Raw genomic sequence first — 71,607 nt, 5'->3', positions numbered from 1 at the left:
TTAGAGTTACAAAGATAAACACACACACAAGCATAAAAACAGTCACACTCATGACATGTTACAACTTACGATCCAAATCCATTCATCACAAGTTACAACACTCTAAATTACAATAAATCCAAATCCATTCATCACACTCATGACTCATTTATATAAACACACACACAGTTAAATTTGAATCTAAAATTCGTAGGCAAAATCTCAAAGATAAACAGAGTCACAGAAACTTTGAATCAAAATCTCAATCTTTAACATCATTAGAGTAAACTGTAAAGATTAAAGCACCTAAAGGTCCTAAACAATAGTCACACAGATTAAAAACAGGGTAAGAAACGGACAGGGTAAGAAACTAAGAATCTTACCTTTGTTCTAAGCAGTGAGCACTGAGCAGATCAATATTGCAGTCATATTTGGAGCCTGCGAATCCAATCAAACTAATATTAGCAACAGAGTAAGAAACGGACAGGGAAAAAAAAAGCACCCCTGGCACTGGTAGGCTGGTAGTTACCAACAGAGAAGAGAGAACCAATGAATTTTTGCAGGAGGTGAAAAAGATAAACAGAGTAACTTACCTGGTGGAGACTGGAGAGACGCCACTGTTGTTGTGTGGACTCTGGTTCTCACGGTGGCTGGTGAAAAGGACGCCGTGGATGATGGAAAAATAAAAAAGATGAGGGTTGTTGTAGAGTATCGGTGGTTGATTGTTGGACCGTGGAGTCGTAGATGGTTGAGGGAAAGAGATTAAGAGACTGAGGAATCCTCGGTGAGGATTTAGAATTTTGAGATTTCAATTTAGGGATTTTTTATGTTCTGAACGTGAATGGTGAAATGTGTAGAGAAGACTGCATACATGATTAGGTGATTTTGCAATTTTCTCTTTTGCTCTGTTAATGCGAATAGGCGGTCAACACCTGCCATCAACATTGCATTTTTATCTTCTGCGGGTAAACTCGTTCAATCGATGGTGAAATCGCGATTTTACACGATTTCACCCGATTTTAACGATTTCACCCGATTTTGACCCGATTTTACCCATTTTCGAGTTTTATGAACGATTTAGCACGTAAAGCTTATATTGACTTGTAAAATCATATGATTTTACGAGTTGAATTGCGATTTTAACAACCTTGGCCTCAAACCCAAAAACTTAAATAATCATCCTTGCTTACTCATAATCTCTTGTTTCTCTGTTTGAACATACCTTTCTCTAACTCACAGTTTGATAGGGGAGACGTATTGACTGGCACTGAAACAACTGGTGATTATACAGAGCTTCTTGCGTATGCTTATCATCTAGACTCGGGGGACATTTGCTTATTTTTACAGATTTGGTGTTATGCTTGTACTGCCCGTGAGATGATGGTTGTAGGGATGGAAAACCTCGGCTCAGGCTTAATGAGACTGAAGATAACATTCTGAATTACGTGAATGAGGGAAGTTTGCTTCATCTTCTTTTAGTTCTGTGGGGGAATGTGGCCTTGTGACAACTCATGCCAACAATGAACAATTGCTATTGCAGCTCTGTGACCGACTGCCCAGTCCAAATGGAGAATCGGCAGTTGAATGTAGCAGTCTATCCTCCATGCCCTGTGTCTCATTTGAAATTGGTGATAAATTATCTGAACTGTCACCTGAGCAGGAATGGCAATTTTGTGTAGTATATTTATTATGTTCCAGCTATTGCTTTCAAAAAATTTCATATTTCATCTCATTTTACCTTAATTAGCTTAAAGGTAGTCAGTTAATTGCAAGTGTTGATTTGTCTGTCGAAACTTATCTTGTCTCCGTCCTCTCTATTGAAATGTCTGTCAACCAACCTTGTGGAAATATACTGCCATGCATGTATATGATCTCTGGTATCTGTAACATTTCTGGATTTACATCGCCCTTGAATGGTTCAGAGTGCACTTTCCCCTGCATATGTATAGCAGGGAATACCTCTGGGTTTTGTCCTAAGCCTGTGACCTGAGGCACTTCTATCGTGGCAACAACAATCAGATGCCGTCGCACAGCTAAATACACATTCTATGGCCAATTAAGCGGTTCTGTCAAATTACGACTACGGGATCAATCCATGACAGAGCTTGCATCACAGTGTCGGGTGATGGTAGATGTTCGTGTCAAGAGAGAAAGAGTCAAGGGGGCAGCACATGTCATGCAAATCAAGTTCTAAAACCTGAAAATTTAAACTGCTGAATTTAGATATGTTCTCGAGAGTGAATGTATGGTTGTTTTAAGAAACCAATCTGCTCGAACTGCACAGAGCATAGTTTAACTGCCCTTTATGCAGAGCGCTAATGTTTTCTTTTCTGGGTTTTTTTTAACTATGGTATTGTGTGTTTTGTTTATCTGAAAAACACCCTGAATGGTGGTGGTGCTATGGATCATCAGTATCTATAATTAATAAATCATAGATATCAACATAGCGTTGGTTGCAAGGGTTTCAAGGCTTTTCTTCATTCAATTTTTCTCTCCTTTTTTCTTGCTTCTTCTTTTGTTGCCTGTTGGTCCCTTTGACATCAATCAACCATGGGCCTCAAGGGAAGGGAAGCGCCATCAGTTTCTATGAAAAGTTACAGAATTATAGAAATTCTTTATCAAAATTCCCCATTTAGCATTATTGAAGAAAAGGCCGGGAACCCGTTCAATCAACCTAATCAATGCTGTTACAGTTTTTTCTGAGCTTGGTCTTTGTTAGTAGGGCGTTTATCGGTTTGTTCAGGGGCTAGCTTCTAATTTGCATTATACTTTCTGTAATTCTTCTGAGGTAGTCTTTGCCTCCTCTTGTTTATCAGGGGAAAAAAAATAACAAACCAACCTCATCAATTAGATTGATAATAAGAGTTGGTTTAAGCCCTTCGCCAATGACATTGATTGCTGCAACCAGAAGAATAATGCTAAATAGATTTTACTAATCAGTTTGAAGATTTTCTCCAAGTAATTTGCTTGTGAAAGCCACGGAGCATTAGCATATGATTTTGCTTGTAGGATGCAGGATCCTGGGGGATGTTTTCATGCGCCGGTATCATACAGTGTTTGACTATGGGAACTTAACGGTTGGGTTTGCTGATGCAGCTTAAAGTGAATTCCATCTCGTAATCTCATCTCTGTGCATTGGCATTAGCTTGACTCTGTGGAGCACTTTGTACATTGGTGTAATGGAAACAGTTATGCCACTGTCTCAGTGCTAGATAAGCTGAAGTTTCACTTGAAATTTTAATTCCAGACAAGCTATATTGATTGAAAATGTAAATGTCCAGCTAATGTGTCATCTTCGCAATAATTTTGTTAAAGTAGTTTTGAGCTTATTAGCCGGTAATATCAAATTCAGGAGAAGAAAGAAGAAAAGCCTATTGAATACTCATTGTCGCTCCACCAGAAAAAACTTATTAAGACGATTCTAACGTCATGACAAAAAGTTGTAAGACGTTATCAAAAGGGGTCACACGTGATATTAGAGAAACGACCCAAAAAACAAACCAAGCAAAATATCATGAAACGAACATCGTATGATTATATTTAATCAGTTAATTTAACTTAATTCAAAAACAAAAATTATTTTAAAAAAACTAAATTTAAAAAAGAACAATAATTAAAAAGAGTTGAGATAACTCAGGTCATTTTCAAAATTAGTAAAAAGTCTTATAGAAAATAATGGGGGAAAGAGAAAAGGTCACCGACAACAAACCACACGTGTCAGCCATGGATGGAGGCACCACCAAAATGATTTGAACATCGACTTGAAAGCTTGAGTTTGATCATTGGGTGATGCCGCACGCGCTACCCGAAGAGAGTGGGCTAGCCCACACACTGACAAGTGCAACACACACGTCCACCATTTTTTTGTAATAATATTTATTATCCATTAAAATACCGATTTGCCCCTCAACCTACTTGAATATAACAAAAAAAAAAACCTAAGGTAAAAAGATGAAAAATCCCTTGAAAGAAAGTTATTGGATTTTTTTATTTTAAGGATAATTTAGTTATTTTATTATGCTTTTAAAAATAAAAAAGTCTAAACAACTCCTAGATGACAATTCAAAATTTTTGCTCTTGATGGTAATATAGTCATTTTATTATGCAAAAAAGTATGAAAAGACTTTAAATGTTTTTGGTGAAAAAAGCAAAATAATAATTTTCTTATTGCAATTCGCAGTGCAAATGAGTCTAGAGCTATAATATTTTGGCATTATTCAAGACACCTTTTTGTTTTAGTTTTTTCTTTATTAATAGAAACTAATTCATCTGGGGAAACAATATTTTGACATTGTTTAAGACACCTTTTTGTTTTAGTTTTTTCTTTATTAATAGAAACTAATTCATGTGGGGAAAACACTGTAGTTGCCATCACTGTTCACACTCTCACAAATCATTGTGGATTATAATAATTAAATTTTTCAATTTGATCCTTGAGCTTTATTTTGACACAATTTAGCCATTTTGAGCTCATATTAGCACTCAATTGCATGTTTTTTTTTTAAAGATTGGATTGAAAGTTAGAGTATCAAAGTGAAAATAACAAGTAAAACAGGTGGTGGTTTTGAATTTCATACAAAAAATTTATTTTCATCCCCTATTTTTTTTAGGTTTATAGGTGATGGTCCCTTTAGTTGTTCAAAATTTAATTTTGGTATAAAAACATTTCCCTCATTTTTCAGTCCTACTTTGTTATAGGAGAAAGAAAGGATGTTGGATTCCGGCTTAGAAAGAGAAAATGATTGTTGAAGATGATTATGGTCACCAAAAATATTGAAATGAGTGTCAATTAGTTTCATTTCACGAGAGTAGTTTTAGCCAGGTGTTTTTTTTTCCTTATCCTTGCCTGAAGAGCAAATTTGACCACGGGAATGTTTTTGGGTTCAAGTTGATTTTGATTTTTTGAGCTATTATTTGGTTTATCAAGGTGTTTTGGGTGTTTTGAGTCAAAAATAAATTTTGAAGCCAAAAACAAACCGAAGCCCTGCTTTTCCACCGTCCTCTAGTCGCTAGATTCTTCAAAAGTAGGCGACATGTCATTTATTGTTACCGAAGACACATCGTCTGCTCTATTTTTTTTTTAAAATAAAGCGGACAACATTTAAAAAATAAAGACATCCCCACGTGTCTGGGCTCTTTTTTGGTTTTGTTTTCATTTTTCATTTTATATTTGGGTTAAGAAAATCAATAAAATAGTCGTTAAACCAATTGAGTCCATGAGTTAGATCATAAGTTTAATGGGTTAATTCGTAATATCTGGACTATTATTTTTATTTTTATTCATTTAATGCTTTTACTGCTCCTTAATTATTTAAAAAAATAATAATTTCATCATTTGTTATCAATAATGTACTTTTATTATCACAGCACCATGTTCCTATTATGGTTTTTGCACTTCTAAAATAAATATTTTATACAACATAATTATCATGCGATTTATTGTCAAATAATTAAATAAAAAAGTAATCTCTAAGATAAAAAAAAATCTATTACATTCGTTGACATACATAACTTGCGTCATAAGTTTGCTTTGTTAACTCGAGTTCACTTAGTTATTTTTTAATTAAATGGTATTTTATTTTACCGATTACATCCTTCAATATTGAATTAATTCAGGGTTAAGTTTTTCAATTTTTTTAAAAATTATCCCCTCGAATTTCACGGGTCATCCCATGTTAACCTAGGTAGATCAAATTTCTTTCCTTCTCAATATTTGATAAAAAAAATCATGTAATCTATGATTAAAATCTATTTTTTTAAAAGATACGTCATCAATACCTAAATAAATGTTTTTTGCTCTGACTTAAGGTGTAACGCAAATCAATAGACTAATTACCTATAAAAATTTTCAATGTATCCATTTAAATATTTATTCGATAAATACTTGACTCCATGCCTCCTAATACATTTTCAAACATAAACCAAATTATAATAATTTTGCTATAGAAAAAAATATTAATTTTTCAATAATTTGTGCATACATATATATAATTACAAACAAAGTGATATGATTTATGGATAACATTTGATGAAAATATAAAAACAAATGCTATATTTTAATTAGTTTTATTGATTTTTAGAAATTATTTTGAGTTACTTATATACATGTTAAAAAAAACAGTAATAAAATATATTCTTCCAAACTTATAGTTCTATGATTCTATCAAGAGATTAACTTAGATGGTTAAAATATGTTTAAATTTTGTAGTCAATATTTAATAAAATTTATAAAGTTATTTATATAAGGTCAATATTTAGTAAAATCTTCTAGAAAAAATTATAGTCAGGATTAATATATAAATTAGTTCAAATATATTTTTTATTAATGAATAAAAATAAAAACATATTCTTCTCTGTGCTAAATCAATCGGGGGTGCACGGGTCCTATAAACTAGAGTATATCCTAAAGAAATCTTAATAACTGACATTCTTATAATCGCGTTCGACTGTTGCAACCCTGCGCGTATTTTTTGGATTGGCGTGGAGAACAACCGTGTTCGAGTGTACGGCGGAGAAGGGCGGCACCTTTAGTAGTTTCAAGTGATATCCCCACCGACCGAACGTTAGAGCGACCAAGGAGTTATTTATTTATTTATTATTAATATCAGTATTAAGACGAGTTTATATATATCTCGATTAATTTTATAAGTTCTGAAATTAATGATAATGTAAATTTTCGTGATCAGAACTTAAGCTTGTAATTATTAGAGAATAAATCTAAAACTTGATCAATTAAACTACTACACATGTTCAACAAAAGAGTTTCTTTTATTATTATTATTATAAACATGGATATTCAGGTCAACTTGCATGCATCTCAACTAATCTTACAGTCCTAAAGTTAACAACTATATAAGCTTCTAGTGGTTCAAAGATTTGTGAAACTCGAACTGATGATCTTTAAAAAAACAAAACTAAAAATTGATCAGTTAAACTATATCCTAAATTTAAAAAAAAAAAAAAAGTTTCTTGAAATGCTGGCTAAGAGCAACAACTTTTTCATGGGAAACATTTATTTACGTCACAGGAAAGGTTGTCAAATAATCCGGTGAATGAAGCCCTCTCAATTTGGACCACTCTACATGGTCATTATAACATTTCGGTGTGTACTTATATATTTATTTATTGGGCTAGCCTGAGTCGTGTCGACTTGGAGCATTTCTTACCATTGGTCCGGTAGGTAGAGTTGTCTTCAATTTATTTATTTAACCTCCATTTGTACATACCACGTCATAGACTCTCAATTCACAAATAAACTATATATATATATATATATATATATATATATATATATATATATATATAAACAACTTGGTAATAAATTAAGATCTTTTCATGTTCACTTAAAAACATAATTTCCGGAGGACACATTTCTCACATGCATTTCAATGCACATAATTCTTAGATTTGTTAAATTTAAATCATTAAGTTCAAATTAAACATACAATATATTGTCTTTCACCTGATTGAGATCATTGAATTCTTAAGCAATCATTAGATTTAGAACATGATTTGATCATGCTCTTAAGAAAACATATAATATCCAAATCCGAGATTTTAGATTTAAATTTTATTAATATTTTCTTATTAATATAATATATTTTTGTTTCACTAATTAATCTTATCCCATTAGGTATCTTAAATTATTATTTGGGTACAAATACAATAAAACTTAACAGTGCACTCATTCAAGATCTAAAGGTGTATTTCATTAATTAGTGCACAAGAGAGTTATGATAATATAATTGTTATTCATGAAATAAATTTAAAGGTATTATTGAAGTTGAAAATAGATTTATAAATTTTGCGTTCAAAATTTGTAACATCGACAAAACCAATAGCAAATTTAGATGGATAAAAGAATAAAAAAATTCAAAATAAATATGTTTTGAAATAAGAAGATGGTTCTAAGAATTTAGTGAAATGATTAATATACCATCAATGCAAGGATTGAACAAGAAAAATTGGATTTTTTTAGCGTAAAATCACAACTCTCTAGTTTTACGCTATCGTGCATAACTCTCAATACGATTGTTGGACCGGATTGAAATTTTATGATGAGTTTCTTGATATATTATTCTATTTTAGGTTAGAAATTTAAGGAAGGTTGTACAAGAATATCAAAAGTCGGACATAAAATAAAACATAAGACTTATTAATGACATTTTTTGTAAATAAATGGATAAACTGGAAATTTCAGCTCCTTCTTCTCCTTATAACAATTGGTTTTGTCAGAAAGAAAACAAAGAGGAGACTTTCTTTCTTTCTTGTAGTCTTTACACCAAAGACTCGAGAGAATTCAAAGCTTAAGGCTATAATAAGAGAGATATGAGTGCTTGAACCTATAAACCACAAGAATCAAGAGAAGTCAAGTGAGAGAAAAAGGGAATCCTAGAGAGAGAAGGGATAGGAGTGGAAAGATTTCAATTGGTTAGCATTCGAAGCTCATTTTATTGTTAGGTACGGAGTTCTAAGCTTAAATATAAAAACTTAAATGAAGACAAATATAATTGATGCTTAAACTGATGAATTTTAAGTTACGATTCTTTAAGAGATTTGAGGAAAATGCAAATCGAATGTTATTTGGGTCAATTGGGTTAGGGTAAATGGTAATGGATGCAAAATTATGGCAGGAATTGAAATAAAACTTCATATCAAAGAGATACTAAGTACCGACCACAATGGTGGAAATTAGGATAATTTGTGGATTTTTATATGTGCATGTTTAATTGTTTTAAATTAATACTTTATGATGTACTAATGATGATTTGGAAGAAAAATCATACTGCTTTGTTGTGTGTGCTTCGACCAACATTGAAAAAAAAAATTAAATTGTTCTTCTAAATTGACATGAGAATTATGTTAGGCTGTATTGTAAAAAACATCTTGAGATTGATATGAATTGTACTTGCATGAAAAATTCTAAAAACAAAACTATGGTTGATTAATGAAAATCTCGGTCAAATGAGGAATTTTTGGGGAACTAATTAAAGGAGTGTGAAAACTTGTTAAAAAGATGATTTTTATATAATTTTGCAATGTTATGGAATGAAGTTTAACAAAGAATCAAAAGAAAAAATAATGTTACTAATATAATTAGTGTCGGCCATTAAAGAAAAGAAGTTGGAAATCTAGAGATTTCATGAATTGCTTGTTTAATTATAAGTATGTAGTATTTGTGGAAGTATTAATGATGATTTAGAATTGAAAGAAACTCTTGCATTTGATTATGGTGGGGATTTTAGCTTGTCTTAGACTTTGACACCTTGGGATTAGAGTGAAAGTTAGGAGAGAAAATGTGTTCTTCTAGATAAATATGTGTGATATATATTGACGAATAAATTCGGTAGAGATTTAGAAAAATGAACATAAGAAGAAAAAAACTTGGGGTTAGCATGCATAAATCTTTAGAAAAGTTAGATGATTGATGATAAATGTGTAGTTTTTTCTTAGACATGAATTTCAAAGTAGGAGGGCAACTTTTGAATGAAAAATATGGAATAAATGCCATAAAAAGAATTAAACGAGTAATTTTGGGTTAAGAATAAATAAACAAGTTCGAACTAGTGTTGGATGTTTTCTTTGATATGTATGGGTTATGTTTGTGTGATGATAAGAAAATAATAAGTTGAAAATCTTGTTGACGCAAGAGAGATCGTTGGAATTGGACAACAAGTAGGAGGCAATGGTTGTACTCATGCAGTAGGCAAGTATCCAACACTTTGACTCTTAGAAATTTTAAATATCATTTGAGTAGTTATTATTTCTTGTAGGATTATTTTTTGAATATTAAAATAATCATGTTGTGAAAAGAATAAATTAATGAATTTTGAAAAATGAGTGTGCATTGGTTGTGATATGAGATATTTGAATACAATACTTACATATGTGTTTAATGTGAAAAGTCAGAACACAATGATAAATATTGTAACTTAAAGGGTATAAATAAGGTATGTTAATGGAAGATAAAAAGATATCGATTTATAGAATAAAAATGTGTGCATACCTAATGAAGTGAGATTGTGTATTTGTAATATGGACATTGGATTTCAGGAGTGAAACTTTACACTTGATAGTAAACCATTAAGCATTTCAAATGATTAGTATTACACTTGGTTGTAGAAGTGAGTATACAGAGAATTATAGTTGCGTAGGGTATTCAAAATGGGTAATAAAAATACAATATCATGCTTTATGTCTGGATTCAAAATAGATGAATTGTACAAGTTTAAATTACAATGAGGTATTGAGTAAGGAATAGGGTGAGAATGTTAGGTTTTGGGGAAGGGTAACCCAATAAAATCTGTAAGGTATTAAGATGAATAAGAATTCGATCGAAGTGAAATAAGGTGTTGGGTATATTACCAAGAAGTGTAGAGAACTTGGTATGGGAGGTTTTAAAGGAAAGTTTGATTAGTTGGGCACTGTGTAGAGACTAATGGCATCAATAGTTACTAATAACCGATATTGTTTGATTAGTCTACTATTGTATAGAGACTAATAACATCATTGGTTACTGATGACCAACATTATTTGATAAGCTTGCCACTGTATAATGTCTAATGGCATCAATAGTTACTGATGATCAATATATTTGATTAGTCTGTCATTGTGTGAAAACCAATGGTAATAATGGTTACTCTTGATCATTATTGTTTGATTAGTCTATTATCATATGAAGAGTAATTGTATCAGTGGTTATTGATGACCAATATATTTAATTAGTTTGTCATGGTGTGGAGACTAATAATATCAGTGATAAATAATAATTGACAATGTTTGATTTAATTAATCATATGAGTAAAGGTTAGGGATATCAAGAATCTCGATAGATGGATGAATGATAGATAATAAAAGAGTAATTGTATTAACGATAGGTTAACCCAGAGATAATGTGATGGACCAAGAAAGTCTTTAATGGTTGGGCTTTTTTCATGTGAGCTGCTCTGATAAGGACCTCCCTTTTCTTTCATACGACTTGCTAATATTGGAGATTTTGAGCTCACGAGAACATAAGTGTGTCTAAAATGTATCAGTTGTCCCTACGTTTTGGTGACTTGTCCAAAGACTTCATTATTTTTTAATAATTCAAATATAAGATTTTAGATTAAGATTTTCTTGGTAATATAATATATTTTCATTTCTTTAATTCACCTAACTCAATTAGGTATCTTAAATCTTGGTTAGGATATAAATGCAATAAAAATTAACCGTGCACCTATCCATGCACTAATAGTATATCTAGTTAATTAGCTCACGCGGGAGCTATAATAATATAGTTGTGATTCATTAAACAATTAATGCTATTGAATTGGAACCATCCTCGAGGAGTGTGTGTGTGTGTGTGTGTGTGTGTGTGTGTGTGTGTGTGTGTGTGTATGATAAATAACTAGCTCCTGTTTTTAAATTAAAAAACATGTTTTCTCATTAATTTTTAACACACGTGCTGAGCAAACATCTTGCAGATGCACATGGCTTATTTAATGCACATATATATATATCATGAAACAAATAATAATAATAATAAAAATAATTAATGATAATAAAAAAAAGCCTCTTCGTGAGTTGCTTGTGAGAAGAGCATCTTCGTGCGTGATCATGGTATATATATCTTAGAAGCCACGCATAATTAAAATCAAGGATCCCAAGCCATATCTATCTACTGATTAGAAGCTAGCTACCGTTAAGTTGGTCCAACTAACAGAGTTAGTATTGACAAGAATCGGCTGGTGGGCATGGACAGTTAAGGGTGCGAGAGCGTGAGATGACAAACGATTATTGTCTGTAATGCTGAGTTTGTTGGTAATGGCCGTCACTTTCGGAATATATATTAGTTGCCGTGTCCATTGCATTTTTGGTCAGCTCCCCCAGCTTGGTTAGTTAACCTCCTCCTCCTCCTCCTTCTTCTTCTTCTTCTAACTTGCTTATATATATGCTTATGTCATAATCATATCATATGATATGATGAGTAGCATAATTTCTATTTTTCTTTCTATATACTGAATACTAATACGAAGAAGAAGTATAACACGTTGCAAATCCATATTTAGGTCATGTGGATGATTAATTAGCACTTGTCAACGTCATTTGAAGTTGGACTAGCACGTTTTAACGCTATTGATTATTATTTTTTCTATACTTTAAAAAGTATTAAGAGTATAAAATTTTTTAAAATAGTATAATCAAATCCAATCATCCAATTCTATCTTAAAATTTATTAACTCAGCTTTTTATCGATCTAACTCGAGTTTCAAATTATATTGCATAGGAACTAATCTAAAAAGAATTATTCAATTTAATAGGTCCAATAAAAACAAGTTGAATGATCAATAAAAATATAACATAGCTTCTAGAAAAAAATTCAAGTCAAAATAAATTTGTGAGTTGCATTAACAAAAATCGATATTTAACTTAAAATAAATTTGATGACCAAAAGTTTAAAAATGCTTAGTAAGTTGCAACATATCAAAATAAATCAAAAAAATCTTCCATTGTTTTCATGATTTGGTGAAAGGAGAAATTATGATTGAGTTTTGATCATCGATCTAAATATCAATTTTTTGATATTTTCATAAAGTCTTTTTAATTTGTTTCGAGGAAGGGTATTAGTAATTAGACAAAAAAAGGATTTATATTAACTTAAGCATGGAAAGGCATTCATTATTTTGTAATTCTCATGATTTTCAAGTCATGGAAAGTTTTTAATTTTACAAATTTATTTTCTGGGTTTTCATGATTAATTTCGTGCAACCTCGTCAACAAGATGGAAGGTTTGACATCACGTCAAGAAAAGATGGGCAAGTGTGAAGCCGAATATTATTATTTGACTAATGATTAAAGTGCAAAAATAAACATGTGTCTAGTTTCTAGCTAGAAATAAGCGTTTGACTTCTTACAAAACACAACTTAACTATCCATAGAATTGTACCTTTTTCACACCCCCATTTGATAGAGTTCAACTTGGACACACCGATTAGTTGGATATGCACTCAAAACACATCGAAAGGATTCCAAAATTCAACCATTTTGTGGGTGGTTCAACCCACCCCCTTCCCCCTTGCCATTTGCCAAGTCATCGCCGTCTAGGCGGCCAAAGCTGTCAACCCCGCAACTATTTTGACACGTTGTGCTCTCTTCTCGTTAAAGGGATTGTCCCAACCAACCTATGAAGCTACCCTTCAAATATCCATCCACCTCCTGTATATAAAGGGCACGCAGCTAGTTTGTTATCCCCTCAAAGAAGAAGGGGGGGGAATCATAGGCAAACTGTCATTTAATTCTCAGCTTTGCGAGATGGACTGGACTAGAGGGCACACCATAGGCCGCGGCTCCACGGCTACAGTTTCCGTCGCCACCTCTATTCAATCTGGTGATGTTTTCGCCGTGAAGTCCGTCGAGCTATCTCAGTCTGGATTCTTGCAAAGGGAGCAAAAGATCCTCTCTTCTATAATCTCTCCTTTTATAGTTAGCTACAAGGGGTGCGACGTTACTAGAAAGAACAACAAAGTCATGTACAATCTCTTCTTGGAGTACATGCCCAACGGCTCGCTTAGCAATGCGATTCATGCTCATGATGGAGGTCAGCTCGACGAATCATTGATCAGGATTTTCACGTATCAAATCTTGCAAGGTCTAGATTACTTACACTTGAACGGTTTGGTGCATTGTGACATTAAGAGCAGCAACATTTTAGTAGCTCAAAGTGGTGCCAAGATTGCGGACTTCGGGTGTGCAAAGCGTGTGGAACAACAGGGACCGATCGCTGGCACGCCAATGTTTATGGCACCGGAGGTGGCGCGTGGAGAGGAGCAGGGGTTTGCTAGCGATATATGGGCTTTAGGATGCACAATTATTGAAATGGCTAGCGGCGGTACACCTTGGCATAACGTCAGCGACCCGGTCTCCATCATTTACCGGGCAGGGTATTCGGGTCACTTGCCAGAGTTCCCCTGTTGTCTGTCGGAACAAGCAAGGGATTTCTTGGACAAGTGTCTAAGGAGGGACCCAAAAGAGAGGTGGACCGCTAGCCAACTTCTTGAGCATCCGTTTTTGGTTGGAGAATTGAACAAGCAAATTGAAGAATCTAATCCAACCTCGACTTCTCCTACAAGCATTCTTGATCAAGGAATTTGGAATTCACTGGATGAATCAGAAAGTCTGGAGAGCCTGGTCTTGGTCCCTTCAGGTAGTGAAAGTTCAGCCGGTGAGAGGATCAGAGGGCTGTCCCTGCTTTCAGGGGCACCTAGTTGGGACTGTGATGATCAGAACTGGATCACGGCCAGGGAGGATGGCTGTGAGGAAGGTGATACAGTGACGGATGACATTGAATACAAAGATTAAATAGCTGGTTGGTAGCGAGGAGTTGTTAAATTTGTTAGATAGCAATAGAATTATTGATGATTTTTAGGTTCTTGTACATATAGGGAAGTTAGTTTTGTAAAACCTTCTATGTCAACATTAATTTTCTTTTTTCTCGAACTCTTGGACAGTCGGGTTTTATTTCCATTTTTTTTTTTTTGGTACAGTACGGAAAATAAAGAAAACGAGACCACTCTAGGGAAAGACGGCGTTCGAACATCGATTTCTTATGAAAAAATGGGTGCACGAGTGGTAATTAAACTACGAAGCTCATTGGCGACGGTCAAGTTTTGTTGAACATGAAGAAGTCGGTGTGGAATTTGGGAGGTCAAACCCGATTCTGGGACTTTTTCCAATTCCCACAACCAAATCCTATCTTCTGTTTCTGGGTTGATGAGTTCACATGGCATTAATGGCCAAAAGTAGCTGCCATATGGCAGATTTTGAAGGTGTTTCAGATAGTGATAAAAGATAGTAATACAGGTTGTTTTTTTAAATATTTATTTGCTTGAAAATACATTATAATAATAGTTTTTTTATTTTTTAAAATTTTTTTTTGACATCAACACATTAAAATGATTAAAAAATATCAAAAAAATAATTTAAAACAAAAATAAATTTAAAATTTAATGAAAAGCATGTTGAAACTCAATGTTAAACACCCCCGGAGGTTTTTTTTTTCTTTTGTAAAAATAAATATTTTACTTAGTTTTTTTTATTGGTGTTGGGTTTTTCTAGTTTCTTTTTTTATTTTTATTTTTTTATTCATTATTAATAAAAAAAATTTAATTTTTCTATATAAAGAGTTATGATAGCTTTTTACGGGTAATGATTTTGATGAATAAGAATTGAATATTTTGGATATCTAATTATTAATGAATTTTATTTTTTTTTATTTTTTTTTTCTATCTAGTAACATGTTGTAGTTTTTCCATTTAAAATGAATAATTTTTCTATTAAGTAGTAATTGAGTTTTTTTAGTTTTTTCATATAAAAAATTACAATAACTTTTGATAAGTAAATAAAAATTAAATATTTGAGAAGCATTTCCTTTCCTATAATTATAGTGGTCTTGATCTTGAATGATTTTAATTTATAACAAACCCGTCGTCTTTCTCTGCCGGCAACGGCACGCTTCCATTGATACAAGTCACCGAAGCCTCCCGTCCGTTTCTCTAATTGGTACATGATTATTATTTTGACCGACCCAGCAAAACAAGGTGCCAATTCGGCCACCTCCACTATAATTAAGGGCCAGCAGAGCACTGTCCCCTGCTTCAATGGGTTTTTAGGTCAAAAATACTTAATTCCTCTAGCACTGTTGGCTGTCTATCTGGCCTCTTCCCACTGATCCGCCATGCCATCGGTCTCTGTTCTTTGTAAGTAAGCTTGGATTATAATAATGTCAGGCGAGGTCTCTTAAAAAAGTCACCATTTTTGTTAGATGGATTTAGCTCACGTTGATTCAATTGCATCACATAGATTTCATTCGTCACTAATGATGCATATTTGTTCTATCAATCAATCAATCAAACAAACATTTTCAATCCTCATGATAGAATCTCGTTGGTGTATTTTTTCTAAATTTCTTTTTTAAATTCAATATGCTTCTAGAAAATTAAAGAGTTTGTTTGTTTTAGTTTTTATGGTCAAGATTAGATATAATTTAATTTAATTATGTATAAAATTTAATTATAAAAGTTAATTTTTTTGATAATTTTTTCTAGTTTTTTTATGGGTTTGATACACAAAACTCAACCTTAACTTTCAAAACAAATACCCTCTAAATTTTAGTGTTGTCGATCATTTTAAAAATTAAATGAAATGATTTTTTTTTATTTTTTTAAATTTATTTTTGACATTACCATATCAAAATAATAACAATATAGAAATATAAAAAAAATTTAAAAAAAATTATTTTTTTAAAATGCTTTTAAAATATAAAAACAAACGGAAGATGCGTGACACTTCTTTTGTCATGAAGATATTTTCATATTTACAACTTCTTACACGTAATAACAACATCATTAACTGATATATTGTATCACTGTTTTTTTTATTTACTTGTACTTTTCTAATTATTTGTACTTTACGTAATGAGCTTTAACTGGAGGTATTATAGATAAACACATGACTTAATGTTCTTACCACACAATCATTTTAAATTAGACAAAAATAGAAAGTTAGAAAATCTCCATAAAATGAGTGCATTTTTGTTTTTCTTATCCCGGTATCTTCATATGCTTTTAAAAAGCAAGATTAGTTTCATTTAAAATTTGTGGCTATCTCTCTCAATAAATATGCTTCCTGAAAATCGAACTTGTGTTATTACCCTTACAGAAATATAGTAGTGTCTTAACCGCTAGATCAACACTTCATTGGTGAATGAGTGCATATTTAATACTAGTGTTATATATTTTTAGATTAATAATTATTTATTAAAATTGAATAAATTATCAAATTACTAAGAAAAAGTTTAAAAAATCAAAATGATGAGAAGTTAAATAATGAAAAATATTATATTTACAAATGTTCGAAATGGAGTTGATAGAGACCTTAGTTTTAAAACTTGATAAATAAATTCGCTATTATATTTTACTACAATTAATTGGAAATGGGCTTTTGAGCTCTCGTATTTCTACCTTGCCTAACTTGGGTTGCCCAAGCCAGAATCAACACAAAGAGTTCAGATTTCTCTTTATTTTAAATATATTTGGAAGTATGGTTGTAGTTGTTTTTTAAAGTATTTTTCATCCTGAAATACATTTAAATGATTTTTTTTATTTTTAAAAAATTATTTTTGAGATCAGCGCATCAAAATGATCCAAAACACTAAAAAAATTAATTTTTAGCAAAAACAAATTAAAATTTTTAGGGAATACGTCCCAAACAGAGTCTTAACTTCAATACAAACCCTAGGTTTTGAACTCAATAAGTTTGCTAATAGCATTAGAAAATATTTGAGTAAAATTGGTTTGAATAAATGGAATCTTAAGCTGGAAAGAAAGGGTGCTTACTTTTTTTTTTAAGAGATGTTTTTGGATAATCTTGATTCTTCTTTAACAAAATCAACTCTTTTGTCTAATTCTTTTTAGACAGGTACAATTTAAGTAAACCGAGAGGTGATGGCCTGGTGCATGGGACTCATCACCATCCCTGGGCTCAAATATTTGTGTAGGAAAATAGTATTAGTTAGGTTACTTCCCTTGAGGTTTGGAACCAAGAAAAAAATTAACTTAAAAAAAATATTTAGATAATATAATTTTTTTTGATATTGTTATTGAATTTGGTATAATGGATCAAATTTAAAAATTCTCAACCCAACATTTTGCTTAGCTTAAGTTTTAAATTAAATTGTATATGAGATTAAGATTTGTTTCAGTATGACTTTGTTGGTTTGGTAGGTTCAAAGAAAAAAAATCAAAGGAAAAAAATAAACAGATTATGTTAATACTAGTCAACCATCCAAACTCGTAACCTAGGTTATAGAATTCACTAGATTCAATTAAATGGTTTTTGGTTATATTATAAAAATACAAAAATAAATATTGAATGATGTTTTTAGAAAAAAAAATAGAAAAATTATCCTTAACATCTTGTGGTTTGGTTTAAATTGCGATTACTCTTTATAGTTTGAAAAGTTACACTTTACGTACTTAACATCCTTTAAAGTAAAATCTAATCATTTACATGATTGTTATCAAGGTTGTCAAAAACGCATTTTTGACATGGCACGAAAAATACAAAATAAACTCGGATCGTAAAATTGTAAGGAAATTTTTTTTCATATAGAGTTCAAGCACCTTAAAATGCAGGGTTCAAATAAAAATTCATGCATAATTCAAATATCTTAAAATAAATTGTTCAAATATAAATTCATACGTAATTTAAGCAATTTTTCATTAACTAATAATTGATTAGAATAACCACTAATAGAGGGGTCAAAATTATTCATGAGGCAAAGATCTTAAGATAGCTTACCAGTCAACCACAACCACTTAACTTACAACACCAGTAGGAAAGGAGGTGTTTAGAGTGAACTTGTGGTCAGTCTGGTAGTCCTTGTACAAGAGATCTATTAAAACCCATCAACAAAAATGAAAAAACCTTCTAATAAATATACATGCGACTCTATATATAACAAAAACAAGAAGAAAAGAAAGAAATGGGATTTGCACCTCTGGCCTTCTTGACAATCTCACTGTAAAGACCTGGACCTTAACCATGATTGGATTGCAGAAACAAAGAAAGATTTACAGCTGTAGTAGAGTGTTGGGGGGTGGGGGAGTGGGGACTTATAGGGAAAGGGGAGTGCTAACTCAGCACTCAACAACTTATTTAATTTTTACGGTGAAATTGTGAAATCGGTTCGATTTTACAAGTCGGATCGATTTTGAGCGAGTTTGACCGATTTTACTGGTTTTCAAGTTTTTAACTCGATTTTACACGTTTTATATGTTTTGACTCGTAAAATCGTATGATTTTACAAGTTAAAATGCGTTTTTGATAACATTGATTGTTATTATAGATATTTATTGCCTAAAGAGCCTTTTAAACTAAAAAAAACAATAACAAAAATGCCACCAAGTGATCGCTGGAAATTTTTGAAAATAAATACCCATTGATAACTCTTATTAATTACAAAAATATCCATTTACAAATATTTAAACATCTTATGATATAGTTTTCACTAGCCATTTCCACCCAAAAAAAACTTCATATACTTCCCAAACCCCTCACCATTTCTATGCATTTGAACAAGTAACCTTACAAATCACTAACCTTACAAATCACTCACCATTTGTAACCACAAGTAATTGTTTCTTAATCACCATAAGTCAACAATATAGGAATTTATCTAATTGAACAAAAAATCTGACCACACCAAGATAATCAAACAAAAAGTAACAAGCCTAGTTTTTTTATTATAAGAAAGGTAGTTGGAAAACTAGGATTAAGTTTTTTGAATTCACAAATTTATTTTTTAATCTATTTTCATTTAAAAATATCTAATAAATATCATAATAATTTTAATAAACAAACTCATTAACTCAAAACATTTCTAAATTTGTCAAAAAGAAAACATAAAATTAAATCAAAAACAATTTATCTCTTAACTTCGATAAACTTTTTCCAAAGTAAAAACATTATAATAGAACATTTCTTGTCAAATAAAACTTTTTGATACCAAAAATAATTTTTTTATTGTTAAAATATAACTACCTGATAGCTTTCTTTCTCATTTTTTTTTTTTAACGAGTTTCTCTCCTCTCACAAGCAAAAAATAAAAATAAATAAAATGATGTTTTAAACAAAAAAAACAAATAACAAATTATGAGGACCAAACTCTAAAAGCAAAAAAACCCTAAAAGGTGGCTTTAAAAAATCACTTTTTATCTCATTCTCATACTTGAATTTTATTTTTTTCAAATAACTAAAATCAAAATATTTTTTTTTATAAAATTAAGTATTGATTCAATATAGAAAGATTTCAGGACACTATTATAACCACATCTAAAATAAATTAAAAAATTCAATACCAAATGTAGTATAAACACTATTACAATCCACCATTCACGACTTCACGTTAAAACCCCTCACCTTTTTAGATTTCTTTTTAATTTTAATTTTAATATCCGTATTGTATTAAAGCTAATTTCTGATTGGGATATGTCCAAGTTTCATGGATGAAATTAAAGAAAATCATAATAATTTTTTATTAGAGCACGATATGTGTAAAATAAAAGCAAATTTTCGTTGTCCACCCATTTCTTCTTTGAAATATTTCATGAGCACCACAATTCCAACTCCTGCTTCCAAATGATAAATAGTTTTTTTTATAACGACAACAAACACACAGTTACTCTTGCTAGAGTAGCCACTTCTTCATCTTCAAAACTAAGAACAATGCCCCTTGAAGCCCTTACATCGACCGCCCCTTCCTTTCCCAGTTTTCGCCGCCAAAACCCCACCACTCTTTCCTGCCATGTTTCTTTTGACGGTGAGTCCAGAAGCCTTTGACCCATGTTTCTTCCAAAATTTTTGTTAATTTGTTATATGCAGTTTCAGGATTGAATACGAGGAGGAATCGGACGACGAAGGTTACGGCTGGTTCTAAAGTCGAGAGCTCGAGCTTCCCTTTGGAGAAAAAGAGGTTCTTGCTTTCCGGGTCTCTTTAAACTCCCGGGTTTTGATTTCCGGGTCTCTTTAAACGCATGGTTTTATTTGTTCTTTGCAGAAAAGTTGTGGAACACGTGTGTCTGCTCAAAGCAAAGAAGTTTTTGTCTGATGAGGATGAGAAAGATATGCTGGATTATCTGTATACTTCCCAATATCAAATGCGTGGAATTGTTGCAGTTTCTTTGGGTCATTTTCTTTTCATTATCCAATTGCAAATGTGCATTCTTTGTTTGAAAATTGAAACTTTGGCATACATTTCTTGTAACATCTTCTCTTACATATAATCATGTCGTGAATTTTCTTCTTCTATAGGACGAATCTCCGACGACAATGTGGAGAATTATACTCATGCTGTTTTCATGCGTTTCCAAACAAAGGAAGATGTTACAAGGTTCTATGAGAACCCTTTCTATTTGAAAGTTTTGAAGGAGCATGTAATGCCTTATTGCCATGTACGCCCTTGACATGTAAACACCATAACTCTTATTTTCCTCAAAATTCCGTAGTATTTCCTTTAACTGCTGGCTGATTCTGCCTAAATTATAATCTTACTAGGTGTTTTTTATTGGACTTAATTTTGCTGCTTTTTTGCAGGATTTAGTTAATGTGGATTATGAATCGGAAGTTGAAGATGATATGATTCCTATATTTCGTAAAGGAGAGGTAACCCACATACTTGCAAACGTTTCTTGCGATTCTTATGAATTCCTTTGAGATTTTTGTTCTTTTAATGAATAGAAAACCTGTTGGTGCTATCGTCAGCTGGCTTTGCATGCTGGTTTAGAATATCAAAAAACCCGTATCCCTGCTATAAAATTCTTACATATTGGGAAATGTTTCTCTTTGCCTGTTGGCATTTTAACTGTGCCTTGTCTGTCCATATGGAAGATGCGCTCTCTTTTATTTTTATTTGTTTCTGGTGTTGTAATATGGTTCTGTGGCTGGTTGCTGGCTTAAGCTGATAATTATTCCAGAAATGAAGTTGAAATATATCTCGCTGACAGGAGTTCAACTATGGTGAGGAGTTTGTGCATCTATTTGCATTTGATGACAGCGCATTAGGTGCACCTGTGGAAGATGCATTGGCATCTCTTGAAAAGTTGAAAAAAGAGTTTCCGTCCTTAATTGTCCAATCTACTCAAGGTGCGTTTGAAATGAGAATTGCATTTTAGGGTTTTGAAGTCAGTAATAAGCATGCTGTCTTGTTATCTTTCCTAAGCTTTGCGGTGGCTGATTAGGGAGTCAGTTGGACTAGTGATTTAGCTATGAATTAAATTTATTTTCAGTTAACCTTTCTACATGATACATTTTCTTGTAATATGGCTTAAAGGTTGTAAGTTTGTAATATTTCCTACTTGTGTATTTTCAGGTTCAAATTTTAATCTCAGCAGCAAAGAATATACACATGCTGTAGTGACAAGATTTCGATCATGTAGGTCCCTTTTCAAATTCCGTAATATCTGATTCTTTCCCACTTCCCCTTTTATGACTGCTGCTTGTTGGTATATTTTGCAGCTGAGGCCTTTGAGATATTCGTGGGTAGCACTGAATACAGAGATGTAAGAAGGCTACTCATACATGCTGCATATTTTTATGTCTTCAGTTCACCTCTTAAAGTATAGCTATCAAATGGCTATGGATGCTTTTTTGTCCTATCTTGAATATTGGACTCTGAAATTTATACTTCAATTGTTTTCAATATCCTGCAGCATTTTTTTTTCATTAAAAAAAAATCTCTTTTTTCTGATGTTATAGTTGAAGTTTTCAAAATGAAGTTTTGCAAACTGTTACTCCCGCTACCAAATATTGTTTGAACATGTAGATGCATGTTAATAATAGGATTTAATTTTAGAGCTTCTAAATTTGAATTGGCTTGAATATTACAATGGACATTTCTTGTCTTCATTCACTCAACATCTTTCAATTAGTCTCTATCTGTTGCATATATCTTTTGATGAAGAAATCAAACAGAAATAGACTGAACTTGGAAAGCAGGTGTGGAGGTCGAAATTCGAGCTGATCACCCGGAAAACACTTCCCATTCATTTCTCTGTTGATCCAGTGGGCAAGGAGGTTATGTAGTGATAGATCACTGTTTCTGTGATTTGTTTTCTTGCTCATAGATGCTGAGACATGAATGAAAGGGCATTTGTATATTGTATATAATTCTTGCAGAGGTCTAAAAGGGCTTTCCTACTCACTGTTTTGGTTTCTAGGAACAAGCATTCAGGTGATCCTTCTCATCATCATGATTTCACTTAACTTGTGCTTACTCGTTGCTCTTTCTGATTTCTTTTAATTATTCAGATTTTTATCAGCAGTCGCTTTAATTTCCCTGTCTCTGTTACTTCTAGTTAGTCGAAATATGGAACATTTATGTTTCTTATTTAGCAACTTAAATCTAATTAGGACTAGGAATGACTCAAGCCTATAATATATATGCTGGCAGTCTCAGTTTCATGATGTAGTAATTATTCAAGTAGTGTTTCCTTAAATCTACGAGTGTGAGGCTAGTAGTTTCTAACTTTCTTTATTTTCTCATACTTTTAGATCTGTTTTCAGTTTCGAAGTCCCTGAATTACCATGTTCAGCAGCCCAAACCCTGTAAACAACCATCTATAAGCTTTCCTTTGACTTGTCCTGCATCGTGTAACTTTTGGGCTAGAAATGTGATGGTTTGGATAAAGAGACTGGCTTCCTTGCCCCAGTCAAAATGTTGAATTTCTATATCTAGTGGCGGTTTCAGGCTGTCAAAATTCGTTTTTAGAGAGCAACACACCTGCGACCACTCAATCTTGGTCCGTCTGATAGGGTTAATGCCTCTCTGTTTTTCTCTGTTTTCATGCCATGCACCAGTGAGTGATTGGCTTCGCCAATCTTCCTGTGGGTGCATGTCATGTGTCCACCTGTTGTATTAGACTTGTGCCCGCGAGCTGCTGCGGGTGATTTCTAAAATCTGTTTTTATTTAATTCTAAAATAATGAAAAATTATATTTTAAGGAATTTCAACGATCTTGTCAAATAATTATTTTGTCCACAAAAAATATTTGTTAAAACTCCAATGATCTAGATTTTGAGAAAAAAAGTATTTCTCATATCTATCTTTTATGGTAGTGCGTGGTGACTATGTAGCTGCGACCCCTTCTTCTTCTTTCCTTTTTTTTTTTTATTTCCTCTCTCCTCTCATTGGTTTTCATGCCAAATTTCTTCTTCTCTTCCCTCCAAGCGCAGGATAGCACAAAAGGGTGTCATTTTTTTTATGTCAAAGTTTAATCTCGTTATTTCAAACCATAATTATAGTTTCATTTCACTAAAAAATTATTCATAAAACATGATATGCCGCGGGCTGGAATTTTTTTTTTATCGGTTAAAAAGAGAAGCGCTGGCAATGCAAACATGTTTTAAAAAGGTAAAAAAAAAAAAAACTTGGGGGCATAAACTTGATCGAGTAAAAAAGTAGGTGTAATTTGATCGGATAATAAAAAAACAAATAACAACAGTTGTTGCTACCTAACTCTTTACCTTATTTTTGAAAATCATTTCAAAAACCAAAAAAAAATGTTTTTGATGTATTTACATTATTTCAACGTCTTTACTTAGAATTTAAAATAAAAAACAGAAAAAAAAAAACCATTTAGTAATTTAATTGTAATTGTGAAAGGAAAATGATCAATTTGAAAATAAGGGACTTTCTCACCAAACAATCTAATTTTTAATTAAATGGTCCATGATTAATTCTTTTAATCCAAGGATTAATTTTTCTTTGCTTTGTCTCCAAGTTATCAAATGAATGGTAGAGATTCATTCTTGAAATTTATTGGTTAGTTGAAGTGCGCGTAAGCTGACCCGGACACCCACAGTTAAAAAAAAAAAAAACTAGCCCAGCTACCACACCATCCAAGCTCGCCATCACTTATTCCTCATCAGCAGCTAACAACAAAAACAAAGTGTAGCTTAACTGGTCAGACCCCGAGTTTGCTCCCCAGAGGTCACTAGTTCGAGTGCCACAAATCTCAGGGTCATTGGAGGCTTACCTGGTCGTTAACTTTAGGGCCTCAGGAGATTAGTCGAAGTGCACGAAAGCTGACCTGGACACCCACGGTTACAAAAAAAAAAAAAAAAAAAACTAGCCCAGCCACCACACCATCCAAGCTCGCCATCATTTATTCCTCACCAGCAACTAACAACAAAACCAAACTCATGACTCAGAGGCAACCTCTTTTCTCATCATCTTTCCCAGCATTTAATCCAAAAATAAAGAAAAATAGAAGGACCCAACAACTCTTTACCCTTTCGATCTCAGCCTTCAACTAGCCACCAATCAATCTTTATTACCCCCCTCCTCTCTCATCATTTTTTTCAGCATTTAATCCAAAAATAAAGAAAAATAAAAGGACCAATAGCTCTTTACCTTTTTTTATCTTAGCCTTCAACCAACCACCAACCAATCTTCATTCCCCCCCTCCCCAAAACACACACACACACACAAACTGAAATACACCCTTTACATAGCTCCTTCTCTCTTTCAAACACCAAAGTCAGCCTTTACCCCTGACCAAAAATCAACACACCATAAACTTAAGACTAACCCTCAAATCACCAGTAATCCAAACCAAGCCTCCCACCAAAACCGATCCAGCTCTACCGTATGAGTATTTTATATGGAGAGATTGCACGTATCTATGAAAAGACTCATATGATAGTTGTGTAAGTGATTCTTATATTTGATATCACTAAGTTATTTTATATAAGGAATGTTATGTTTTGATCCTAACTACAAGTTGTTCTAATCGAGGGTAACAAACAGGTAAATATTGGGTATAACATGAATTATATAAAAGTATTTGAGTGACCAAAAGAGAATTCATCACCCTAAATAAATAAGAGAAAATATTCTACATGTTCTAAAATAGTATTGATTGTGAAATCATTGTGCAAGATAAAAAAAAATTTGAAAAGAGTTTCAAGTCTTATTCAAATGATTAATAATTATAATGTTAAGAACAAACATGATTTGACATATCTAAATCAGAACATTCTTGATAAAATAATAATAATAATTACATTGAGAAGTTATTTAGTATAAGATTAAGTTAAACCACTTATGCCTTTTTTAATATTTAGGGAATTATGATATGTTTGCTAGAAGATGCACTCGAACTTCAAATATAGATCAATCAATTATTGGTTTGATAATAAATTAAATCATTTCATTTTTTAATCCTATTTAATTAAGGATTATGTTTTATATTTGTGTCACCTTATTAGAAAACCGATGGATCACGCACATTAAAAACCATTGGTCGGAAATTAAACTAGTATAATTAATGAAGTGTGACTTGATTTTAAATAAGTTTTAGAAATTGAGGACTATAATGTAATTTATACATGGAATTACAATTCTAGATCTAGAAAAATCAAGTAAGGACTTGATTGCATAAATTTCTAAAACTATCCTGAAATAATATATGTAATATAATTTAGGAGGCAAATAAATATTTTATTATTTATAGGGATATTAGATTTTTCCTGTAAATAAAATGTTTAACCTCATATTTTGTAGTAAGAGTTGTATAGATGTTACATAACATATGTACAAAGATTTGAAACACAAAAGGAAAGAATTAACACTCAAATGCATAAAAATCCACCTCTCCTTAGGAGATTTCTCACATATGATTCATATGAATTACTGTTAGAGATTAAATACTTAAAATGCTTATTTGATATTATGCGTGGTTGTTTTAAAAAATAATTATTTAAAAATATATTGAAATAATATGTTTTTAATTTTTAAAATTTAATTTTAATATTAATACATCAAAATATTTAAAAAAACACTAAAAAATATCATTTTAATATATTTACAAGGAAAAAATATTCTGACACATAACATTTACTATACTCTTGAAGATGCTATAATCCTGCTTTAAACAGCAACAACAAAAGATTGAAACAGTATTGAAGAGATACAGAAAGACATTGTTTTTGGCAACAAAAAGAATTTACTTGCTTTAACTCTTTAAAATCTTCTCTGGTGATAAAACTATTGTGGATCATATTGTTTTTGCATTCAAGAAGTTCATTTTCCAGCCTCGCGAGTGTGAAAAAAACCATTTTTCTCCTTCAAATACTTGCATTGTTTCATCTTTTAGGGCTTTCTATTGTCAATTTGTTTCGATAACTTTGACTTTTGTGCACTCAAAACGCTCTAGGATTCTTATATAATGATACGTTAATTAATTTTAGAAACCAATTTAATCTTAGGGCATTAAAATTTTTTCTGTTGCTATTGACAAAATCAAAATGGGACAGTAATTAAAAACTCTCCGCAATAACAATGGCAATATATAATCTTTTAACAGTTTAAGAATGTATTTGGAACGCGGTGCAAACCGTGTTTTTAAAAAAATTAATTTTTTTTAATTTTTTACTAAAATTTAATATGGTTTGCATGTTTTGGATTGTTTTGATGTGCTGATATCAAAAATAATTTTTAAAAAATGAAAAAATATCATTGGCATGCATTTCGGCATGAAAAGTTATTTGAAAAGCAACCGCTACCACACTGCCAAGCACTCTCTTATACTATTCTTGAAGGATCGTGCGGCATAAAGACAAGTCCAATTCATTGGTTTATTATTATTATTATTATTATTATTTGAGAAATTATATATATTTTTTATTTTCATTCTAGTTATTAAGATGTTTTGATTTTTGAGTTTCTTGAAATACATACACGTAGTGTAAATGATAATTTTTTTTTTTAAAAGTAACATAATCTTGTTAGAAAATCGAGGGTTGTTTAGGGTTTTAATAGAAAATTATTTGAAGATTATATTGTCTTTTGAGGTTTGATCAATTTCTTCAAGGCTGAGTTCCCGAAAAACATATGTTATTTAAGTATTTAATCTCTAACAGTAATTCATATGAATCATATGTGAGAAATCTCCTAAGGAGAGGTGGATTTTTATGCATTTGAGTGTTAATTCTTTCCTTTTGTGTTTCAAATCTTTGTACATATGTTATGTAACATCTATACAACTCTTACTACAAAATATGAGGTTAAACATTTTATTTACAGGAAAAATCTAATATCCCTATAAATAATAAAATATTTATTTGCCTCCTAAATTATATTACATATATTATTTCAGGATAGTTTTAGAAATTTATGCAATCAAGTCCTTACTTGATTTTTCTAGATCTAGAATTGTAATTCCATGTATAAATTACATTATAGTCCTCAATTTCTAAAACTTATTTAAAATCAAGTCACACTTCATTAATTATACTAGTTTAATTTCCGACCAATGGTTTTTAATGTGCGTGATCCATCGGTTTTCTAATAAGGTGACACAAATATAAAACATAATCCTTAATTAAATAGGATTAAAAAATGAAATGATTTAATTTATTATCAAACCAATAATTGATTGATCTATATTTGAAGTTCGAGTGCATCTTCTAGCAAACATATCATAATTCCCTAAATATTAAAAAAGGCATAAGTGGTTTAACTTAATCTTATACTAAATAACTTCTCAATGTAATTATTATTATTATTTTATCAAGAATGTTCTGATTTAGATATGTCAAATCATGTTTGTTCTTAACATTATAATTATTAATCATTTGAATAAGACTTGAAACTCTTTTCAAATTTTTTTTTATCTTGCACAATGATTTCACAATCAATACTATTTTAGAACATGTAGAATATTTTCTCTTATTTATTTAGGGTGATGAATTCTCTTTTGGTCACTCAAATACTTTTATATAATTCATGTTATACCCAATATTTACCTGTTTGTTACCCTCGATTAGAACAACTTGTAGTTAGGATCAAAACATAACATTCCTTATATAAAATAACTTAGTGATATCAAATATAAGAATCACTTACACAACTATCATATGAGTCTTTTCATAGATACGTGCAATCTCTCCATATAAAATACTCATACGGTAGAGCTGGATCGGTTTTGGTGGGAGGCTTGGTTTGGATTACTGGTGATTTGAGGGTTAGTCTTAAGTTTATGGTGTGTTGATTTTTGGTCAGGGGTAAAGGCTGACTTTGGTGTTTGAAAGAGAGAAGGAGCTATGTAAAGGGTGTATTTCAGTTTGTGTGTGTGTGTGTGTTTTGGGGAGGGGGGGAATGAAGATTGTTGATAAGCATAAATTAATTGTTGATAAGGATTGCTTAACTCTCTTGACACCAAACTATGCTTCCACCTACCATGGCAGGGGCTAGTAAGTGGCTGAAAGGGCCTTAATAGGCAACTTGATTTTGTCTCATGTGTGTGTTGTACACGTACATACATCTCCAGTATTCCATTCGGTCAAGCTACTCAAATATTTCAAAGCTCCTTAGGCAGTCGCCCACACTAGGCCAAGGCACCTACAAGTCACAGCAGGTTGTGCTGAGTAATCAAGTTCAGCAATCAATGGTGTTAACTGTTCAAGCGTATATGAATTAGCAAATGAGTTTAACACCAAAATATGCTTCCACAAATTAGCAAAACCCTTTCGGGCACTGCTAGTTTACAAAATTCAGAGCATTTTCTACGATGTCTGCTCAGGAAAACTCAGTTTGAATTGTTACAGAACCACGAAGATCATCAACAATTGTAACTAGATGTAATGTTGTCAAATAAAATGCAAGAATAGCAAGAATAACGATAATGGTGTGCAAAATTACCATATAAAGTTTTCTTCAATACTTCCAAGAAAATAAATGTTAAGAAACTGGAGCAAGTACGAAAAATAAAGCAGCCATACCTACCAAAGCCTTGTCTTTCTCCATCTTCTCCATGGCTACCACAAGAAACCGATTCCCAACGCCCACCTACAAGTCTCCCATTACTGATGGTTGTACTACAGCTTCTAAATCACCACATATCTCAAGTCAAGATCTCTCTCCCCTTTATTTTTATTTATTTATTTTTTTTTTTAACAAAAGGTCTCTCCTTTACATCCCACAACCAAGAAAAACAGCAGAAACACGCAGAAAGAAACTTCTGCATCATAAATATTTTTATTCTAAGCAGTTGATACAGTCTACTTCACCATCGAAATGTTGCAAGTTGAGTCAGTAAAAGTAAATCAAGCATCTCAGATAATAGCGTATCGAGTCGGCAGAAGTAAATCAAGCATCCCAGATAATTCACATACTTAAACTATAAATTTAAAACGGATTTTGGCATTCGACAGCACAGTCACACCTACTTCACCATTCAAGCGCTGGATCAAGATTAGTACAAGCAAGGATCTCAGATATTTCAAATATTACAACTATAAATTAAAAACAGATTCTGGAACTTGACAGCACAGCTGCACAGGGAATGTTACGCTCCAATGGAAATCAAGTTTAACCATATGGTGTAACATATGATAGTTTTCAAAAGTTTTTATATAAACCAACAACATACACAAGCTGAATATTTCCCTGCTTTCTAAACTGGATGAGATGTTATTTTAAACACCACCGACCACCACCTCCTCTCCAGCTCTCCACTCTTTCTAAACCCAAGTCTAGAACAACCTTCACATGCATTTAAAAGAAGGGAAATTTGCACCAGATGATTACTGCCTTACATATTCTTCTTGCCATCTGATGGTGACGAAGTTTGGTCTATTGAATCCAACTGGTTCCGCAGGCTTTGATTATCCTCAAGCAAGTGATCATACTGTAGAAGTGACCCTTCAGATTGTTTTCTGAGAGCCTCTGCCTTGGCTTCCGCAGCCTCTGCCTCCTTTACTTTAGCCTCATATTCAGATTCTAGCTTTTTGACCTTACTCCTTAAAGTCTCAACCTCTTCTCCCAGACCTTTGCCCTCTCCATTTTTTCCATCTTCAAAACTTCGGTTTTGTTTCTTAGCAGCCTCCATTGCCTTCCTGAGTAAACGAAGTTCTCTAATGTAATGGTGTAACCTGTCTATCATCAATGAGAGGAATAGCAAGAAGCCTGCATGGAAATAACAATCATGTCAAAATCAAATTCTAACCTTTAACAATAATACCAGTCTGCACTTACTGAGAATCAGGCAAGCCGGCACTAAGGTTCTGAGCTTTATTAAGAGACCGGATCGGTTAAATATTACACCATTCCAACAAGATATAAGATTGTGGAAATGGCTTGCTATTGCACAGAACTCACAAGCAAATACTAACTCACACATGTACCATTTTCAGGACAAGCGAAATATCACACCATCCCAACAACATCTAAGATTGTAGAATAACTTGCCATTAAACTCACAAATGTACACTTTTTGGCGACTTGCATATATTATCAAGAAACATATTCTCTCTTCCAACAAAACTAACCCTCTTCTAGACTGTAACGAAGAGTGCAGTTACAATATTTACGCCACCTAATCAAAATAGAACCCACCACAACTGACTTTGCACATAATTCATTAGCTTGTAGTTGGCTTTGTCTAATTGCGGCCAAACTGAATTCCTACCGACACTGAAACACCTGATCCCAATGCCCAAAATACTGCAATGGATGATAAGGAAAGAGATAGTTGCTTCTCTATTATCCAAACTCAATCTCATCACAACAACAAAGTAAAATTCCATAAGACTCTCTCTCATTCAATTGCTTCCCAAAAAAATCACCAAAAAAAAATCCAAAATCCTCACTCCAAAAAAACGAAAATCTTAGTTTAGGTAAACTTGCATAGAGTACAAAATAACATTATCTTAGCACCCCATTTTACCAGAAATCAAATAGCCCTCTTTCTTTTCTTCCTTTTTTTTTCTTTCCAAGAAGTGAATAAGAAGAATAAAAAAAGACACGATACCAGCAAATCAAAGAAAAGGAAAGAAGAAAGGAAGAATACCCAGAAGAGAGGCTTGGAGCAATTGCATGGCCATGAGAACCTCTTCAGTTGGATTAAGAGCGCCGGCTTCCATCTTACGGTTCTGCATATTCCCAATAGAGTAAACATTAGACAAGAGAAGAACTAAGATTGTCCCAGCAACAGTCTTGACGACAACGGGTCCCCTCCCTCGCTTGACTCGATCCAAACCCATGATCACGAACTTTCTTAACGGATTTCTGAATATCAGAGTTAAAATCACTCCCATCTCGGAAAAAATTGCGACGTACACCGGCTGAATCATCTTTCCCTGTCTTGCTCTGCTCCAGTCCACTGGGCTAGCAAAGAGTTTTAGCTGAGTCAGAGAGAGAGAATGAAGGGGAAATGGTTGTTTTGAGCTTGCCCTTTTTTCTGTCGTTGGGGGTCTTCACCGATGTGCTACTTTCTGCCTGCCAACTGCTGCCTTCTATTGACGTGTTTGATTTTGTATTTCAAAAAATATTTTTAAAAAAAATTAATTTTTTTAATTAATATATTTATATTTCTAAATTTTTTTTATGTGAATTAATTTTAAAAATAAAAAAATATTTTTTTAATATATTTTTTTTAAAATTTAATAAATTAAATTAGGTGAGGCCCATCCACACTCCAAAATCCAAATTCATTAATTTGGATCTTATGAGCTTAATCCATTAATTAATCCTGTGATTCCGTTCATGGGATCCAAAATCGATATCATAATAAGTTTTTGGTCCAGATCCACCGTAAATTCTAATTATTTCAAGTGTACTTAAAAAAATTAATATATCATCTTCGATCATTTTCGGTTCGGTTTGGTTTTTATTAAAAAAAATAATTAAACCAATTTAAAAAAAAACTGAAACCGGTTTTGGTTCGGTTCGGTTTTTTGGACAAAAACCGGTTCAAACCGGTTTGGCTCGGTTTTTTCCGGTTTTTTTTGTTTCGGTTCGGTTTTTTCAGTTTCATGCTTATAAAACCGAACCGAACCGGTCGGTTTTTTCAAAATTTTAATCGGTTTAATCGATTTTTTTTCACAGTTCGGTTTTTTCGGTTATTTTTTTTCCAATTTTCTCGGTTTAACCGGTTTTTCGGTGTTTTTGCTCACCCCTATTTCTTTTTTCAAGATAAAATGGTCACCAATCAAGTTTGTAGTTTTCCCCCTTTTTATTTATGTTGTTTAGGCATTAAATTTATTGATTTCAGCGATATTAACCTATATTCTATGTCTAACACAATTTTAAAAAAAATAACTAGTTTTTTAATGAGTTTCTAAAGACTGTCTTGCTTGAAACCTTATTTATTTAATTTTATCGAAAAGTAAAAATATTTGAATTTTAATGTTAAATTTGGGTACCATGATGAAATTAGTTTTGGTAGTCTCGAAGGAAGGCATGGTGTGCTCTTTATACGATCTATAGCGTGATTTAATGCATAATTAAACTGAAAAAAAATGTTGAGTGGTCATGCTCCATATGGAAAAAGGGAGCACCATATAAATCAAGAAAAAAAAAGTGTGTGATTGTGTACAGCTAGAAAGAAAGAAAAGAGACGTTGGATGTATTTTTAGGGTTTGCGGCGACAAAAAACCAAAATAGAAGAGAGAAAAAAAAGAATCATGTGAAAAAAATAAAGAAAACGACAACTTGAATAATCTTCATTCAAGTTTTGATAAGCAACTAATTCATCGTTAGATCAAACTGAAGTTTTTACTAGGTTATTAACATATATATTCTCATTTTGTATAGTTTGATTGAAGATTAGAGATATGTAAGTCAATTTATTCATCACAAAAACATAATTTTTTATTTTAAGATTCTTCTCTATTCTTTCCTCTAGCTTTGAACCGAGTAACAAGTTGGTTTCGAGAACCAGTCGATGCTTTGTGCTCAGTTAGGCTCAACCGCGGAGCAGTTTGCCAATTAGAACTGCGAGCTATGGCCCCGAGAGGACCTCTTGCTCTTGATCTTTAATCAAGGGTTCTTTAGTGATTATGTATTCCAAGAATATGTTGTTATAATGCATGTTGCGTCTTTTAGTCTAAACTAAGAAATAACACTTATGTATCCATTATTGTTATTAATAATAGTTTTTAGATAGACTACGTTACCGTGATTTTTCCTCACATCAGGTTTTCCCATGTAAAATGTTGATGTTGATCTATTGTGATTTTTCACATAGTTTGTTAATTAGGAAAGATTATATTTGATTGTTTTGGTGTTTTTTATGCTTTCTTACCCAACAAGTAATATCAAAACTTTAAATTAATTGGAGTTGATTATCTTATATAATTGATGGAGACTAATAAAAGTAGATTGATTAATTTAAATGGTTTTAATTATCATATATGGAAGGTGAAAATGAAAGACCTTTTATAAGGCTATCATGAATCGATATTTTTCTTAATAAATCTGAAGGTAAAACTATATGCATCTTAATCCTTCTTAGATTTATATGTGTAAAATATGCAATCAATACTATCTATATATTCATTTTCTTAAACAATATTTTTTGAAAAAAAAACTAATTTACTTTGCTAAATAATATTCCATTTGAATATCAATTTTAAGAAGGCATTACAAAAAAACTAAGATTATATTTTCTAGTCAGGCCAAGATTATACAATGATAATAATATAATAAAAACAAAAAGTATTAGCTGTTAAGTTTGATTTGAAATTTCAAGTTGAGTTTCATTTTAAATTATTTTTTATATTAATTCATATAAATTATAAATTTGGATGACCTTTACCCTTACAAGTTAATATTATAAAAAAAACTAAATGACAGGGTTTTTCACTTTAGCTCTAGACACAAATTATTAGACATTGCGATACTGAAATTTACATGGGTATGGTTTGTAATTAAGAGGACCATGGGGGTGTTTTAGTATTTTCATGTTGTCTTTTTTATTTTTTATTTGAAAAGTTGTTGGCGCGTGTTCCACACGTCCCAACAAGTGAGCGGTGCCTGCGCTATTAAAGAGGTGCATGAGACGCTTCCTAGCGGTCAAATTTGACCACTCGTTGTCTATATAAATGCGTAGACGTGTCCTCTTTTACTTGGTGCGACGCTTGTAAATAGATCATCATGGTTGGATTGTCGCTGATAATCGATTGTTTGTGTTTTTTCTTTTTTCTCTCTCTCCTGACAACTAAAATGCACAATTGTCCTCTGTTTCTTCGTTGTTTGCTTGGGTCTGACAGTCATGCTTGGTGTCAGACCCCGACACGGGCTGGTGGCCATGTTTGGTGCCAGACCTAGGCACGAGTTTGCCAACGTTTCTAAACCCAGACACGGGTTTGACATGGCCCAGATCCAAAACTCTGGGGTTTGGCATGACTGTTAAATTCAGGTCCGAGTTTACCAAGATTGCCAAGGCACGGGTCTGGCATGACCCTAAACTCAGGGGCGGAGCTAGGATTATTTGTTAGGGGTGGCCAAAAATAATATAACAATATATAATATTTGTTTTAATTTATTATACATGAGTTGTAAAAAAAAAACCTGCATTATTTAGTTTTATTCAAATAACTTATTACAAACATATAATGACCTTTGTATAAGGTAAAAGGTTTGGAACAATACCGAATTCAGTCAAAGCAATGAAGTTAATTCCATCTTCATGATGTATCCATCGCTTTAATGTTGTTGGTCTTTATACCTATCAAATATAAACATACAAAGTATAAAAGAAACATTAGCTAAAGCGAAGCATTATTTATGTTTGATAAACTTTGAAATAAAGTAAAAAATAATAAAAAATGATTCTTACATATTTATTTTAATTGTGCTCGTCGTTCTTTCATAGAATAGAAATCATCGATTATCATATCAATTGTGAATCTTTCAGCAATTTCTTTTTCTATATAGATAATCAAATAATTTGCAAGAAAATCATCCTCCATCCGATTACGAAGTCTTGTTTTAACAATCTTCATCGCTGAGAAAGCTCGTTCAGTAGTTGCTGTCGAAACAGGAAGAGTCAAAATAAGCCGAATCAACCTGTCAACCAGTGGATAAATTGTTGATTTTCCTGTTTCAACCAGTCCTTGACATAAATCAGCAATCGATGACATGCTCTTTAATTTTGGATGATTGGGTACATCAAGCTCATAATGCTGCAACTGAAGTCTCAAATGAATTTTTTCTTGGTCAGAAAAATCTTGAGGATAGAACTTGTCAACAAGTAAGCATATATCTTCAACATTGAATAATTTATAGCTATTTCTAGGATCTAAAGTTGTGCTCAACTTAAGAAGCTCGATTGCCTGCTCATTGAATCTATTATTTAGCTCTTGCAATTGTTGATCAATGATAGCTGTAAATATATCAACTCGGTAGTGATGTTCAACTGTTACTGATTTTTGTTTACAGCGAAATCGTCCCACACTAGAAAAACAAGCATCCATATCAGGAACTTCAATGTCTTTATGCTTACAAAATGATGTCACTTCTTCTAAAAGAGTTTTCCAACCATCATCTCTTAACTTCTGAATTAAAGTCTTTGTGGTAGTCACTAAATGCATAGCATTTAAAATGTCTTGAGATTTTTGTTGCAGAGCTTGGCAAAGCATATCAGTAATTCTCATAACATCCTTCATTATATGTAAGATGAATGCAAAATCAAATGACATTAGCAACTTAAATGAAAAAGCCGCATCACCATGTTGAGAATAAGTAGATCCATCTAAAGCAATGTTTTCAAGAACCAAGCAAGTTGCCCCATACATTTTTATCAAACTGCAAATTGATTTGAAGTGCGAACTCCATCTGCTATCTCCAGGTCGTTGCAAACCACCTACTTGATTAACTCCTTTACCCGTTTCAATCTCACCAATATCAATTAAATGTTCAATTGTAGCTGCTTGAAAAGCCCGTAATTCATCATTACGCTTACAAGAAGCACTAACAATGTTAATAATAAAAATCAAATTCTGAAAGAAAATGTGAACATCAGATATTTCTCTAGTTGCAGCAATAAGAGCCAATTGTAATTGATGAGCTAAGCAATGTACATAATATGCATAAGGACAATCATTAATGAATAAAGCTTGCAAACCATTCCACTCTCCACGCATATTACTGGCACCATCATACCCTTGACCCCTAATATTTTGAACATCCAGATTATGATGAGATAAAACGAAGGAAATCTCTTCCTTAAGAGTTGCAGCAGTTGTATCTTTGACATGAACTATATCCAAAAATCGTTCTCGTATAAATCCACTTCTATCAACAAACCTAATAACAAGGGCCATTTGCTCTCTTCTAGATTCATCTCGAGCTTCATCAATAATTAAATAAAATTTTGCATAACCAATCTCATGACGAATTGAAGACTGAACATTTCTATCAAAGACATGCAAAATTTCTTTTTTAATTTGATGTGAGGTGTATTTAGCATTTTGTGGAGCATTACCCAAAACAAGAGCACCTATTTGTTCATTGTATGATGCTAAAAGTTCCATCATTTCAAGAAAATTACCTCGGTTTTTTTATTCTAGACGTTCATCATGCCCTTTAAAAGCACATGCTTGAAATGTGAGCCAACGAACAATATCTATTGAAGCTTTAATACGCAATCGATTATTCTGAATTTCTTGAGTAGTTTGCCTCTTAACTACCTTCTCAATATGACATGACTGGTTTTTCAAATTTTCCAAGCACCTGGTAGCAAATCTATGAGCTGAATTTGGACCTTTTTCCCATATGAGTCAAAAAAGCACATCGTTCCCCATCATTAACTTTCTTCCAACAATTAAATCCTTTAACAGTAAATGTGTCTGATCCTGGCTTTCCAGATGGTTTACTTGGAAATAAATAGCAAGGGAAACAAAATGCAGTATTTTCCTCTGAATATTCAAGCCACGGATAACTTTTGAACCAATGAGACTGAAATCGACGAGGATGTTTATTACCAGTTAGCGGATATTCAGACATCAAAGGTTGATATGGCCCCAAATTAATGTATGCCCTTCGAATTTCATCTTGTTGATTAACCGGGTATTCCTAAATTTGAGGACGATTGCTTGGATCTCTAATTAAATGAGCAATATCGATTCTAGTAAGAGGCTGCTCACTAATCAGCGCAGGTTCTTTGTAAACTGAAGCACATAGAGGCTGCTCAACCATAACTTCAACATTACTTGGAGTTGGTTCACTAGGCTGTGAGTTGTCAATATTTTTCCTTTTTTTTCCAAAAAAAGAATCAATTCTTCTTATTTTGTTCATGGTTCAACCTAAAATCAAAACATATATAGTGAGAAAAAATTGATAATTTTGGTGGCTCTGCTAAAAAAAAATCAATGCATAATCAAAACAAACTAATAAAATATATCTAATCAATTAGAAAAAAAAATCACTATAACAAGAATTCAAAAAACAATTGTTAGAACTAACAAATTTGAAAAAAAAGGCAAAAATTATAAAATTATAAAAAAAATCTTATTAAATTCTTAATAAACATCTCAAAATAAAATAAAAATATATTTTAAATTTGATTTATCGATATCCAAGTACGTACCTTGTTTTGTTTACTGAGAAATAAATCAAACAATACTCTGCTTCAATCTTTCCGCACAAAAATTCTGTTTAGGATCTTTATTCTTGTTTTTGTTTTGATAGGCTGCGTTGGAATTGCAACAATTTATATTAGGGTTGTACTTTGTAGCTTACAGGGAGAGAAAAGACAAGAAACACATTGATCACTTTGTAGCCTATTACTTTCCACATAGACATTTTTTTTTTATCACAATCCATTAATTAATTACACAAAGTTGGTAGGCTGTGGGACCATTCTTTTCAGCCTTTTGTTTTCATCACCCGACAGATATCCACAGCTTTAGTTTCTATTAATTCACACTTCTGTTTTACCCCTAAAAAAAAAAAAATCTTGCAGGGGCCCGGGCCCTGCTTGCCTCCCCTTCACTCCGCCCCTGCCTAAACTCAAGTTTCTTGGATATGATATGACCGCCAGATCTAAAACTCTTGTGTCTGGTGTCGCTGTTAAATCCAAAACGCTTAAATATAAGGAGCTTAAAATATTATGTATATTCTTTATATTTTTTAATATTTAAAAAAAAATATTAACTCATTACCCGAAGTGGTGACCAATATATTAGTATAATTCTAAAGAAAACTAAAAAATAAAATAAAGGAGTTCTAACCGACACCCACGCTGATCGAGGTGCTCCTATCACAAAATTGATGACTCACCTCTCTTCTTTTATTTATGCTATATTTTAATATTCAAGTAAGAGCCAGTGCCGGTGGCTTCCAAAACATTCGATTCGATTAGGCTATAACTGTCCTTAACAGTACCAAAATGCCCTCGTTTATTCGATGGCTGCTATTGAAAGACAAATTTTCATTCGGAAACGTGATGGAAACCGGTGTTTCATGATATTTTTTTTTTAATTTTTTTTATATGTTTAAATTGTTTTAATATATTAATATCAAAAATTATTTTGTAAAACCATCGCTACTGTATTTTTTAAGTTAAAATATTATTTTAAATATTTTTAGTATTTTTAATTGTTTGAATATTAAAAATAAATTTTAAAAAATAAAAAGATATATATTATTTTAATGTATTTAAAAAATATATATTTGAAAATACAAATTTAAAAACTCTTTCCGTTTCTTCACTTCACTCCTTTAATTCTTCTTCTTCTCCTCTCTCCCAGCAGCTTCTATATAGTATTTCTGCTCTAATTGCTTAATTTGTGTCTGTCTCTAATCCTATCACAAGGTAACGCTTAAAAAACAAAATTAAAATCATTCATCATTCTGCTGATTACTTATTTTTAGCTGATTTCTTTAATTTTCATAGAGAAAGAAAAAGTGATTGGTTTGAGGCGTCGTTGTTGAAATGATCTGGGGAATTATTCGACGCAATCTCGCTTCGGTATTTATTAATTACTGCACTATTTTTTTTTTAATTCTTTAATTTTATTTTAAACTAATCTCCTCAGTGTAAACAGTCTCAGTCAGTCTCGCGAATTAAGCATCCGGCGATAAGGCCGAGAGGTTACGGCCAAAACGAGGTACCTCTGCCTGCCTTTCTTTTAATAATCAATCCTCATTTTCCAATTACAAGTGAATTTGGGACATTGTTGGGTAAGAAATGTGGAGATTTAGTAATTTACATACGTACGTAAGTAATGAAGTAGAAGAATCTATCTGTGCAGCTTCTGAGCAATGGTAAGGGGTGTCGGCATGCCGTCGGCAGCTTTAGTTATTGCACTTCCTTAGGTAATATTGTTCTTATTATTATTAACTTGCTTCTGTTCTTTGCTTGATATTTTACAACTTTTTATAACTTCATCTAAGCCCCTTTATTTCCTTATATTTTTTCTTTTAGGGAGCCAATGTTGTCGTGCATATTCGAATAAGCCGAGGAGGTTAGTGAGCTGACTGACTCTTTTATATCTGTGCTATTCCTGTTGGTATATTGGTTATATTTGGTTTCAGTTCTGAATTAATACAGGGAAATTACTGCAATGCTTCGACCAGAATATTTTATTCCATTGAGGAGTAGATCATTTTCTTCAGATACTGGTAATTTATAAGTTCATTTTTGTTTATTTATATTTAGAGTTTATGCTTCTGAATGGTGTTAATTGTTTTTCCCCTGATTGTGGGTTTGTAGGAGATCTGGTTGATGCAGTTGTCCCTTTCATGGGTGAATCTATTACTGATGGCACCTTGGCGAAATTCTTGAAAAGTATGCTTTTTTAACTTGTCATCCAACTGTTTGCATTTCAACAAATACTCCTAATGAATATGGCAATTGACATATTATGAGCAGATCCTGGTGACAGGGTTGAAGTTGATGAGCCCATTGCACAGATTGAAACTGACAAGGTAATCCTTGAAAGATAGTAAGTGACTCTGAAGAATGTATATTGGTTGTTTCTGAAACCGGGTATGATTAACATGATTGAATTGTTTAATTACCACCAGGTGACAATTGATGTGGCTAGTCCTGAAGCCGGCACCATTCAACAGGTGATATTTATGAACTATAGCAATATCAAACTTGTGAAGTCTGATAATTTTTGTCTCATCTGTTCACAGTTATCAATGGATACGTGCTGCTGTTTTGATCCCCCCCTTTTATTTTATATTTAATTGCTAGTAGCTTGTAGCCAAGGAAGGTGAAACTGTGGAACCGGGTACCAAAATTGCTGTTATTTCAAAATCAGGTGAAGGTGTACCACAAGCTGCTCCGCCCTCACAAGAAAAGACTGCTTCTCAGCCCCCGCCCCCAGCAGAAAAAGAGAGTATAGGAAAAGGAACGACTAAGACTGAAACTTCCTCTCTCAAAGGAAAGGAAAAAACACTGTTTCCACCACAACCAGCAGCCAGAGCTCCTTCATCACCTCCTAAACCTTCAGAACCGCAACTTCCACCTAAGGAAAGAGAAAGAAGAGTGAGTTTTATGATGGTCTATTCATTTTTGTGTGTAAATGCATGATTATGTTTATTGTACTTTCTGCCATAGTGGTAATGAATTTCTCTATCAAGTGTTTTCATACTTTCTCACTCTAGGTTCCCATGACAAGGCTGAGGAAACGGGTTGCAACACGGTTGAAAGATTCGCAAAATACATTTGCAATGCTGACCACATTCAATGAGGTTGATATGTGAGTTGAAATTCATCTTTTCTTTTTCCATCATCAATGGTTGAAAGCCGAAACATGTCTGTTTAAATGGATTTCATCATGTCTGAACTAAATACCCCAAATTTTTTTTCATGTTTTGATGAATTTCATTGTGCAATTGGTGTCTTTTCCATGTTTGATGTATTGTTTCTACTGGAGAAAAGGGAGAGAAAGAGTCAATGGAATTATTATGCCTTTTGAACCGCAACTTAATTTTATCTTCATTTTTTGTTGTTCTTTGGATGGCTAGCAAAGTGCAATTCCAACTCAGTTTATTTTAACATGGTTTGCTGTATAATGCAGGACTAATTTGATGAAGCTTCGTTCAGATTATAAGGATGCATTTGTTGAAAAGCATGGAGTGAAGTTCGGATTTATGTCAGGATTTGTCAAGGTACATAAAATGCCAATTGTATAAAATACCAAATTCATGTATATTATGATGGATTGATGATGTTAGACTGTTACTGTATGATGTGTGTTTCTGACCGTTACTTTTACAGGCTACTGTTAGTGCACTTCAGTATCAGCCAGTTGTCAATGCTGTAATTGATGGAGATGATATCATATACAGAGACTACATTGATATAAGCATTGCCGTTGGCACTCCAAAGGTACATAAATATTCGTTTGATCTATATTCAATTATTGACTTTTGTTTATTTTATGTGGGCTTTTGATGGGGAAATAATCTGCTAAACCACGAGCTCAATAGCATTTTGTATGTTGCTGAAAGATGGGAAAAAAATTAAAATGGTAAGTATCAACCTCTTCTATCAATGGTATTCCAGAGGTGACACCCTGTTTGCTCGGGTTTGGATTTCCAACTTGGAGGTCCAGGTTCAAATCTAACCCTCATTTGTGTAGCTCAAAATCTAACATACCTTCTAATGTACCAATAAAAAGCCCTATGATGGTTTCGATTTCTCAATTATAGTGGTGGTTTTTGTTATTTCATTTTATATACTCGTTATCACTGTCAGAATCTAATGACAATTTGGTGAATTCATCCTGGAATAGTTTAGGAATTTTATAGGTAATTGGATATGCAGATGATAGAAATGCTTTATAGGTAGCAATCTTAATATCATTTCAGCGATGGTAGGCAATAGGTAAGACTGTTGAAAATTTAAGACACTTTCAGATTTAGCAATTTGTCAACTTTGGAAAACTGAAAGAGGCCTGTCCTTGTGGCCATTAGACCTCGTATCTAATGCTGCCTTGCTGCGAGACAACAAAATAGTTTGATTGTTTTCTTAGATCTGTTGGAAATACATGCTACTTTAGTTCTTGCTTCTTCCATTGACTTAAATGTTGTGTTTTCTACTGCCTGGATTTAATGCATATATATCACGACATCAATTTATTTGGTGATATCATTTGACAGGTGCACTTATTTTGTATATAGCTTGACTGGATTGGATTATGACTTCATAGCTCTAAATAAAATTGTTAGAGAAGAAAAGTTCAAAATGAATTGATTAAAACATTAAAAAGAAGTGATTCAGGGTATTGAAATGCCAAGTTCTCACTGTTCTGGTTGAGTTTTTTTTCTATTTTTTTTTTCAATGAGACTTGATAAGTTGTGTAGGTAAGTCCATTGCACTAGGCTTGCTCTTCTACCCATTAACAACTTGCATCCATAATAAAGTTTTGCATCATTTAGTGAGATGAAATGGTCTCTTCAAATAATACAAATTAAGCATTATTATCTTGATTGATCACCTGCTTTGGGACAACAGAAAATGAAAGAAACACCTAACCATATCTCCCCTCCTCCCAAATGAAGGGCCTTGTTGTTCCAGTTATCCGCAATTCTGATCAAATGAACTTTGCTGAGATAGAGAAGAACATCAACACTCTAGCTAAGAAAGCAACTGCTGGTACCATATCGATTGACGAGATGGCTGGAGGTACTTTCACAATATCTAATGGCGGGGTTTATGGAAGCCTTTTGAGCATGCCAATTATCAACCCTCCTCAGGTATTGCTCCATACAAAGTACAAACAACACCTTTTGGTTTTATTCCTTGATGGGGAAAAAAAAATCCTCTTTAACTTGATTTCCCTCCTCCATGCAGTCTGCTATTTTGGGCATGCACTCTATAGTCACCCGGCCAATGGTTGTTGGGGGCAACATAGTCCCAAGGCCAATGATGTACATTGCATTGACATATGATCATCGACTGATAGATGGAAGGGAGGCTGTTTATTTCTTACGCCGCATCAAAGATGTTGTGGAGGACCCTCGTAGGCTTCTTCTTGATGTATGAGAAGCCGCATTTGGTATAGTTTTATTTTACATATACGAATAAGTTTCTAAGATGGAACTTTATAGGGAGTCTACGGATCTGTCACTTCTGCAAGTTCTTTCTTTGTTTTTTGGTTTTTTGGCGTTACGCAAGTTCTTCAATTGCTGGATCCATACTGTGTCCCAACAAGAGGCCTTACTGCATTTACTTTTATTGGTGTGCGTGGTGGATAAATGCTTCGTTGCTGGGAACTTTCTTCAGTATCTTGTGAAGCCTTTGAATTTTATAATTTATTGTAGAGATTGTTCTATAAATTTCCCGCGAACAGACACACTGAGGAGGAAAACACCCAATAAGGCATCTTATAATCTTTCCAGACCAGGTAGAATTTAGCCAAGAGCAGCTCAGTCTGCAGTATGCTTATCTAAAATTTTCACAATTCAAACCTTGTATACTGGAACAGTCAGCACTTGCTATAGATACCGCTCCGTGTTTTTTGTAAAACTTAGATTTTTTTTCTTCAAATTAGTCTTTTTTTCTGTTTTTCTTCCTGTAAAAGCAATTGTTTTGGAAAGTGGAAACATTTATCATTCTATACCTGATATTTGTACATATTCTTTTTTTATTATTATTGAAAATGGACATTCGGAACCCTTTAACTTTCGATATCATGAATTATAGCTCAACACTCTGAAACAGAAGCTGTTGAGGAGCTGTTATCCCATTAAAAGGGTTTAATACATCTGTCTTTTAAATCACAGCTGAACGTTCTGAAACATAAGCTGTTGCTTGAACGGTGATTTTTTTGTGGAAGCTCTAGCATAAATTCCTCGTCCTCGGTGATTCTTGTGGATGATCTCTGGATCGTGATTTTTGTTTTTTGGTGGTTTAGTGAGATCTAGGTGAGCTAGCGGCTTGGAGAGGTTTCATCATCTTATGAACTCAGGCCTGGAGTTTATGAAACAGGAGACCAGGGAAGCAATCGTGCTTCATTTCGCTTGTGAACGCTGCTACATATAAATTTGTCAGATCGTTCAAAAACTGATCTAATTGTTCAACAAAAAAAAGAGAACAAGAAGTTCATCATCACCAGATCGTGTGATTGTATAAAGATTCTTTACTTCTTCATGAGGACATTATACCTCTGTTGAATGCGGAGACAATAAAGACACATCAAGTTACAAATCAAGCCGGAAAGAAGGGGAGAATTCAATGCTACTAGTTTGATAATTTTGGTTTCAACTGTGTGGTTTGATTGTCAAGATTCAAACTCAAAATGGTTGAGTTATATTATGAGATGGATTGCCCATAGAAGGAGCATCTAAAGGTCATTTTGATGGGTGATGGTGTTGAAGAAGAAGAAATTGCACATGTTAGACCAATGCATATGTTGAATCGCCAAGTCGAGGGATTTAGTTGAAAAACCTAGCCTTATTGAAGAGAATTTGGTATGGCTTGAACCCTTAGGAAGAACGTAGAATTGGGTACTTTAAACACCATGAAATGTTGAATATGAAAAGACTAGGGTATAGAGAAACAAAGATGAAAGACCAATATTGACGAATTGATAACATTAATAGTCTTGTCGGGTTGAGAAATCACACAAGTAATAACCCAAGAAATTCAGATCACTTACAATGGGGTTAGAAAGGAAAGCTTCATGACCAAGCATAAGATGAAAGAACTGTTGAGGAAACTTGCAACATAGCTAGCAAGCTAATGGTAGGGAGAGTCATGTTCTATATCTTCAAGGATCTAACATAGACGTGATTTCTCTAAAGAAGTAACTATAATTTTTTAATAGTAGAACCAAGTATGTTCTTAGAAAAGGTAGAGTAATATATAAATAAAAAGAAGATTAGCACTCTATTTTTACTTAAAAATACATGTTATGATAGGAGGAGGAGTTATCAAATATAACTGAGCAATATGGAAACCTAGAGAACATATATTGTATAATGAACATACGAAAATCTACAAGATTCAACGAGGTACTAACACATGAAGAATAAGATAAGAGATGTCAGAAGGATGTTTGACATGACAAATGCAATCAGAAAATTTGTTCACAATGAAGCTCATAGCAAATACTAGGTTAAAGATATGTATAACTTGACAACCCTGATTTCTGCTTCTTCTTTTTTCTTTTTTCTTTTTTCTTTTTGTGATACATTGAAAATTTTCAAGTAAATATTTTTTATATAGGTTCCACCAAAACCGAACTCTGATTGGGATGAGATCTTTAACCAAGGTACGAAAACATATTAATAGACTTCATGCAAAATTACATTCCGATTCGATAATTGAACTGAGAGCTTTGCTTTCTAATGTAAAATTGATCAGTTCATGAATTTTCGTCAACAATCCAGATTTTCTTGTTCAATCTTCACATGAAATCATATCAATTATTCTTCTAAACCTTTAAAGTCATTTTATTATTTTGGAATATATTCATTTTAAAATTTTCACATTTATTTATTTATCGGACTTATTACCGTTTCAAAGTAACGTCACTGATTTTTAATCGGTGCTTGCACCTTCAGTCCTACCCTTTTCATTGCACTATCCTTTATTATAATTTATTCTTTCTTACCTCACTTATTCCTTAGAAATATTTTATCATTTTTCTTATTATTTTATCCATCAAAACACGTCATTAGTTTCTCTGTCCTTATGAATTCTAAATCAAAATTCATTTTATGGAGGTCATTCCCTCCATTATATATCATTATTTATCTATTATTTTCTATCTTGGTTTTCATCACTCGTTGAGATCATACCACTTTCAGTTTTACGTTTTAATGAAAGTTTACACAACCGTATATTTAAATTATAAATTTCTTGGATTTCACACTTATGCTCTCAATGAAGAAAATAGTGAAGATCTTTCCAATGTATTTAAGGACGGAAAGATGATCTATTTCACAAGGACTTGGTTGAGGAGGTATGATCACCTAGTAAAAAAAAATGAAAACATATTGGTTTGAAGATGTAAATGAAGTTATTGAACATTTTAAGTGAGAGTGTGCGTGCGCTACTACAAAAAATACATAATATCTAAATATAAATATTGAGATAAAGGTTACAAGAAGTATACACTACAACTCTTTTTTTTTATTTGATCAGTGGTAATAATCTTTCTCATAGTGCACTTGACGACAAAGAATGTTAGAGGCACTTCAATGCATCCTAGACAAAGAAGGATACAACCATCCCATAAAAAAATATGTAGGCACCTTTAGTGAAAAGCATAGTTTTAAAACTCGACTTGACCCGACAGGTCGACTTGTGACCTGGATGACTCGGGGCCAGGTTTAAAAAAATAAGGTAAGGAAAAAAACCTGAATGACCCAGTCAAAATCTCAGTTGCAACCCATTGACTATTTATATCTTTTAACAAAATGATATAACAAAAAAAAAAAACCATAATAAAAAGACAAACACCTTTAGACACTGAGCCTTTTAAACTCAAGGATGAAAAAACCCTTTTTAAAATGTTAATTTATTTTTGCTTTCAAGAGTATCTATTTCATTTTACTATAAAAAAATTCTTGAACAAAAGCAACCTATTTTTTTTGCTAACAGTCATTTTAATGTGAAAAAAAAGAGATGCACAAACCACTTTGTCCCGAATTAATTTAGTAGTAATATTCAATGGATCCCCTGGCATTAACCCAATAGCAAGCTTTGTTAGTTTTTTTTTATAAAATCAAATTGATCATTTCATTGTTCTAATACACAGCACATTGTATCTTGACGATGCCCTTTAGCTTTTATTTTAATAAGAACAAAAAATTACGATCATAAGAAGCCCTAAATCAAAACCCTAGTAAACAGAGATTGATATTATAATAAATAGAGCCATAGAGGTAGTAGATAAGTTAGCATGTAAAGAGAATTGGATTTACGGATTCGCTTTCCAACCTCCATATATGATTGCACAGTTTGGGTTTAATTACGTGGCTTGCTAGAGAAGAAAAACCTTCCCCCTTTGACTTCATTTTTTATTTTTTATTTTTTATTAGACTTGTAACTTACCTAACTAGCGGCGGCAAATTTTATTTTCACTGGGAAGCCGCAAAGGGACGCTCGGTTTTTTGGTTCCTGGGTGGGGCCTCATTGGAATTTCAGCAGAGACAAGGCAATTTACAGAAACAAAGACAAAAGTTTAAAACAGATGGGACCAAAAGATTTAGGCAAGGCAAAGCGAAGCAGGATATGAGAAAAGAGGAGGAGCATGCAACGCCGTCATTGTCAACGAACAACGGTAAGAACAGAAGGATTTAGGTTTCAGATCTTATCCTAGTAAATATAATAGAGAGTCCGGGTTCAAAATTCAAAAAATAGAACATTTGAAGCAGAAGTTGTATATAATGGCTTTGCCTTTTCTTTTGGAACCACCTCTTTTCTGCTTCTGTTAGTTTTCCCACAGCCTTCCAAGATTTGAATGCAGTTCTATCCTTAGGTGGCAAACAAAAATCGCAAATCTGCCTCCGTTAATTTTCCCAGGGCCTCTGAAGAACCTCCCACGGTCCTGCAAAAGGCATCATGAAGACGATTTAGCTGTGCACAACAGGTGGAAACCTGTCAATTTGAGGGGGAAAAAAAAAACAAGACAAATCAAACTCACCCTTCAAACACAAGCTCCTTCTTTTCTTGCAGCTGCAAAATCCTCTCCTCGACGGTATTCTCGATGACAAATCTCACAATCCTACGAGTGCAAAAACAATGTAAGCCCAATTAAGGGGAAATTATACAGATCAGTCGCCAGGTTCAGCTTAACCAACAACCTAAACTAGGGACAGGGTTATTCAGACATCAATTCAAAAGGATGATCAAAGGTTTAACTGCTACATCACAATTGCGCTCCGATGGACTACCAATTTAATTATGGAACCTTCACATTCTACAAGATTATAGTTTCGTCAACCCAAAGTTAGTTAGAGACTCACTCCCACTAAAGATTTTTAGCGCACAGTTGCTTCAAGCTCAACGACGTGAATTCTTTTTTGAGACTTGAACTGAACAAAAGGATCACCTAGAGTATAAAGTCCCCGCCATTTACCTTTAGCAGCTCACAACTTTGGCTTTGCAGTTCTTGTGGCAAAATTCACCGAGGTCAGAAGTGCTATCAAGCATAGCCAAGTCAAGGAAAACATTACCCTACTAGGAAAGTCAGTCAATTCTTGACATACCACTTCGGGTATGGAAAAGATTTGTATACAAACATATTCTACAAAACTGATTGCAAAAAAATGTGAAAAGCATCTATAGAAACATTAATTGAATGGACTGGCCTGAGAGAACACTATCATCAGTTAATAGAAATTTTGTACATATCCAACTCATGGACTTGTAGCATTCTTGTGCCAGCTACCTTTTAAAAGAAGTGTCAGTGAGAAAGAGTCTGTTTGGCATGATTTGTGAAAAATAATTTCATGACATAATTGAAAAGTTGTTTTCATTAATGACTAGTGGCAAAATAAGTCAAGTTAAAAGTATGTTAGATAAAAAGTTAAAAATCTTGTCTCGATTAAAACAAAATCTTGTCTCGATTTTGTGAGAAAAAAAAATTACGAGTCAAAAGTTAAAAATAACTTATTTATGACTTTCCTTTGAGTATTTTATATATATATATATATATATATATATATATATATAAAACTTAAATCAATTTGCAAAATCATACCAAATAGTACCTAAATACAATCTAATTTCACCCCACCAATAAGCCCGCTTTGACAAATAACTGCAGAGCCTGTTTTTGGCAACATATGAAAAAAATTACCCAGTCAATTACTCTAAACAATTATCAATGTTATTGAAAGATAGAAAGATGAAACCCTAATGCATCCGCCCAAAGAGTTTGGAAAAACAAAAGAAAGAAGGCCATATAAATAGGGAACCTATAGATTTCAGCCCTTGAGTCTAATTTTTTCTGTTTAGAAAAAAACCCAGAAGCCTGAACTGGTTAGATGGCCAGTTCATTGTTACAACTGACCAACCTGACTGTTATAGCAATGATCTAGCATCTTATTATAGGATCTCAGAATAGTGGGTTAAAGTAGGACCTTATTGGTTTATACTGCCCAATACGATGGATTCTATCTTGTGCTTGCCGCTCCACTGCTGGGTTCCACCAAGGATCCATCAAGAAAACCTATACATTCCACCACGTGTAGGTATTGATCAATATATAAACAGACTAAACAAGAAGGTACATGCATTGGAAAAGGAATCAAATATATACTGCCATATTAAAAATTGGAACAAAAAATAAAACTAAAAGACAAGGCTCGTGTGACAAGGACTTGCATTGACATGTAAGAAAATTCTATCACAAACCTTAAGCATCTACTGCAAACCAAAAACATCTGACTAAATTTTAGCCGCTAAGAAAGGCATGAACGAAATCACAAGTCACACCTTTCACATGCCTTGTGTTTTTATAAATTAGGTAACATCGCATCAGAGGAAACGGAATAACAAGAGAAAAGAGGAGAATCACTCACATGTGATGCAACTGTCAGATTGAGGGCAACACCTCCAGCTTTCAAACTCATCAAGAAAATCTTGCAATCAGGATCCTCCGCAAATCTTTTAATAGCGGCATCTCTGGCAGCCAAAGACATGCTTCCCACCAACTGAACACAGCTAATGCCAGACTGCATTAAGTTTGTCTCATTAAATAGTCCTTCTCTTTTCAAGTATAGCTGAAGATAGAATTAAAAATCTTAATTTACCTTCTGGAGAGAGTAATGTATGAGATCCAAAAACGATGTGAACTGGCTGAAAACAATTCCTTTTGCAGAACCATCTCTTTCAGCCATAAATCTAATTTCTTCCCTCTATAACCATACAAACTACTCAGTATGACCAAACATATAATGGATAATTGCAGACAATAATCACATAAAATGTTAAAACATGCAAACAAAAACAAGCACACTTGGAGAGCTCAGTACAACCGACACGAAATTTAACCTACAAAATACTTTTTTTGTTTCCTGGATTAGGGAGCCTAACCAGCACATTAACTCTTATATCAAGATTTTTAACTCGATAATAGTTTTATTCATTAGCCATTTTATTCTAGAAGTGTATCATAAATATATATAAATCCTTTCAAGCCATGGTGAATGGAGATATAATGCCCACACTAAAAAGCAGGTTCATCTATGATTATAAAGGATAGAAATAAATGTAGCAATTCCATAAGCACGTACCAAAGCTTCTATCTTTGTGCTTGTCTGAAAATCATCCAACTGTACTCTGTTCAGAATACTACCAGATCTAAACCCCTTAATGGTTGTTTTAGCAGTCTGATCTCCAGCATCCACATTTCCAGTGAAATCAACAGTGAGTGATTTTGAACAGACAGGGCAAGAGACTTCTCCAAAGGAAGCAGAGAAATCAAGCAAACAAGTCTTACAAAAACCATGGGCACATGAGGTAACCTGAAATGATAAGGATAAAGTTACAGAAAGAAATTCAATTGAAGACCATATTGCAGATTCTATTTGTTAGATTCAGGCAAAACCAAGTGTTGCATAGATGCTATGAAAGTGTGGTCTTCTAGGAAACAAATGCATTTAAAAGGAGACTTGAATATGAAATCACCTTTTCTCCTTTACTGTATTGAGAATCAAAGAACAATATTTACCATTTTAAATGATCAACCTATTAACGATTAGCGGAGATCATCGAATGTTGGAAGCACAATGGAGCTGGTCATTAATTCTTGAATGAGTAGGTAACTGAGGTGAACTATAGAAAATTGTCGAGGAAGTAAATATGAAGATTTAACAATCAAGCAGAGCAGAAATCCAGAGTTTAGGGATCATGAACAGCATATTCCAAATTCTACATTAAATTTTACATTCTCATGCATGTTAAATTTTCTTATATTCTACATGACCAAGGACATGTCTATCATTTTAATATCTAGGTATCAGATCCATATAAAAAAAACAAGGGAAGATTGACAATTGTTAGCTCATAAATATTTAATTAATTGATCACCACCAAGAATGAATTTTATACATGTCATCAATATAGCATAAATAACAGGGAAAATAGCTATTTCAGGGGGCCCTCACTTCATGATGGCAGGATCTTGTGCAAACAATACAAGTTCATGTTTTGCAGATGTGGGAAAATAGTTGCCGTGCTCTGCCTGAATGTTACTAGTGTTCTAAACTTGCAGAGGATTTCATATATTTGGCTTTTTATGACAGTTCAAACTTATTATATATAGATGTTAATTTAGATCACACCAGCAAAAATTTGAGTTGAGATAAACTACTAATGCACAAAACTGAAATGCATTTCTTTGCACTTTTAGAAAAGATAAATATCTGAAGAAAAGATGAGCACAAGAACAGAAAAGATAACTGACCACAGGATCTTCTGCTGGTTCATGACAAATACCACAAGCATTTTTGGCAGAATCAAGATCAACCATGTTTCCACCTTTTAGTGCTGAAGTTTTAGAATATACCACAAGGTAAGGATGATCAACTGCCTGTAATTTTGCAGACAAGAAACAAGAAAATCAGCAGAAAGAGTTTTCCTTCAGGGCTAACTGATCAGAAGACACAAGCTTTTATTTGTTAAAACCTAAAACAAGAATAACAGCAAGCAGAACACGTTTTTTGGATTTAATTCCTTGGTAAAACTGCCAGGAACTCTAAATATATAACTCAATATTGAATAACCAAATGAGAAAAATGATACCTCTGGAAATGTACTTCCAATACATAGTTTTAGAACTTCTAAAATCAAAAGCTAATCTTCTACAAGCAATGGAAAATGTAGAAGAAATCCAATGAATATATTAATCAAATTTGAATTAATAATTAAAAAATCCCATTCACAACACTCTTGACATGAAGGGTGAAAGTTCATCTATATGTTCTTTCAATACAATACAAATGATCGATATAACTCCTTGCAAGCACCCATTAGTTTAATATTTCAGCCATGCCGAGATAAAATCAAAATTCGAAAATGAAGCAAAACTTCACGGGATAAAATTAAGGTTTCTCTCTCTTTATATAAAACTGAGATTCAGAGAAATAAAATCCACTTTTCATGTTGTAACTTAATACTTGTTTCATAACAGAAAGTAACTAGTTATGTTACTGCAGAGCATCGTTGAAACCCAAAATGACTGCTCGCAAGCACAAGTATTTCCAATATCCATTAAATAATATACTTGTACCATCTCATGAACAATTCAAAAAACTTTCACATAATATTTTAATTGCAGCAAACAATTCACAGGTAAATAGCACTTCATCACAGAAAGTCACGATACTGCATTCAGTGGATAAAATTTTCACAATGGTGAATGATTTTTTTACCTGCCGCAAGCGTGTCAGGAGGTCAAATATATGGGCATAATTATTCATCAGAGTTCCCGCCTCAACATATCTGTGAAGAACAGAAAAGGGGAAGTCGCATTGTGTAAGTATCTGTGATAACATATACACATTACATTTACGTGTAATTTTATTAGCAACAGACAATTAAAAAAACCAAATAACTCAAAGTAGTTGGGTAATGATATGAGGAGCATTCTAGAAGAAATTGCATTGATCATACAAAAATGAAAGCAGCAAAGGTAGAAGTCAACATACGTATTAAATTGTGCCTGACTTTCATTATACAATGATTCATAATAATCTTCTTCTCTAACATCCAGGATATCTCGCCTCAATATAACCTGGAGAAGAGAGGAAGCTAAGATTAATATCAAAGGTTTTTGATCAGTTAATAAAGTTGCTGTCTAGCAGTGTAGAAGGAAAACTCACAATTCTAGGAGGAAGAGCAAGATCAGAAGCCCTCCCTTTTTTCGTGCGTCTTAGCACTATGTTCTTCAAGACTTTGTGTTTGAGCAATATCATCGCTCTTCGTCCATAATCGGCATTTCCATGCTTTTGTATTGGGTTAGAAACATACTAAGAAAGAAAAGAAGTATATTAAGAATAAAAATTGCTTCAGTAATAGATACCCACAAAATATTATAATAAAAAAATTGACAAGTGATAGTCTGCAACACTCACTTTATTCCACCAACAAAAATGCCTCACGGAACTATGAGGGCAACTAGAACATTGTGTCGATGACCTACAAAGTGGTATTGGGTTTAGCAAAAACAACAATTAAGTGTCTCTAAATATTAATTACCCCAGAAAGGCTATAGATAGAAAAAATGTAAAAGTAAAATAGTGAGAGAACCTCGAATTGGTACAAGCAACTAACTTCACAACCAGTAATTCTAAGTAGAAATTTGTTGTCAAACAGAGAACAAAGAAGAGAAAAATATACATTGAGAAAAAAACGCCTCTCCAGAAAGGCTTAAGAAGGTCTAGTACTAATTTTGCATTATCCATAAAAATAATTGATTAAAAAAAACTTAGGTTGCTCAATAGAAACGAATACACCAAAAACTTATTTACCTTAATCGTAAATAAGGTCAGTTAGATAACAAAAAAAACAAGCTTGAATCTTAAACCATACCCATAATCAAGAGTTCTGCAATCACAATCCTTACACAAGTAATATGAGTATGGAACTATTTGCAGGAAGCGTACCTGCAATGACAGAACTCCAAACGCATAAGATGACACAATTCTACATGATTAGAGTTATTTGGTTTGAAATGCACGGTGAACTTACCAGAGAGTAAAGTTCACCAACGCGGTTTTGGAGGGGAGTGCCACTCAGAGCCCATTTGTATGAAGAGTCTAAGGCAAAAACAGCTTTTGCTGTATTACAACGTCTATCTTTTATAAAATGGGCCTATGTTGGGCATGAAGGGGAAAAGGTATGCTTCAGAAAGTAATAAGCGCACAAATGATGGAAATGAAAAACAAAATATTTAGAGAAAAACAAAAGTTGGTGAGGGCTGTGACATAGAAAGCATGTACTTTTTTTATTATATCACAATAAAAATAATGAGACAATGCACATAAGAATGGAATTTATGGGAACAGCAAAGCAGAAAATAATGGGAAAGCGACATTGCATGCACTAAGGATAATTAAAAGTTTGTTGATTGTTTCACTCGAAGTAAAAGAACAAATTGTCATAGAAAGGGGGCTAAGGATAATTAACTTGTTGGGAAAGAAAAGATTTGCTTAGCAAAGTTTCAAATGAAATTCAAGAATCTACTTGAAACCCATAACAAACTGAAAACTCCTAAAGAAGCTTGAGGTCGTTAGTTTGGTACACAAATTTGTTGAGAGATTGGCTCCAAAAGGAAAGGAAACTTAAATGGTTACCATCACACAAAGGAGAGATGAACAAGGACAAAGAAAGCTATGGAAAATGTCATAAAACCTGGTACAAATTGTCTGTCTCCCATGTTATTTTGGTCTTGAATTTACAATGCATCAAAGGGGGGCAAATTTATAAGGAAGCAGACATAATTACCCCCAGGCACATTTATGCATGCCAACTCACCTCATCCAAAATGATGCGCTCCCACTTCAACGAGTGCAAAAGTGATTTCTCTTTTTGCAATCCTAGTTCAACTTCTGAAAGCTCCATAGGACAACTCTTATCTTTATCAGATTCTGTTTTCTGCTTTGATGCTGATGGTACAGTTTTCTGCTTTTTCTTAGCTTGCTTAGATTGCTTTGCTGTTCTATTAGCATCAGGCCCACAAAAATATTTTAGGTGAACTGTAAGCTTCTTTTCATAAAAGGAGTTCCCACAATACACACATTTCTTCTTGGGAGGCATCATGTATTTTCTGAATTCAGACTCAATAATAGAGTATGTTGTTATGACAAAATCGTAATCATGGAACAGTTTAGAACTCTTTTCTCTATTAGCCCCATGATAAACCAGAACCTTGGTGCTTCCTTTTGTAGTATACCGGTCGATCTCATTTACCCACTGAGTTACAGCAACCACCGGACAGACTACAAGGGTGGCTTTGATTCCAGCCAAATCACTGGATGAGCCTGAAAATGGTGATGGACCATTGAATTCAAATAAATTTTGATGGAGTTCCCGTTTGGCAAGGACAAGAGCGATTGCTTGAATCGTCTTCCCCATTCCCATCTCATCTGCAAGAATTCCCCCTCTGGTGGACGACTCTTCCTGTTCCAAAGCCCAGGCTAACCATTCCTTTTGGAACCTTAACAGAGGCATAATCAAGTCAGATGGTGCCTCAGCAGTTTTAGCTTCCAATCCACGATTATGATCAAAATCAACATCTTCAGTCAAGTTCTCATTAATCCATTTGTCGTGACCTTCTTCCCAAACTTCCCACATCAACAATTCCCCTGACCTCTTTTTGCGCCTCTTGTTTGTCTTATAGTATTTCTTTTTTTGAGATGCTGTTGATTGCTCAGCTGGTTGTTGCTCGTTAATGGGACCTGTTTCCATAGTACCCCTCTTAGCAGAAGGCAGTACATAATGAGGCACGGGAACACTACTAGCATTAATAAAAAAGAATAAAAAATGACTCTACCTTGCCAATCATGGACACCAATCGTAGCCTTTGCCTGATGATTTAAGAGCAAATCCCCCATCTCTTCAGTCATTTCACCTATTCATTCGCTGGGATGTCAGTGATGCAATCCAATCTCAACTTGTAAGCTTTGATTTCACATGCTTCATTCATTTCAAAGAAACATATAAGCTCCTTAAAAGAATTTTGCAGACTTTTTTTATTTTATAAGCATACAATTTTTTTTATGTATCAAAAATCCGAACCATCTCAATCAATTGTGGGAAATATCTTCCATTGAAACATATGAAAAAAAAATATAATTCACATTTTTTTCAAACAAGTACAAAACTTCAACTAGTGAAAGTAAAACCTCAATAAGAAAATGAAAAAAAAATCGAAAAAAAAAAGACAAAAGATTGAAGAAGCAAGAGTTCTTTTTATACAGGAAAGTAAATTCATTACCAAAGCTATTATCATCAGAATCTGAAGATAGTACATAGAATTCGTCATCAGAACCATCACCGCCACCGCCATCGCCACCGCCACCGCCCATGTAATTGTTTCCGTCTTCTTCGTTACAAGAACCGCTTTCCCCATGCTCACCATCGCCTGCACAAAACCAAAGTCATTAATTTTACAATCCTGGTAAAAATAACTCACCAACATTTAATTTATTCCTTAGCAACAATCTAGAAATATTTTTTTCCAAAAAAGAAAACAAAAGAAAAACCACAAATCAAGGACTTCCTAAACACTAGCAACTTTCAAATTAAATGAAAATCAAAATCAAATCGAAACCTAATTGTCAAAATCTAGAAGAAATTTCCTTAAGTATCACTCTCACGGTTAAAATGAAAAAAAAAAAGCACAAAACTTTAGAAAACCTAAAATTTATCAGTCGCTTCATTTCATCTTAGTCTATACCAAACAGCACCTCCAATCCTCATCATATACAGAAATTAAGAGCAGATAAAAAAAAAAGATTAAGAAAACAACCGTTGATTGAGAGTCCGGAGAGCCTTCTACGAGAACGAAGCTCCATTGATTTTGGAATAGAGATGATGAGATGAGATGAAGAAGAAAGTGAGAGGTCTTTTCTTTTTACCCAAAAAGAAAGAAGGCGTTAAATGGAGTGTGGAGTGGGATATGTGACCATTGGGCGGCGGGAAATGCTATATATATAAAGGCCTAATCGGCGGGAAACAGAGTTAGTTACTGTGGTCTACCTACCTACCTCACTCTTTCCTTCATCGTCTGTCTGAGCAAGACAATGTCCTCCAAAATTTCTTCATTGATGATGCGGTGATATGAAAAATAAATTAATTAATATCTATAAATAATATGAGTTTATTTGTCAAAAGTAATAAAGAAGAAAAAGATAAAAAATACACTCTAACTAATTTCTATTATTTTTATCTTATTTGTAAATATTAATTGACTGACTATATAATATAGCAATTCAAGACATATTATTTTGGCCCGTGTTGCTTTTTATTTTGTTTCTATAAACAATCCATTTACATTTATTAATGTAGTAATAGATACTTTTTAAAATATTTTTGCAAATTAATATAAGAAAGTTAGTCATTCAAATCCTTGTACCTTGAAAATCTATATTCTTCGACAAAGTTAACAAAATTCTAGATGGCGTGCACAAGAAGTCCAACATGCAGGCACTATGTTTAATTAATTAGTGGGAGTTTCTCGTCTGTCGACGAAGTCATTAGAGGGAGTTTCTCGTCTGTTGACGAAGTCTAGCTGAGCTTCTCCAAAAATTTTAAAAAATTAAAAAAAATATATTTTTTATTTATTTTAAATTAATATTTTTTTGTTTTTTTAGATCATTTTAATGCGCTGATATCAAAAATAAATTTTAAAAAATAAAAAATATTATTTTAATACATTTCAAAGTGAAAAACATTTTGAAAAGCAACCGCAACCACACTCCCAAACAGGCATATTAACGCACAGTATATTTTGATAATATTTGGTATTGTGATAATGATTATTTTTTAAAGTATTTTTTATTTAAAAATTTATTTAAAAAATATTTTTAATATGAACATATCAAATCGATTCAAAAATATGAAGAAATTAATTTAACAAAAAAAATATTTTTTAATTTTTTCAAAATTACGGTGCCAGCAAAAATAAACTCTACCTAGATGAGAATTTGGATTTTTATGGAAGTACAAGTCATTTAATCACAATTCACGCTTCACTAAAAATTATAAATACATGTTTTTTTGTTTCTTTTATGGAAACCAATAAAAAAAACATAAACTCGCCTCATCACACTATGTAATTCATAAACTAGCCCCTAACCTTTGAAACTGTCCAAAAGTTTGCTCAACATATGTAAATTGGGATTATGGTTTAATTTATACTAATTATAGTATTAGCACTATGTAATGGGCATATCAAGTTAACTAAAGCATTAAAAAAAACACGAGGAAGTTATTCAATTTTTTGCTGTGGTGAAAAATCTCAAATGCATATTCAAAACTTGGTTAGTGGTTAACAAAACAAATCGAATGTTAATAAACAAGAATAAAAAGGAATTGTTGACAATAAACAAAGAATAAAAAAATTTTGTGACATGTCATGTTATTTAACATCTTTGTTTAATCATGTATCAATTATCTTTTTGAAAAGAAAAAAAAAATTTGAACAAAAAAAAACTTGTTAACACGCTTTTTATTTATCAAACTTTGCACCATGTCGTGGTTCCTTACATGGTCAAGGTTCCAACCTCGGCCATGTTGAAGTTGGTTTGGCATGACCTGTGTGACAAGAACGACCAAAAGTGACCTAATCACCTTGTTCAAAACATAATTTGGGTCCTAGAAAAATTCAGTATACTATTGTTTTAACTATTATCTAACTCGATCAAGCTCAACTGTGAAGCAATGAAACGTTAAGAGGATAAAAAAAAAAAGTCTAGGAAATGAAATGAAAAAACAATGCCATCTCATCCTAGGTTAACATGCAAGATTTTCAATTTGGGTCATGACATGATCAAAATGAGCGAATCTGGTATGACAATCCATCTCATTCATTTGTGTCTCATTCTCTACCTAATTAGGCCTTACTAGGCTCATGTGGGATGAAATTTTGGATTAATTTGAAGAGTCATCTAAGAAGGGGTTAATAAAATAAAAATAAAATTTTATGAAATAAAAAGAAATAAAAAAAAAACTGGTTAATTATGAATCAAATTGAAAAATAAAACTCGACACACATGAGGTAGCCCCATCATATTCAATTGATGTGTTTCATTGGTGAGTTGACGGTTGGTTGCCAATTTTTTTGTTTTTCTTCTCCTTTCATCCCTTTTCTCCCATTTGCTCTCTCCCCTTGACTGTGTGCAACATTTGTAAAGAAAAAAAAAGTTTGTGTCCACAGTAGTCTACAAGGTAGCCTTTGGTGAGATAATAAAAATAACAACGTGTTTGATTAAAAAAATATAGATATAAAAATAAATTTATTTTTAAGATAAGGTGCAAAGAAAATATGTTTTCAAATATAATATTTTTTATTTTTTATTTTTAAAATATCCTAAAATAAATTTATTTTTTCATTGAAGATCAGATTATTATCGAATACTTTTCAAGAAATATCAAGTTTTTCTCTATTTCTTTACAGTTTTAGTCCGCATCAACAAATTTTTAAAAAATTGCATTTTCTATTTTGAAGTATTTAATAAAGGGTATGTTGAGCATATAAAATTTAACATGTGATTTTGTTTTCTGGTCCCAATTGAAAAATGATTATAATAAATTATTTTTGATGAAAACAACGTAGACATATTCTATTTTATTAATATAAGATATTTATTTATCTTTAACAAATGTTTTTTCTTTCTCAATGTATATTAAAAAATGAAAACGTGAAATTAGTGATGGAAAATTATTTTTTACTACTAAGGACATCGCAACCATAGATTTATTTTAAATTTTATTAGTGTGTTTGAAAATAAGGTGCAAACTTTATTCTTAAAATTTTTAAAATTTTTTATTTACTTTTTAATCGTTTTAATGTGCTGATGTTAAAAATAATTTTTTAAAAATAAAAAAAATAATTTTAATATATTTTTAAATAAAAAATATTTTAAATTATCACGCTACCTGAAAGATGTAAACATCTCGAAACTGCGGCTAGCAAGAGAAATCTCGTTTAGGATTTTGCTGAACTTTTTTGGTCACCGGCATCCGAAGAAGTTTCTCACAACGACGTAACTTGCTACTAGTTGTGCTGGTTCAAAGACTATCCATCCAATTCCAAGAATTGGTTACTAGGGGAATTAGTGTTTGGAGAGCATTTACGTTTTCGCCAGAAATATCTCCCGAAGATCGAGGAGAAAAACAGAAAATAACTGTTTTTAAAAATATTTTTTAATTTTAGATTAATATTTTTTAATTATTTTAATGTAGTAGTGTTAAAAATAATTTTTAAAAAATAAAAAAAATATTATTTTAATATATTTTCAAGTAAAAAATAATATAAAAAACAACCGTTACTATATTTTTATATACCATAGAACATTTCATGTATATATAATTTTTTTATTGTGTTTATTTTTAGTGAAGAGGCCGTCACTGAAAATAAAAAATATAATAGTAAAATTATAAATTTATTATTTTTATTCTTGTATTTTTAATATAATAAGTTATATTTATAACAAACACATAAACAAAAGTAAAAACAAACACGGTAGAATTCTTCATGCACACAAGAAAAGACGGTAATTGTTATGGGCCAGGACAGAATTGAATTCCCTTAGATAATCGAAGGTAAAGCCTCTTCCATGGGAGAATCAACCGTGTACATGAATATATTTGTTCAAATTGAGATTTTGGGCATGTAGTGAAAGTGAATTATTAACAAAATACTAAACGATTGGGCTAAATTAATATAGTTACATATGAAAAAAAAAAAAAACTGTTATTTATTAGAATAATATTAGTGTTTTTTGCTTATTTTTTTCAATTTTATTCTTCAACAACCTATTCTTTTTCATGGGTTTAAGATTTTTTTTCTTTTAATTTCAATTTTTAATATTAGATCTGTTATAAGTGAGGTTTTATTTTTTTATGGATCTATCTCGATCTAATGACTCAAATAGTAGGTTTAACAGGTTAACTTGTGTTGATTCGGGACTATTTTTTTTTTTGTAGTCTTTTTCTAATTTTTTTTATTTCATTCTTTAATGTTGGGTTGGTTGGAAATTGAGTTTTATAATTTTTTGTATTTGCTTTTTATGAAGCTATCATGATCTTATAAAATGGATCGCGAGTTTGCTAGACTGACTCGAATTGACTTTGTTCATTTTTTTATATCTTTTTTTAATTGAGTTTCATGATTTTTTTTATTTGCTTTCTATAATGTTATTCATATTTCATGACTCGGATCACGAGTTTGATAAGTTAACTCAGTTTATTTTTTTGAATCCCTTTTCAATTGATTTTTTTTTTCAATCTCACTCTCCAACAACTCCATATCCTTTTAATTTTTTTTTTAATTATAATAATAAGTTGTCTGGGAATCTTATGCCATATATATTCCATTCAGATTCACGCTAATGAAGCTAGAAATATTGATTCTTGTCAATGGACGTTGACTCTTGCGTGGTTAATATTGTGCTAATCATGTAAGAAATTAAGCCATCAATTGTATTGTCCTCCTAGTGCCAAACCAAATGCTTATCACAACAGCTGTGCTAGCAAGACCGCTGGTACGAAAAGTTGGGATTTGCCATCCAAATTGCTATGCCTTCTGTTGTTTATAAATCTCACTAGCACGCTCAGAGCGAAACGCAGTGTCTGGTATGCTCAGCTAGTCAGCTTAGTGTTTGAGCGCTGCTTCTTTCCAAGACTCCTCTGCTAACAATATATATTGTTCATAACGTGTCTTTCGGGTGCTAATTATTGTCATTTTTTTTATTTTTTTCTACTAATCAAGCCATCCTGCTCCTGATGAGAAGAGCAAGTGCAGATTCGTAGAAAATGAATCCTTTCAACTGTGCAGTTGCATGTTCATCAGGGGGCTATTTTCTCTCTGTTGGCAGTATATTTCTAGAGGTCAAAAAGCTTGGGCAGCCCTTTCAAGATCCACGGCACTCTGTAGCAAAAATTCGATGCAATCTTCAGATGCATAGAGTGGGTCACCGCTTACAAGAGAGGACCTTTTCCAGGATAATGATGCTGCATGCCTGCTCGACTTGCTACCGAGACAAGTTACAATTATGTAATTATCGCAGGTGATTTTAAACGTGGTTTATATTAAAAACATATGATTCAGGACTGTTTTTTTTAAACCCGTGATTCTGAACGGAAATTAATAAAAAACATTCTGAATCAATTTATATTAAAATTATTTTTTAAAATTATTTTTAACATTAACCTATTAAAACGATATAAAAAAATAATTTTTAAATAATTTTTTTTTAAAAAACACGGTTTTGTAACTAGTCAACTCTGGCAACCATACTTGAACGCTGCATGCTCACTACCCTTCTCTACTTGAATTAACTGAGCATGGAGCATTTATCATCTGCAGCAGTTAATTCTGAATTTGACTGTGTAAAAATTCCACCGACTACAATAAATCATGCAACACCGAACTGGATTAGGCAATTCTTTGTCTGATACTACATCAGTACTGTCTAAAATGGAAAGGTCTTTGAAATATAATTCAATGATCAATAAGATTAATTTTCATACAGTTTAAGCCTAGTTAATGCACCTTCATTAAATTCAAATTAATGGAGATTGGGATCTCCTTATTTCTCACTCGATGAAATCTTTTTATATGCTTCAAACTTTATTCTTCCCCGACATGGACAAAAAACAGGGAGAAGGATTAATCTCTGAAGAAGCAAATTAGTACAGTCAATTTGTTCTGTTAAATCAACACTCAATGCATTAAGGTTGTAACCAAACAGAGGACCTGGCATATGCTTGCAGTTGCTGAAGCATGTGAAGTGGATAGCAGGTCAATGGTCTTTGGGAAGGAAGTTAATGTCTGACTCTGAACCATAAATGCATGCATTACAGCAGATATCTTACTTATTACCAGACAGGGCGATTGAAAGTTCAAAACCAGAGTTATGATCAGCAGTTCAACCTTTAGAAATTTCCATAACCAGGACAACCACTCAGGTTTCCCACATACAGTGAGGAAAGCTGATGAAGGGAAAGGAAATATCATACACTCATATTTATATATCTATAGAATGAACTCCAGGTTCTAATAGTGATTGAATCCAATGAAATTAAGTTAGGGATAAGTGACAATAAGAACAACAACATTAGGTAAAATTGGCTTAGGTGAAGCCTTTTGCATAACTCGTGGAAGTCTGCTATCCTAGGAACAACAACATGAGGTAAAATTGGCTCGAGTCAAGCCTTTTGCATAACTCGTGGAAATCTGCTATCCTAGATTAAATCTGACCTTGTCAGCCCTTTGTGACAAGTCTCTGCCAATCATGGTGCTCTATACAAGCCGAGTTCAAAGTCCTGCTGCCCGACCACAAAGAAGAGCATTTGTGGGGATTGGATATTCATCTCTCCACGAATTTGCTGGGGAATAGACTCGAAGATAGAATTGCTGTCCTAAGTACTGCCGTGCCCAGTTTTCAGACCTTACATTCCACATTCCAACATTGTCCAGAGGCATGTAAACTGCAGTCCATGACTCGGGATAGACCTGTATTTGATCAAAACATTGTAAATGACAAATGCTTCTTCCTTTTAGGATGAGAACTTCATAAATAAGGAGAGACCATCTAAGTGCTTGCAGACTAGAGCATGGTGAAGGGGTTGAGGAATTGTGAATTTTCACAACAAACATGTAATCTGAAACTCAGAAGATTGCTAAGAAAGGAATGAATAAATTCGAAAAGAAGCTTCATGTTACTATCAAAAGGAAAAGGAGATGGTTTAGAAATAGTAGAAGTGCTGGTTTCCATTTTGAAATCATGTGGCCTTGTGCAAAATGCTGAGTAATTTAAATTCAGGGCTATCAAATATGTTGAAGGAAAAACTTTGCTTATTGAAACTTGATAACAGGAGAATTTAGTTTGTCCAATTACAGAACATGGTAAAATCTATATGACACTGGTAGGCTACACAGGAAATTGGCATGCCCAAAACTAAAATAAGAAATTTCCAGCTTTCTGAAAAGTTGTAATGTTACTAAAGATGCAATCAAACCTCTTATAATGCTACCGATCCAAATTAAAAGGAGACTGAATGAAAGCAATCTTATGATCCACAAATTTTCTGATATTAATAACAATTCTGTATGGTGTACCTGAACAGTGCAACGAGAAATTGTGTCTCTCAAATTATAACTTAATCTGCTTGCAGGTGACCACTGTCCTCCATCCATACTGCTCATCAAAAAGCATTCAGATTATCTAATCCAGTGGAAAAAATGCATGGTGAAATTAGGTTATGATGAACTTACCCCACAACAAAGAAGTTGTGCCCATCAATGTGCCAAGACTGCACATTATCTTCTGGATTCTCAAAAACAATCTCAGCATAACCTCTGAAATCAGCAGCCATGACAGAAGTCTGGAGGTAAGCACCACCACCAGTGGGGCTGTCCGGGATGCTTCCAAGGGAGAAAACTCCAGGGATATTGTAGTGGTCCGCAAGTTTAAGTGGAGTATCAGCAGAGATGAAGGACACACTATTGACAGCATACCTTTGCTTGCCATTAATAATGGGAGCAGAGTTCTGAAGTCTAACTGTACGAGTTGTGTTGATCAATCCATAATGATAAGAGCCTTGAGGGTTAGGTCTTGGGCCACTTGCAGTTAGATTCCTCCTGATAAATATGAGGGACACAAATCAACAACAGAACTCCTGTAGTATGCAAAAGACACTCTCCTTGGCAAACTAAAAGGGAGACACTCTTCTTACCTTTATGCATCATATAACAACTATGGATATCATGTGTGTCGCAACAAACACAATAAGTGAATTTTACTGCTTTATGAAAAATAAATAGGGCCAATGCTCAGAGTTCCAGAACCACTACATCTCGGGTAATTACAACACCACTAGGCAAATAAATGTCAAGCTATACCCTGTAGGAGCAAAGATCAGCATGAATGCTATAATTATTGCACCTATGAGGAGCTCAACAACAGGAATTTGGAAGTACCTTAAGGATCGAGCTTGTTCAAGAGACCAATCAATCTGAATAGTTGGCCCACCAAGCGGAGTATCTGAAACACTTCCTGCTGAATTACTGTAATGAAGAATGGAGGTTGTAGTGAGCACTTGAGAGGTGAAGCGTGTTGAAACAACAATGAAGTAATCGTGTGCTGCTTGATCAGCTGTAACCAAAACAGAATAAGATTGTCCCAGGTGGATGTCTAGGGAATCATAAGTGTTTTGCAGTGAGTGAGTTCCTTCAACCTCCACCAGTAACATTTTATGCCCCTGGATTCTGAAATTGATGGAAGTGGTGAGCCCCACATTTGATATCCGGAACCTGTAAGTCTTGCCTGGCCAACAAACAACGCAAAACAATCTTAATTTGAACACCGTCACTGTATGTTTGAATTCAAGATGGAGTAACTGCTGTTCATAATTGATTACCTGGATCAACAGTGAATGTGTAACCATTTGATCCACGACCATTGATAAGAAGCCCATCGGGAAAGGGAAGATCACTCCCACCATCTAAAATTGCTTTTAAATCCTGCAAGATACATAAGCCCATTGAAGAGTACATCTGGCACTAAACATAGCTCTGTCTTTCACTTTTCCTAAAGTTCTGTGTATTTAGTAGTTAGATTTTGCTTCAAAACGATACTAACACTATGATTCTTCTTGAACCAATCACCAGCCAGGAATGTGAAATCTCCACTGGGAGGAGAGAATGGTACGGGAATGACAGAACGGCTTGCGATTTTGAAGCCACCAAAGCCTCCTGCAGCCTTGTGCATGCCAAGGGAAGGAAAATAGAAGTAGCTACCAATCTGGTCTTTCACTTGGAGCACGTAAGTGAAGTTCTGCCCAGGTGGGATGGCGCAGTTGGTACCATAGACTCCATCTTGCCATGAATTCCTTCTCTGCTGCACACCATTCCTAAACAAGAAGTACAAGACTTACGATTATTTACGAAATATCATCCGAAGCATTTCCTATCTTCCACACACAAAAGAAAAGGCATGATCAGAGTCAAATCCTAGTTATTTGCAGTTTGCATTACACAGGTTAACTCATAGGATCTCCCTCCTCACACTTGCCTAATGGAAAGTAAGTACAATATTCAGAGTTCAGACCATATCCCAGCAAGGACATGAATTAATTTTCCTAAAATCCATTCTGAGAGATCCAGATAAGACACAAAATCCAGAGTGTATATTGATCTAGATCCGAGCAAGCCTACATGGTGAAATCTAAGTTTCATAACCACCAATTCAACAATCCAATCAAAAAGAACTTTTTTTTCTGGGTATCCATGATCAACGTTCTTTGTGATCCACATTATGTATGTCCTATACCACTAGTAGTGGAAGTTTTTCCTGCTAACAGTGATAACTGGCACAGTGCTTGCCAAAGCAACCTTACTCCAGTCTTCCAGTTTGATCACAGGAAACCAAAGCAGCCATAAGTCGCTGACTATCATTAGATTGTCCCAAACCAACGCCAAACGTGCCTACAAGTTCCAGTCACTGTGTGTCTGTGTATAACCTGTAGCCTTACAGTTACATGCACGGCATTAATGGTTGCAAACTGAACAAGAAAACATGACATTCCAATGGTAGGAATTTATCAAAAAATGAAGTCATTTCCCCCACTTTTCTTTTAAAATTCGTTAACAGGATATTGAAAAGTCTGGATAAAAATACACACATATTTATAGATACTCAAGAAGTTTGTAAATATGATAAAGAGAAACAAACCAGGAGATGAGGAAAGGTTCATCCAAGCTATTGAAAACGCTGATAATCAAGTTATCATTAGTCACTGACTCAATCTGTGGGCCTGGAAATTGCCCATTTATCAAAATCCCCTGCCATTAATTACATCAAGACTCCATATAATCAACATCTTCGAAAATTAGAAATAAACTAAGCGAAAAAAGAGTTGGTCACCTCACCTGTTGCTTAACTCCAAGTGGATAGATATCACCATAAGTAACATTCCATGTATGGAACCTATAAGCGTCTTCCCCAGCAGCGCATGTCACTAACAACAACACCGCTAGCATGAAAGAGTACCGCATGTTCTTCCTATAGTGCTCAGCCATTACCATCTCTCAGTCTCAAACGCACTACTCTCCAGAAGAATCCAAGTAGTGCGGTACTTTGTTATATTGAGAAGCAACAATGGAAGAAGGAGAAGAAGAAATCTTGCAACAGAGAACAACTCCCTTGTCGACTTTAAGCCTGTAAAGTCTTATCGAGAACTAGTCAAACTTTTTCTTTTTAGCTTTGGGAGCTTTAATTTATCTTCTTTGTTGGACAATGTCGGTGATTCAGATTCTTGATTTAGTTAATATCTCGTAGCAGGTAAGGTGATGGCTATGGCCCTCTCAGACTCTCAGTCTTCACTGCTGAAATCAACGTGCAGTAATGAGCTGTCTTCACTGCTGGTTGCGGTATCCAAGGGACGAGCAATACTGTCCACCACCGTAGCCCACACCGCGTTTCTTGAGTCGAGTGAAGTGAATTTGATTGGCATCAGCAAAATGGCGTATATTAATGCTTCAAATTACAGTTTTGGCCTCCTTTGCTATTTCTAAATATACCCGGGAGACCCGGATAGAATAAAACAAATGATACTTCAATTTAATACTGCAATGGACAGATACTAAGATACGTTTACTCCAGTGACGTCGTGTGTTCAATATTTTTTTTACATAAAAATAATATTTAGATATCATATGCACGTTTCAAAGAATAAAAAAAATTATGATAGGGATTATAGACTAGGTTAAATAAATAAATTTTATTTAAATTAAATATTAAAAAAATAGCCAATGACACCAGATGTATTAAATTAAAAAATAATTATGATAATCTAGAAAAAAAACAATATAGCTCAATTCACAATGAACTAAATATGAAAGACAAGATTGGATAAAAAAAAAAAACCAAAACAAATTGATTTAAATTAACTTGAGTTAGGATAACAAACTTGTAAACTAGATAATAAAAGTGAGATAAACCAAAAGAAAACAAATGAGAAAAGAATCACAAAGTCTAATTTTCAACAAAGCAAATGTAGAATAATAAAATTGAAAAAAATTCAATAAAATAGATTTAAAAAAATAAATCAAAACGAGGTAAGGTAAGATGAACAAACCCCACAACCTCAATCATTCTAATGGGATAACATGATAAAAAGACAAAACATGGAAAACAATGAAGATTAATTTAAAAGAGAACCAAATTTTGAAGGACAAAACCAATTTTATTTTTTTTAAAAGCCACCTTAGAAAAAGGTTTGAGTCAGTCTGGGCTAACTCGCTAAACTCGCGACTTAAGTCATGAGATTAAGATAACACGATAAAAAAAAGCGAAGAAAATCACAAAGCCTATTTAAAAAAAAAAACTATTTTGAATGACGATGTCAAAAAAAAAAATGTTAAATCGTGTTAATTTTTTAAACTCGTGATCTGAACATTAGGCCAGGAGCTTCCTATCAAGAAAAATTATGAAACTCAATTCTCAACCAATCAAATATTGAAAGATAAAATTGAAAAAAAAAATCAATTAAATAAAAGGTAAAAAAAATAGTAATTAAAAGAATGAGGATCAAAATTGAAATAAAAAATAAATTAGAGGACAACTAATAATTTTTTATTGAATGTTGAAATTGAAAAGAAAAAACAATTTAGCAAAAGCACCTAAAAAAACAATCGAAAGAATTAGAATCAAATTGAAAAAAATAACATATCACAAATTTGGATTCAAGTATAAAATTGCAAACAAATCAAAATTTCACAAAAAATAAAACTAGGGCATGTAAAAACATGATTATAGTGTTGAGTGGTTTTTAAAGGGAATTTCAAGGTCATTTAAACCAATAACATATTTAAGCTTTGATTAAACTAAGAATTAAAAATAATCTCATGTATTGCACTCAATATTAATATTGAGCATATAGTTTATGGTGATTCTTAGTGTTACGTTGTTATGAGTGTTTGGTTTGTCTATAAAGCTAATCTTGGACCTGCTTATTAAGGAAGTAATTGTTTATCTTTTTTGTTAGTTATTTTGAGATGGAATATATATATATACAAACACTAAATGAGTTTTTCTTAATCACATATTTTTACTTTGTAAATTAGATGGAATAGGCATTATGAATAATTTGTAAATAATCACAAGTGTTTAGTGAAAGTATGTTTATGATTGTAAAAGTGTTTTGGAGATGATTTTGAATATGGTTTTTTTTAACTCATTTGTCAATTGAATATGAATATGTATTTGATTGACTATGCTTTGAACTTATTCTTTATGAGTTATACATTGACACTTATAAATATATTTATTTAGAATTTGATGTCTAGTTATAGGGCAAAATATGACTCATTGTTACTATGGTTAAAGTAATCGTACACTTTGAACCCGACTTTTAGGGGTTATACATTGACATTTATAAACATGTTTATTTAGAATTTGATGTCTAGTTATAGAACAAAACATTACCCATTGTTATTGTGGTCAGAGTAATCGTAGTTTTTTTTACTTTGAATATAGTGTGCAATCCATGTTTCTGTTTAAAATGATTTGTTTAAATTGTTTAAGTTTGTAAATAATTTATAAATCTGCTTTTGGTTTTTTAAATCTTTGAAAGTACTGAAATCTTGGAATAATAAATGAATTGATTGTATGTATTAATAAGTTTTGACATGATTGATTCAACTATGAAGATGAAATGTTATTTACTGAGTTTGTGACACTCATCTTCTATTTAATTGATTATTTTTCAGATGATTTGAAATGTCAAGTAATTACTTTAAAAGCTTATAGTTGACTTCTAGACTTTAATATTTCAATAATTAGATCAATTCATGATCTTGGACTTGTAATACATTTGGTTTTATTTGACTTTGAAGTTAGGTTATTTCATGTGAGATGATTTATATTGGATTTAATTAAATTATGATTCAAGGTATTTTTTTTTAACTGGGTATTATTTTGAGATAAGATGTCTGCATGCGCATAAGGCATACGACATTGTCATGCCAAAAGATTATTTTCAAGATTTTTTTTGTTGAGGGCTTGACACTGTGATAATGAGAATCTAAGAGTGTGTTTGGTATTGTAATGTGTGAAGCTTTTTAAAAGTGCTTTTCAATTAAAAATGTATCAAAATAATGTATTTTCATAATTTTTTTATATTAGCAAATAAAAACTATTGAAAAACTCCTAAAAATACATTAGTTTAATATTTTTTTAATTAAAAAATACTTTAAAAAACAGAAGTTACGACAATATCAAATGTGATATAAAAAGAGTAAAAGTTAGGTAATAAGGATCCAAAAAATGTTAGTAGAATAAGATGATTTCCAAGTGTCTGTCTGGAATTAAAGCTGGACCTGTTTTTTTGTTAAAATATAAATTTTTTGGCTTTAAATTATTTTTTAAAGTTTTTTTAGATCGTTTTAATGTGATGATATCAAAAATAAATTTAAAAATTTAAAAATATATTTTATACTAATGTAAAATATCATACGGCGTCGTATGAGAAAGGGCTATGTAGATTTCAGCATCTGAAGGCTATCTTTTTTTGAAGAATAATTGAGACTTGAGATTGGACAAAAGATAACGACTTTCTTTGGCTACATCTTAGAGCGAGTACTCGATTGTGAATACCCACATTTCTTTCACATTCTTTACATCTTAGAGCGAGTACTCGATTGTGAATACCCACATTTCTTTCACATTCTTTTCACTTTTTTTTTTAGTTTAACGTGGGTGTCCGGGCCAGCTTACGCGCACCTCGACTAATCCCATGGGCCCTAAAGTTAACGACCATGTAAGCCTCCAGTGGCCATCATATGAGCAACCACATGGGTCGAACCTGAGACCACAGAGGGAACAAACCTCTTGGTCCCAAGCTTTTACCACTGGGTCACCACCTAGATGGTTACATTCTTTTCACTTTAATATGACAGGTAAGCGTCTACATCAACCGTTGGTTTAAAGTCTAAAACATCTAATAAATTTTATATAAACAATTAATTAACACGAAAAATGATGTTGCAATTTAAAAAAGAAGTTTCTCATCGCTCGAATCCACAAGTAAATGATTGAGATAACAAGAATTTTATTATTATTTTTCATGCTTTTGGATCTTTTAATATAATATACTGATATATAAAATAATTTTTTAAAAATAAAAAATTATTTTGATATATTTTTAAGTAAAAAATATTGTAAAAAAAACCATTACCAAAATATTAAACACTACCTCGAATAATTTTTTTATGTTTGCTTTTGCGTTTCAAAAGTGTTTTTAAAAGAAAATTAATTTTTTTCTGTCTCAAATTAGTTTTTTTATGTTTTCAAATCATTTTGATTTGTTATATCAAAAATAATTTTTAAAAAATAAAAAAAATATTATTTTGATGCATTACTAAATAAAAAATATTTTAAAAAACAACCACTATCATATTCTCAAACACCCTCAAAATATTTCCCTCTGTACAATTTATCTATATGCAAATCATGTTTATCGAATTTTTTTTTTATGAACACTAGAGTAGTGGAAATACGAAGAAGTTTCATATCTTAAAAAATGACAATCTATCTTGAGAAATAAACTAAATTAGTAGTTTTTAAAAAATGTAGCAAAAATAAGTAATTTGTTTATTAGA

At 32.7% G+C, this 71,607-nt stretch overlaps 6 protein-coding genes across 11 annotated transcripts; 3 read left to right on the top strand and 3 right to left on the bottom strand.

The window, feature by feature from the left end:
- The first annotated feature begins 12,924 nt into the window (after nt 1-12,924).
- On the top strand, nt 12,925-14,457 carry LOC7462061 (mitogen-activated protein kinase kinase kinase 18-like). Its single transcript, XM_002321097.4, has one exon. The coding sequence runs from the start codon at nt 13,273-13,275 to the stop codon at nt 14,317-14,319; it is 1,047 nt and encodes a 348-aa protein (XP_002321133.4). The 5' UTR covers nt 12,925-13,272; the 3' UTR covers nt 14,320-14,457.
- Nucleotides 14,458-20,107: 5,650 nt separating this feature from the next.
- Nucleotides 20,108-22,789, top strand: LOC7468511 (stress-response A/B barrel domain-containing protein UP3). 2 transcript variants are annotated; one of them, XM_024584775.2, is made up of 9 exons: nt 20,108-20,338; nt 20,407-20,491; nt 20,576-20,703; nt 20,830-20,969; nt 21,112-21,180; nt 21,522-21,660; nt 21,887-21,949; nt 22,033-22,076; nt 22,513-22,789. In XM_024584775.2, the coding sequence occupies exons 1-9, from the start codon at nt 20,158-20,160 to the stop codon at nt 22,597-22,599; spliced, it is 936 nt and encodes a 311-aa protein (XP_024440543.1). In that variant the 5' UTR covers nt 20,108-20,157; the 3' UTR covers nt 22,600-22,789. The 2 variants fall into 2 exon arrangements, with proteins under 2 accessions (XP_024440543.1, XP_024440542.1); XM_024584774.2 differs by having other exon boundaries at nt 20,109-20,338; nt 20,401-20,491.
- Nucleotides 22,790-29,771: 6,982 nt separating this feature from the next.
- Nucleotides 29,772-31,816, bottom strand: LOC7468510 (uncharacterized). The gene is made up of 2 exons (XM_002320434.4): nt 31,368-31,816; nt 29,772-30,484 (listed from the first exon to the last, which is right to left on the bottom strand). Exons 1-2 carry the CDS (start codon nt 31,648-31,650, stop codon nt 30,111-30,113), a joined length of 657 nt encoding a protein of 218 aa, XP_002320470.1. The 5' UTR covers nt 31,651-31,816; the 3' UTR covers nt 29,772-30,110.
- A 7,142-nt stretch (nt 31,817-38,958) lies between these two features.
- LOC7468509 (dihydrolipoyllysine-residue succinyltransferase component of 2-oxoglutarate dehydrogenase complex 2, mitochondrial) lies at nt 38,959-43,597 on the top strand. The gene is made up of 15 exons (XM_002321095.4): nt 38,959-39,116; nt 39,198-39,272; nt 39,349-39,411; nt 39,556-39,619; nt 39,729-39,768; nt 39,855-39,925; nt 40,017-40,091; nt 40,176-40,231; nt 40,331-40,375; nt 40,509-40,799; nt 40,919-41,013; nt 41,335-41,425; nt 41,535-41,645; nt 42,821-43,015; nt 43,113-43,597. Exons 2-15 carry the CDS (start codon nt 39,237-39,239, stop codon nt 43,302-43,304), a joined length of 1,425 nt encoding a protein of 474 aa, XP_002321131.4. The 5' UTR covers nt 38,959-39,116; nt 39,198-39,236; the 3' UTR covers nt 43,305-43,597.
- Nucleotides 43,598-47,474: 3,877 nt separating this feature from the next.
- On the bottom strand, nt 47,475-57,062 carry LOC7463406 (DNA repair protein RAD16). Of its 5 annotated transcripts, none has more exons than XM_002320432.4 (17): nt 56,749-57,061; nt 56,215-56,361; nt 55,771-55,848; nt 54,753-55,675; nt 53,967-54,089; nt 53,808-53,881; nt 53,351-53,414; nt 53,099-53,245; nt 52,925-53,010; nt 52,649-52,718; nt 51,682-51,807; nt 50,510-50,740; nt 50,027-50,131; nt 49,796-49,927; nt 49,355-49,443; nt 47,914-47,994; nt 47,475-47,817 (listed from the first exon to the last, which is right to left on the bottom strand). In XM_002320432.4, exons 1-17 carry the CDS (start codon nt 56,792-56,794, stop codon nt 47,745-47,747), a joined length of 2,595 nt encoding a protein of 864 aa, XP_002320468.3. In that variant the 5' UTR covers nt 56,795-57,061; the 3' UTR covers nt 47,475-47,744. The 5 variants fall into 5 exon arrangements, with proteins under 5 accessions (XP_002320468.3, XP_002320469.3, XP_024440920.2 ...); XM_002320433.4 differs by having other exon boundaries at nt 49,796-49,948; nt 56,749-57,060; XM_024585153.2 differs by lacking the exon at nt 47,475-47,817 and adding an exon at nt 48,349-48,411 and having other exon boundaries at nt 47,932-47,994; nt 49,796-49,948; nt 56,749-57,062.
- A 5,878-nt stretch (nt 57,063-62,940) lies between these two features.
- On the bottom strand, nt 62,941-67,415 carry LOC7462059 (L-ascorbate oxidase homolog). The gene is made up of 8 exons (XM_002320431.4): nt 66,877-67,415; nt 66,680-66,789; nt 65,588-65,858; nt 65,367-65,469; nt 64,927-65,272; nt 64,222-64,587; nt 64,066-64,144; nt 62,941-63,459 (listed from the first exon to the last, which is right to left on the bottom strand). The coding sequence occupies exons 1-8, from the start codon at nt 67,030-67,032 to the stop codon at nt 63,262-63,264; spliced, it is 1,629 nt and encodes a 542-aa protein (XP_002320467.3). The 5' UTR covers nt 67,033-67,415; the 3' UTR covers nt 62,941-63,261.
- Nucleotides 67,416-71,607: the final 4,192 nt, after the last annotated feature.

This window comes from Populus trichocarpa, chromosome 14 (genome assembly GCF_000002775.5).
Source record: "Populus trichocarpa isolate Nisqually-1 chromosome 14, P.trichocarpa_v4.1, whole genome shotgun sequence".
NCBI classification, from domain to species: Eukaryota; Viridiplantae; Streptophyta; class Magnoliopsida; order Malpighiales; family Salicaceae; genus Populus; species Populus trichocarpa.
The sequence above is the reverse complement of the archived record's forward strand: the minus strand, read 5'-3'. Positions and strand labels throughout refer to the sequence as shown.

Coding starts and splice junctions, on each gene's coding strand:
- LOC7462061 (XM_002321097.4), top strand. CDS start 13,273: ATGGACTGGACTAGAGGGCACACCATAGGCCGCGGCTCCACGGCTACA.
- LOC7468511 (XM_024584774.2), top strand. CDS start 20,158: ATGATAAATAGTTTTTTTTATAACGACAACAAACACACAGTTACTCTT. Junction 20,970..21,111: donor ATGTAATGCCTTATTGCCAT/GTACGCCCTTGA, acceptor GCTTTTTTGCAG/GATTTAGTTAATGTGGATTA. Junction 22,077..22,512: donor GTAGCACTGAATACAGAGAT/GTAAGAAGGCTA, acceptor CTTGGAAAGCAG/GTGTGGAGGTCGAAATTCGA.
- LOC7468510 (XM_002320434.4), bottom strand. CDS start 31,650: ATGATTCAGCCGGTGTACGTCGCAATTTTTTCCGAGATGGGAGTGATT. Junction 30,485..31,367: donor GCTCCAAGCCTCTCTTCTGG/GTATTCTTCCTT, acceptor ATTTCCATGCAG/GCTTCTTGCTATTCCTCTCA.
- LOC7463406 (XM_002320433.4), bottom strand. CDS start 56,794: ATGGAGCTTCGTTCTCGTAGAAGGCTCTCCGGACTCTCAATCAACG. Junction 55,676..55,770: donor TGGTGTCCATGATTGGCAAG/GTAGAGTCATTT, acceptor CTATGGAAACAG/GTCCCATTAACGAGCAACAA. Junction 47,995..49,354: donor GGGCAGTATAAACCAATAAG/GTCCTACTTTAA, acceptor TTGCACTCGTAG/GATTGTGAGATTTGTCATCG.
- LOC7462059 (XM_002320431.4), bottom strand. CDS start 67,032: ATGGTAATGGCTGAGCACTATAGGAAGAACATGCGGTACTCTTTCATG. Junction 65,470..65,587: donor GGTTCAAGAAGAATCATAGT/GTTAGTATCGTT, acceptor TGTATCTTGCAG/GATTTAAAAGCAATTTTAGA. Junction 63,460..64,065: donor TTTCTCGTTGCACTGTTCAG/GTACACCATACA, acceptor GATCAAATACAG/GTCTATCCCGAGTCATGGAC.
- LOC7468509 (XM_002321095.4), top strand. CDS start 39,237: ATGATCTGGGGAATTATTCGACGCAATCTCGCTTCG. Junction 39,412..39,555: donor GAGGTTACGGCCAAAACGAG/GTACCTCTGCCT, acceptor CTATCTGTGCAG/CTTCTGAGCAATGGTAAGGG. Junction 41,014..41,334: donor ACATTCAATGAGGTTGATAT/GTGAGTTGAAAT, acceptor TGTATAATGCAG/GACTAATTTGATGAAGCTTC.